The sequence below is a fragment of the Coturnix japonica genome, chromosome 2 (genome assembly GCF_001577835.2).
Source record: "Coturnix japonica isolate 7356 chromosome 2, Coturnix japonica 2.1, whole genome shotgun sequence".
NCBI lineage: Eukaryota > Metazoa > Chordata > Aves > Galliformes > Phasianidae > Coturnix > Coturnix japonica.
The window spans coordinates 62,376,098-62,448,186 of NC_029517.1; the positions used below are offsets into that span (position 1 = coordinate 62,376,098).

Sequence of the window (72,089 nt, forward strand, 5' to 3'; positions counted from 1 at the left end):
GTAGTGATGGTTAGGCTGTCTGTGGTTCTTATATATTGTGAGTGGTTTCTTTAATTTAGGGTTAAGTAATTCTGCCATGTGGGAAGTAAGATAGGTGTCCCTGTAGAAAGCAATATCTATAAGTCTTTGCTTTGTAGTGCTCAGAAATATATTATTAGCACTGTAGAGAGCGTGTGAAAGATATACCCTTCCTTGGGTAACTTACAACTTTACAGGAGAGCAGAAAAAATAAATACTGGTAAAAGAACAGGTAGAACATAAGAGGAAGGATGCAGTCTAGATAGACAGACAGAGAGATAAATATTTCATAACATAAGTGTAGGCTGGAACTGCTCCTGCTATCAGCTGGTGGAGATTTATAGATAAGATTATGAAAATATAGGAAATACCTTACTGGGACAGATCAATGGTCCATTTAGCCTAGGATTCTGCTCCAGCTGAGGGAATGCATGATGCTATTTAGAGAAAAGGACAACAAGCTTGGCCACACTCTCCAGTATACATAAAACCACAGGGGACAACAGTGTGCCTCTAACCTGACCTACATGACATAAAACTGCAGAGCTTCACTGAATTAATTTCTCTTTGAACTAGAAGAAGACATCACATTCTGCTCTGACACTTTGCCACTTAACACCAGCTGTGGATTTACCCAGAGATCTTTGTGGCTTTGTTTTCCTGTTTTTTAATGTGTTTGAAATGTTAATAGGCTCCTTTTCTTTTTTTATTTTAATAAGTCATCAGCAGCAGCCTTTTTTCCCCCTTGCTTTGCTAGCTTTCACATCCCAGCAGTAGAAAGAACAGAAAGATCTACCACAAAACTTTGTGTGTCAAATGATAGAGGCTGAGTAGCGAAAGTTTTGGGAGAGGGAAGTGCATATCTCCCCCTTGTTTGGAACATTTTCTGTTTACAGTCCAATGCGCATCACACTCCTACAAGTTAAAGTCATGCTTATCCATCAGTTTGGAGGATTGGTACTTCACCCAGGATTCTGTAGACCCAGCTTTTCATAGAATGGCTTGAGCTGGAAGGAACCTTGCAGCCTACCCAGTCCCAACTCCCTACTGTGGGCAGATCTGTCACCACCAGCTCAGGCTGCCCAGGGTCCCATCCAGCCTGGCCTTGAGCACCTCCAGGGATGGGGCACCACAGCATCTCTGGGCAGCTGTGCCAGGGCCTCACTGCCCTCTGAGTGAAACATTTCCTCTAATATCTCACCTAAATCTCCCTTCCTTTAGTTTAAAGCCATTCTCCCTTGTACTGTCACTATCAGGATGTGCAAATAGTTGGCCCCCCTGAAACACAACTTACATTTCAGTTTTTGAATCTCTGAGTATGTCTGTGCTTGTGTGCCTAAATACAGTTTTTCTGTCTCTTTTAATGAGGGTCTTATGCCAATAGATACTTAAATACTTACATCATTGTTTCTCCAACAAACACATGTAATGTTACCTCTAAAGGGCAGCTTTCTGCCTTTACCATCCCCACAAGAAAGGGCTGTGAATTTTTTAAACTGCCCTGAGAATGCGTGCCAGCAATGTAACTGGTCTGATGTAACCTGGCTTAGCTCTGCGGAGGTAAATGAAGCCTGCTGAATAACGACAGCTGAGGCACTGCAGACAGAGCAAATGAAGTGTTACACACAAATGCACAGTGCACAGAGGCATTGCAATCTCATACAAAAGGGTAATAAACATCTGCAAGGGTTTTCTGCAGATAATCGTGATTATCTCCTGGAAACTCTATGCCCTGCAGAACTTCTCTAAGTTTCCTCTCTGTCTCTTCTGGTTTTGTGCTTCCACACAGATGCTAGAGAGAAAGAAGGCCAGTCTAAACAAAACCCCTCATCAAACTGTAAAGCCAGTGAAAGGTAATGCAACCTTTGCTCTCTTGGCAACTGGCTTCTACAGCTACACAGCATAAACCTTTCAGGAACTGTTATTTTGCCCCCAATAAAGTAAATCATCTGACATGAGGTACTGCTATAATATTTCAGCTCTGTCGTGATTTACTAGATGAAAACTCAAAATATTTATAGTCTTCTTGATGGGTTTACATTTCTTTTTTTTGATGCTAGGGGAAAAACTTCCAGTAAATAATATAACTTAAACTACTGTTCAGATATATTTGCATATGATTGCCCAGAGTTTCCAATGTTCTTTGCATTTTGCATAGATGCTTTGATTTACACTTTGACATCAAGGGATGTATTCCCAAATTGTGCAGAATGTTAGGTTCACTGTTGTTATATTTTTACTCTGCAGATTTTCAGCATGTTTACTATAAAAACGTCTACAGATTCATTTTAATTATGCAAGTGTGGAAGTGCTCAGAGGCCACGCGATAAGTGTTATGATTTGTACATCAAACTGTCAGTGCTTCCTGCCTATGTAACAACCACTCACATACTTTGTGCAGACACCTGAATAACTTCCTAGTAAACGGTCAGACCTTCACTCCCCACAATGCCATGGCAGATGGAGGGAGAGGAGCTCCTGTGTGGAGCACCCCATTGATTTGCTTCTTCCTCCACCACGCAGAGCATTCCAAAGCCCATAGCACGTGCAGCTGATGAAAGCTGAAGCTCCCGTACCAAATTGCCTTTCTGTGTTTCAGTCAGCCCAGAATGCATTTCTTCTTTCTTTCCTAGTCAGTTTTCTTAGAGGTGTGTGTGTATATGGGGTAGCCACATTTCTTTATTTTTGGTCTTATTTTACAAGGTACCAACACTAGCATGAAGGAAGTCCTGCTATTAATTTAGCACTTTGTGTCATCCCTGTATTTATAGTTGCTGAATCTGGAACATTTCATCGTTCCCATTTTAGCCTTCTGTTCAAAATAAAATAGATGTCGGGGGCTTTTGCTCAGGGTTTATGTAATCTCTGCTAACTGTGGAAAAACTGCTCTCACTTCAGGGCTTGCATCTTCGCAGCTGTCTCCCTCTTGGGAAGGGTGTACCCGATTATTAGCTCTCTCCTGTAGCAAGACTGCAATGTATCACCTCAGTGGCAATGCCACAGTCCTGTGGAACTCAGCATTACACATTGAATCCTTGTGGAAACTCATTTATAACCAGCAGGGTCCTGTGCTTCGCTGCAACCCAGGTTGGCATTTTTAATTCTGTTTTTAACATGCAGTGGCTGTGGAGTAATTCCAGTCACACGGTGAAGCTACAAAGAGCAGGACTGTCCAGGGACCAGGGGATGAGGAGAGTTTGAGAACAAGCCCTTAACTCTTGTGCTCCATGTGGCCCTGACAAAAGGGGGTTCTCAGCAGGAGCTGCTGGCAATGCAGTGGGAAACAGCTGCTGGAGCCAATCCTGGTTTGAACTGATGTTTATTTCATTGAACCATGGAGTGGCTTGGTTTGGAAGGGACCTCAAAGATCACTTGGTTCCAAGCCCCCACTGTGGACAGTGTTGCCAACCACTAAATCAGGCACTAGATCAGGCTGCCCAGGGCCCCATCCAATCTGGACCTGTACACTCTCAGGGATGGGGCATCTACAGCTTCTCTGGACAGCCTGTTCCAGTGACTCACCATTTGTGACCACGCATTTTCCCTGTTGACCAAAGAACTATAAAACTTCTCTAATGAGAATGTATTAATGATAGCCAATCCCCATCCAGTCAGTCATGCTCATAAATTGACTATTAGCTTGTTATTTATACTTCCAGAGGAAAATGCAGTACCCCCGTCTAAAACTCATGGCATGGATAAACAAGACATTTTAATAAGTGTGCTAATGCTATTACTGCACGTCTCCCCATGCACCAAAACTAAAGCCTTTCAACTTGATTATTTCCATTCACTCCATCTGCATGGAAAGGCAAGAGAAATAGATGAGCTTAAGCACATTTTGAAAATCAGTGATTTGGGCTTTGAAAGCTCAGGGTTGGGGGAGTGAATCTCAGAAGACACCTCACTGATAGGGCCCTCCCCTGTATATCCCAGCTTGCATTCAGACTCAGGGCCACCAGTTCAGGCAGCGCTGCTGGTTTTGTTTCCAGGAGTGGTACATAAAAGAGAGTCTCCAAGATGTCCATTGGAGCTGTTTTTGCAATTATTTGCAGCATGGAAGAGTATTCAGCCCAGAAACAAAATGGAAGGAAAAGCAAGATCCCCATCTCATGACAGCTTTATTGCTTTTCTTCCCCGAAGGCATTACAACACTTATTGCAGCATTTTTGGGAGACTTTGAAGTTCCTTTACTTCTAATTGCAGAACTCATGTCATTTGGGGGATTTGAAAATAACCTCTTTTCATCTTTTCCAACAGTCAAATGTTACATGCTAGCGTTTTATTCCACACATTATGAATTCACAGATAGAGAAATGACTGGCATTTCGTTCCACATCTTGTCTCAATTTTCTCAGCTTACAAATGCCTGCTGTAACCCAGCACAATCCCCTTGCCAATGGAGGGCCATTCAAGAAGTGCCCTTTGAGTCAAACCCCTTTCTTTCACACAGCAGTCCCAAATGCATCCCTACCTCAGGACCCACATCTGTGTACAACCTCCATGCCAGGCTCTGGTGGCATCAGACACAGAGAAACACATGGAAAGTGCCTATGGCCACCACTAACGTGCAGGGATTGCAATTGAATGAAGGAGGAACTAGACTGCAGTGCCTGGCGAGGCATCCCTGGAGCTCTGCCTTTGCTGGAGTTTGGGCCATAGCAGAGCAAAACACGAGTATCAGTAGAATGTAAATAATAGAAGGAATAACAAATTGCAAAAGCAAGTCTTCTAATGAAAAAATAAATAATCTAGATGGAATGTCTTAGAGCGTCTAAGCCTGATTTATTAGCAATTCTGGCTGACCGTTATTATTATTAGGTGTGCAAGTTGCAGTGATTTTTCACCTGATGCTCTGCAAATTAACAGTGCCACTGGATGAATGCAGGAGATTTGTGTTTATTGTTTTATGAAATTATGCAGTAGGTAAAAATTCACTTGGAACATCAACATCATCACTTTGCAGTTTTATGACCGATAGCGCATCTGACATACAGTAGTACTGCTGCTCAACACAGATTAACAACAACATCAGTATCACTGGTCATCTGGAGCGGTGAATAATAGCAACAGGAGCGGAGCCAAAGCTTATTTCAGGCTGGCACAGAAATACACTCACCTGCAGGTTATTCTCATGTTTATTCCATGTGAAAGAGCAGAGGGAGACTTAAGCTTTTCTGACATATTGTATGCTAATGTTTTCCAGGCCAAATTTCTGTGCCAGGTGCCCTAATTACGTACAACTTACCTCCCACCCACTGCCTTTGCAGTGACAGGGGAATCACTGGCTGTGTTTATTTTGCCCTCTTCCTGCAGGATGCAACTGTGACCCTGAGGAAAAAATCCATTTGCATATGCAGAAGCCGGTGGCAATTTGTATTCTAGTTTAGCTCTTATTGTAGTAAATGGCATTACTGTAGAGCCCAAATATTTCTTTTGTGTCAGATTCCACTTACTAGTTTCTATTTCCTAGAGTCAATACAGAAATCAATCATGTCAAAAGAAAAATTCAATAAGAAAGTCCTTTACGCTATAAGCTTAATTATAGATATGTTTTCTTTTGTAAAAATAGATGAAATCCAAATACCGGAGCCCTTTACAGACCTTTCTCAGCTATGAGAAGTATTTAAGCATAAAAAATTATGAGCTAACTTTTATTATTCCTTACATAAAATAAACCATAGGGAAATGCCTGGAAACACCTTGTTCCTAACTAAATCACTTCAAGATGTCATCTTAACTGTGCTGACAGGAAGGAAAAGCATTGCAAATTACGTGTGACACAGCAATATCGTAAAATCTTGATGTCCTTCCTGCAACACATTGATTCCATCACTAAACCCACATACTGAAACCAGCTGAGAAAATTATTGGGAACGGAGATGTCCCTGATGTCCTCAGAACTATAGAAACTATGTTTTCAGTCTTGATTATCTAGTTAACGAACCAGGTTTCAGAATGGTGTTTTCAGATGAGTTCTGCGGGAACATCCTGCAAGTGCTTGTGGCTTCTATACCAGGAGGGGTGAGGTGCTCACCTTGAGCTGGATTATAACATGTCGTAATTCTATGAGCTTTTGTGTGTTTCGCAGTGAACAGAGTGTATATGAACGACTACTGGCATGAAGCAGAGCATCAGAATCCAGCATAGCAGGAGACAGGTATTTTATGTGATGTTAAAATAGCTTCCCTAAGAGAATTTAAAGCTCAATAAAGAAAGAAAGAAAGAAAACTGAATCCTGCTACACAGTAAGCTGTGTAAGAGGAGAATGGTGGAGTTTGGGTTCTGAAACCAAAACTGTTTCAAGAGGACTAGATTCATACCTCATGCATACAACTTCTAGAAGATCAGGTTCATCTTTGATTTCAAAAACATTAGAAAGCTGTGTCTTAATTCAATCTCAAAAACAACTTTTAACTGTGAATTTCTCTGTGCACTTTTCCCCCCCTCTTTTTTGAAGGATTTCCCCCACCTCCTAGCTGGATTTTTATGTTCAGAGTTACCCCTGACATTCTCAAAGCAGTAATCACAGAATCATGCAATTGCAGAGTTGCAACATCTGAAGCTCATCTAGTGCAACCCCCTGCTAAAGCAAGTCCCCTGCAGCAGGTTGCCAGCAATAGATAGCTTCCCTATAATATCTTGGTAGCATCACACAAGGATGGAAATGGGCTTATGTTTCCACTCCTTTGTGTTGTCTTCTGTAGTGCTGTGCATAGGTTAGCTAGTTCAGTGCAAAAAAGCACACTTCCCCTATTCACTGATTTAAATATTTTAGTTTCGAAGCTTCACATGCCTTCTAGAAGATGTATGGGGAGAGCTCTGCACCTGTGGTGTGCAGGTCTACACTAGGGGTAGTAAGTAAGATTCGGTAGAGCAGGCTCTGAAAATTACAGGTTGTTTGCAGACCAGTGCTTAATTTTCCCCTCCAGCAAGCTCTGTCAGTGATGCTCAACTGCACTACAGGACTTGCCTCTTCCTGGCTCTGCTGGGCTCTGCAGCTCCCGCCCAACCTCCATGCACAGCACAGCCCTGCCCTGGATGGTAAGTGTACACAGACCAGATTTATTTGGCTAAGCATGCTGATGAGAGCAGGAAGAGAAGGAAGACAAGTGCTGTAGCCCTCTGTTATCTTCTCTACAATGTTGCTGTCAGGAAAGAACAGAACAAAAATCAATGGCTTTTCTTGACAGAAATTGGAGGAACTCAATACCTGATTAATTTCTGCCCTTCATTTCTTGCTAATGATTCAGGATACAACAGTACCAGAGTTTGTTACTGTGTTTGGTCTCTGGTCTCCCACACTACACGACACCACACACACCATTCTTATATTCCCCTTCTATACTCAGTTTTCCCCTCTGTACCTTCCTTATGAACCTCCATAGATATTTCCCATCAAGCTAATAAAATATACATCAGCTAATCTTCACCAAGACTTCATACAAACTAAAGAACTCACAGCCAAATCTATGCCCAGATTAAGGCTGGCCACTGCATTAGAAACACCTCTTGTGAAAAAGGCATTGCAGCAGGCTCAAGAAGACCAAACTTTCTGAGTTTGACTATTCATTGGGCTGCTAACATCATCTTTGCTTCATCTAACTGCACTGCACTTCCACCTCAAAAGTGCTGGCAGCCATAAAGTGTTAGTAATTCACCTAGTGGACTTCACAGGGTAGCTAGACTATCAGGGCTATTGAAAACCCATTAACTTCATCAATAGCCTTACAGGCCCTATAACATGAACCGCTGAGCTACAACTCTGTTGGAAAAAAACCCTTTTATTCTGACTTGGAAACAAAATAGTAAACATTTTATTCCTTAACACAGGTGGGATCAGATTTTTTTCTGTACCAAACTAAGTAACTTAATTTACGAGGCTTTGAGTGTGACTTCATAAGAATCTCAGAATGGCTTAGGCTGAAAAGGACCTTGCAGCCCACCCAGCCCCAACCCCTCTGCTGTGGGCAGGGCTGCCCCCACCAGCTCAGGCTGCCCAGGGCCCCATCCAGACTGGCCTTGAGCGCCTCCAGGGATGGGGCACCACAACTTCTCCAGGCAGACTTGATTTTTAATATGTGAAGTGTGTTGGATAGGTTACTTAATTAATAAGCTATGGTGGCTGTTTTTTTTTTTTCTATATTATTAGAGGGCTGCTTGAAAAATAAGTATTTTATACACTCATACACACATACTGAAAGCAATTTGCACATTTGCATATTACCAAAGAAGATACTGCCTTGACAACCAATTTAAGGGCTCTGAAGAAAGTTTGATCTCATCAAAATACAATAAAGAATGTTAGAGAAATACTTTTCATCCAAAGATGATGATCCACAAATGAAAAGAAAAATAACAAGGTCTAGAAGCAAACATTCTGCTCGACAACCTGTCTGCTAGCATTCACATAGCTCTGACAACACCTACTGAGACAAGTTGGAATGTGACAACAGCCTTGAATAGTGCTACTAACGCATCACATATCTTTACTAGCAATAATGCACATGCAGAATACACCATTAATCTGCTTATAAAGCCTCTTCAAGAGCAAATCTGAGGGTTGTTCCAAAAGTAGTGCCTCCTAGTATTTTTTTTTTTAATGTCAGCCCATGATATCAGAGGCAGATGTTGGTGGTACAGCAGTAGACGTTGAACTTTCCCATCAGTTTTCCATTGCATTTTGTTGCTGTGTGACTGATGGTAGCAGAGGGGCAGTCTGATCAAATGGCATCTGACACGGATGTGCACATGAAGCAAAGGAGTGTCACTGAATTCCTCCATACAGAAAAAATGGCACCCACTGACATTAATTGATACTTGCTGAATGTTTATGGAGACCAAACAGTGGAAGTGAACACAGTGAGGCAGCAGGTCACCTCTGCTGGTACAAAGTTTTACGAGCATGGCATGCAGGTTCTTGTTCATTGCTGGAAAAAATGCATACTTAACGGAAGTGACTATGTTGAAAAACATTGTTTTGTAGCTGAGAATTTGCTCTATCAGTGTTATTATACTCTTTATATCTATTGTTTTCTATTGTCTTCTATAGAAATAAATAGGAGGCATTACTTTCAGAGTGACTTATGTATAACGAAGCAAAATGTTTAACTGGAACTGGTGAATTATCACTTGCAGACATTTAGTTAAGTTAGAAAAGGCTTAGTTATTAAAACCCTGGGCTACTCATTGCTTGGGCTGCAGCTGCTCTGGCACTCTGCGGGATAATGCCAGGCAGCAGGGAGACTGCAGTGTAAGCCTTCCTGCAGGCCATTCCAATGCTTGGACAGCTTCCATCCTGAATTGCAATGAAAAGTCAAAACAGAGACTAAAAATGGAAGTGAGGAACACTGCAAGTCTTCTTTTATTATTATTATTTTTTTTTTTAACTTTTTCATTTAAATACTTTAAAGAATCCTGCTTTTGCAAGGAGTGACAACTTCCCTTCTCTGAAATCTCACAGAGCTTTTTTCAGGGATTAATTTCTAGATCACACAGTCCTGTTCCCTTGTATGTTTTGGTCTCTGGCTTGACTAAATCTCAGGGGTTATATGGATTCATTATAGCAGGCAAATAGAATAGAGGAAAAGGAAATATAGCAATTCAGCGTAGAGATTAATGGAATTTCAGCAGAATGTATTAATTTGGCTTAATTATATGGTAACTACAATATTTACGGCCACTCTTTGATTTACAAAGAGTTCAATGCCCTGTTTACCAGAAGGGTTATGTAGTCTGATCACCACAATCACACAGAATATATATATTTTTTAAATGAACTGAAACAAAGAAAGGGGGGAAAAGGTATAAAGGGAAAACAGGTGGGACAGTCCAGTGAGCTAGAGTAGTTTGGGGGCTGTCTGTATGTGCTCACAGAAAAGTACAATGAAGACTAATAAGCCCTTTGTTGTTATTGCAGCAATTAGCATTGAAGCTGATCTGCACAACCCTGGCACCACCACAGAGAACCCTGATGCTCAGTTGGTTTGAAGGACTGGACGTCAGGAAGGATAGAGCGACCTTCACAGACACTGAAAGAACAACTCAGTGGGAGCATGGACAGAGCTACAGGAAAAGGCAGTGAGAGGGAAGGAGGATGGAGGGGACCGGGAAGTCAGTGAGGTGAAGAGCTGTCCAGAACTCGAAGAGCTTGAAATTGAAATTTTCTGGAAAGAATTCTTTTTTTTTCTTTTTTTCTTTTTTCTTTTTTTTTTTTTTTTTTAAGAGCTGAGCTGACATAAAAATATGTTTTGCAAAGAGCAGCACATTTTTTCTACTTTTCAAATAACAGTTCTTTTTCTATCTTTATGGAAATACTATTAAAGCCTATTATCACAGCTCATATGATTTCTGTTATGTCTCTACATTGTTTTATTTTGTTTAGCATAACTTTATCGATCTATGCTTCATTGCAAGCAACATAGGCCCCACTCACCTTTTCAATAGCAGTAAAAAGGTTATTTATTTCTCAATTACTGCTGTTGTATGAATACAGAACTTGAGTTCCACATAATCGCACAGGGCAGGCATGTATGGCTATGCCTGTGCTAGTAAATTAAACATGTCCAGGACTGCTCCTAGGCACTGAATCCAGATACATGACATGTCACAGATTTATGCTACTGAAATACCTTCATCTCTAAGGGATAGTGATCACAAAATACCTATTGGGAATAGTGCCTTGCAAATTCCAACTCCCAAAACTTGTCTGGGAATTTTCTGGGAGGACTGGATATGGGTCAAAAATTATACATGGTGATGTCCTATCCTATCCTATCCTATCCTATCCTATCCTATCCTATCCTATCCTATCCTATCCTATCCTATCCTGTCCTGTCCTGTCCTGTCCTGTCCTGTCCTGTCCTGTCCTGTCCTTTCAAGAGCTTAGAAATATCTCTGAGCAGGACTTCAGTATATACTAATAGAGTATATACAAATAGTTGTCTTCCAGGTGATTAAGTAGAGTTTACTACCGTAGAATGTTTGGACATTTACACAAATCAAAGTGTACTCAAAACAGGACAAAAGTCTGTTACATTCCTTGCTCTTTTATTGTGCCAATCCCTTCACAGTATGGTTATTATTGCTGCAGTCCTAAAATAAGGACATGATTTAAAGTTCACTTAATGTGCGGATTAAAATTGCAATAGAAAGTAAAACCTCTCCACTTAATTAGTAAATATATATATAAGCGAGCTTAAGGGACCCTACTGTACTGAGTACTGTGCAAATATATACTATGAAACAGTCTCCCAGAGATTACACAGAGCTCTCGCTTCAAATTGACAGAGATGCTGAAACAGCAGGGAAAAAAGGCACGTGCAAATAAAATTAATGACTCGAGAAAGAGCAAACAGCAAGTTAGCAGCAGATAGACAAGACAAAGAGAATGACCTGGGGGCTATGACAGATGTCAAGTTAAGGATGAGCCAATGGAGTACTGTCATTGCAAATCAGACACTGAGCTGCTTTAGAAGGAGGGTGGCTAGCAGGCTGAGTAAACATTCTCAGAAATATGCTTTGAATTTTGGGTGGTCCTATGTGGAGCCAGGAATTGGACTCAGTGATCCTTATGGATCCCTTCCAACTTGGGATATTCTGATTCTATGAAAGCTTCGCCCCTCTGCTCAGGTGAAACTGCCCTGAAATGCTGCCTGGGGACACCAAATGGAAAGGGATGTGGAGAAACTAGAAAACGTCCTTCAGTGAGGCAAGGGTCATGGGTATATGCCCTGCAAGGAAATGTACGGGGAGCTGGAGTCAAGTCTGATAAAGATGACCATAAGAAGCAAAGTGGCAGGAGTCTGCATGTACTCAAAGAGAAGGTTCAAAGATGTCTGTCTGGAACTTCTTTCAGTGTCAACAGACAGACAGTATAACAAGAGGTGGTAGTCACAGATTGTGGCTGGCAGGGTTGGATTAGGACAATTCAGAAAAAAGCTTTCTTCACTGGTAGAGCAGTGCAGCACAAGAACCAGCTTGCCAAAGAGGCTGCCAAATCCCTGCCCCAGGAAGTTTGTAAGGTTTAGAGTTAGACCAAGCAACAAAGATCTGAGTGGAAAAGTGAGCTTGATAGACTTGGTGAACTGCAGATATGCTTTCCAGACAGCACACTGTTTCTGTGAGGGAAAACCCAAATTCTCCAATGATGGACATGAAGGTCATCCAGAGAGTGATCACATCTCCCATGGGTTATGAAGGAAATACCACTTGCTTCCAGTGCAGCTTATGATATTTTTTATAAAGGGTAACTATTATCACAATTTCTTCCTCTTCTTTGTTTTATATTCTGCCTTGGCAAAGAAGAAATGTTAAAATTTTGGAGATGTGTATTCTGGTTATTAGTAGAGATAATTTCTTTTATATGCTGGGAGGTAAGTTTACTTAATCTGCAGTCTAGAAACTGAAGGTCATCATATATTTCAGCTATTTCTCCTTTCTAGTAAGTGGTACGCAATTGCAGATTTCATCTTTATCGCCTTTTTTTTTGCACTTCTTTTATGAAATGTGAATATGACCTTAAGGAGACCCAAATTTTGCCTATGTGCACAGAAATTACTCGAATCTGCTGACAAATATATGTCAGTATTTTATGAGAACTTCATATTCAATGATGGTAGGATATATTTGACAAGATTAATCAGAGACAAGCTCATGGCGATATTAGCCAGACAGCACAAGTTTGAGTGAAAAGCACTCCAACTCAAATTAACTTAATAGAAATGCTGCTGCTAACGCAGCGCAGTATACTAAAGATAAAATGCAATGACTGCTCTGAGTGGAGAGCATAGCTCAGCATTCAGTCCATTAATTGCACAGCTTCCACTCTAGTAGCACAGTACGACAGAAAACGGTGTTTTATATGCATGGTGGTTCACTATCTAAGCCTGGTTTGCCCAAGTCTTGTGTATGTGGTGTTCCGTACACAACAGAATACACAGAATTTGCTTGGTATTGTCAGGCTGGACAGGTACACCATGACTTCCAGCTTTGGCTTCTTTGACTCTCTTGCAGAGGATGTTTGGTGGCTGTTTCTGATACCTGCCAGGAAACCATGTTCAACCTGTCTGAATAACAGGTGAGTTGGTGACCTGCCTCAGCAGTCAAGTGTGATGGCAGGTAAGAAAACTGTTAAAAAATAAACACATTTGTCTCAGTAGACACCTACTTCAGAAGTTGTTTTACATGTAGACATCAGCATAGCAGAAGGGAAGCCTCTGCATAGCCCTGATACACACTCCTGGTCTGTGAGCATCATCTTACTTCATTCTTTATACCACTCTCACCAATACTGTTACTCTAAAAAATCCTAAATTGCATTTGAAAATGTGCTCCGATTTAGTGTCTGACCCCATTTGAATAAATATTAACTTAGAACTGACTTGTAATTATTTTTCATATTTCAGAAAAATGTTATTTTCTCTTCGGTCAGTTTTTAAATTAAAAAATAATAATTAGAATAAAATTCTTCAGACTAAAATATTCTCTAAACTTCAAGTTTTGGACACTGAAAAAAAGGCAATATTTGGAGAATCTCAGGACCCAGTCTGAACATACTGCCATGCTGCTGACGGAGTCTTCACATATTCCTTATAAGTAAAAGGAAGAAAAAGATAGACATTTCATAAAGAAACAAATTAGGAAAACAACAAAAAAATGCTGGTGGAAACTATTTTACCAGCCCTAGAACTTTCAATGACTTGAAGAAGTGCAGTGAATAATTCTGTTAGAAGAAAAGATTGGATTATTTCATTGGTGCAGCACAGCATTTTGTGTGTTTGCTGCATTCTGCCTTATAAGAGCTTATACTTTTTTGTTTAGGAAAATAATCTTATTATTTTAAGAATGTTTCTTTGCTTGATTCCCCACAGAAGCAGAGGTTATGCATTATGTACGTGATCTTTGTCCATCTCCCTAGTATGGTCTGAAACCACTGGTCTGTCAAATCAAGTCAACACCACTCTTAGAAATAGTAAGCTCCTGCAAGTTATATGAAAACAGGTAGCTGGGAGAAGAATGATCTTATTAGCATCCCTGCAGAGAGGAAGGTTGCAAGATAACATCACCTTTTATTCAGCATCAGAATTCAACAAGGAAGAAAAATGTGATTGAAAAACGGCTCCCTCCATGGAAGAGACACGTTCAAGCAGCACTCAAGCTTTATTAGATGCTGAGGAATCTGACCATGAGGTCTGACTCCATGAGAAAGTAGGCCTCGCTTTGTTCAGCATGTTTCTTATTAAGAGATGCTTTGCTTCCCTGGAGTTGCTCTTTGTTTAACCTCTCCTTGGATGTTCAGAAAATCTGACACATACAGCAGGGCAACTGCAGCTGCACGTTAAAGACCACTTGGAAGAGAAATGACAACCAAACACCTAAAGCTCTAAAAATATTTGGCAGCAGGGAGACAGCCCTAAAGGGAAGAAGGCAGTCTTGGCAGAAAACATGCAGTTATGACACAGTAAAGCACCCTTGGTGACAGTTGTTATCACTGTATTGGGAAGTAGGCTTGTCCTCATGATGGCCAAGGGCATTAGTAGACAGGGGCACCCCCTCTCAGAAGCCAGTCCCATGGTATGACCAACAAGTTTCCAAGCCATTGCCTGTCCCCCACCTCACATCTTGAGGACGCAGCAGCTTAACCCTAATTTCCTACCCAGCTCCTAACAGCCCTAGAGGCAGTACAACTGGTCTTCCTCACATCCCTGAAAAACCTTGAGTCAGATAAGATCTCGGTGCAATGGAGACGATGTCATTTCAAAGGAAGAAGTGCAGCATGCTGGGAATACCAGGAATTCTCTACTCTTGATTGTATACAGTAGAATGCTTACATGACACTTTTAACAATCCTGAAGCAGGGGGTTTGATCCTTAGTCACTGATGTCAGTGAAAATTTTGCCAATGCATTGAACAGTGTTGTTTTAAAATCATGTGCATTGAAGACATGCTTTTCATCTTTCCATCATTTATAAGCACTCCTTGTAAACTAGTCCATATGACTAGAGACTTGCCTAATGTGGCATTCATTTACAACAGGGGTCAGAATAAGGATCTGAGAAACTACTGGCCTATCAGCCTGACCTTGGTATCAGAGAAGCTCAAGGAGTACAACATTTTGAATGAGATCACTTAGCATATGCAGAGCACCCAGGAGATCAGGCCTAGCTAGCATGAGCTCATGAAAGGCCAGTCCTTCTTGACCAACGTGATCTCCTTCTATGATCAGGTGACTCACCTGGTGGCTAAGGGAAAGGCTGTAAATGTCATCTACCTAAACTCTAGTAAAGTCTTTGACACTATTTCCTGCTGCTACATTCTGTGGGGGAAGCCCCATCTTCCCCCACACACCCCAAGCACATCTTGGGCAGGTTTACTCTTCCTTCAAAGGGTAAAAAACTGGCTGGACTGCTGGGTCCAGAGGGTGGTGGTGAATGGAGTTAAATCCAGTTAGCCATGGTCCTGAATGGTGCTCTCCAGAGGTCAGTCCTGGGGCCTGTTATTTTTCATATTGTTACTGATGATCTGGATGAATGCATGATTGGTAAGTTTGTAGCTGACACCAAGTTGGAAGGAAGTGTTCATCTGCTTGAGGGTAGGAAGGCTCTACAAAGGGATCTGGATAGGCTGGATTGATGGGCTGAGGCCAATTGTATGAGCTTTAACAAGACCAAGTGCCTGGTACTGCACTTCAGTCAAGACAACTCCTTGCAACACTAACATATGGGAGGGGGGAGAAAGAGTGGCTAAAAAGCTGTGCAATGGAAAAAGATTTGGGTATGTGAGTTGATAGCTGGCAGATGGCTCAGTGTGAGACAGCATCATACCCAGGTAGCAAAGCATCCTAGCTTGTATCAGAAATAGTATAGCCAGAAGAACTGGGGAAATAATCTTCCTCCTGTGCTCAGCACTGCTGAGGCCATACCTTGAATACTTTGTTCAGTTTTGGGCCACTCACTACAAGAAAGACATTGAGGCCATGGAGCATGTCCAGAGAAGGGCAATGAAGCTGTGAGGGGTCTGAAGCACAAGTCTTATGGGAAGTGGCTGAGGGAACTGGGATTGATCAGCCTGGAGGAGGATCAGGAGTAACCTTATTGCTGTCAGCAATGACCAGAAGGGAACTTGTAAGAGATGTGGGTCAGCCTACTTGTCCAGGATAGGATGAGAGGTAATGGCTTCAGGTCACACCAGGACAGGCTCAGGACATTAAGAAAAATAATAAGAATATAGAAAAAAAGTAAGATGCGAGGCATGGGAACAAGCTGACAAAGTCAGCATCTCTAGAGGTGTTCAAGAAATGTGTAGATGTGGCACTGAGGGACACAGTTAATGGGTGTGGTGCTGAGGGACTGACAATTGGACTAGATGACCTTAGGGGTCTTTTTCAACTGTAGTGATTCTATGATTCAGGCTGGAAATATATCAACTCATTGGACATACAGGATTATTTCTTACATCTGTTGTAATATGAAAGCTTCAGTAGATGAAGCTTCGAGGGCTGTCCTAAAAGTAATGCCTCCCATTTCATTACATTGGCCCACGATGTCAGATACAGGCATTGGTGGTACAGCATTAGAGGGTGAACCTTCTGGCAATATTCCATTACATTCTATAACCTTCCAACAAATGGCAACAGAGGGGCAGTCTGACAGAGTGGTGTCTAACATGGAAGTGTGTATAAAGTGAGGAATCAAATTCCTCTGTGTGGAAAAAATGGCATCCACTGACACTCATCAGTGCTTACTGAACATTTATGGAGATCAAACAGTGGATGTGAGCACAATGAGACAGCGGGTGGTGTTTTGCTGCAGTGGTGATAGCGACATGAAAGACAAGGCACATTCCAGATGGTCATACAGATTTTTACAAGCACGTTCATCACAAGCAAAAATGCAGAGCTCGTGGCGGTGACTATGTTAAAAAATAGCACTTTGTAGCTGAGAATTTGCTCAATCAAATAGCATTTATGTGCTCTTTGTATCTATTGTAGTTTCTATGGAAACAATAGGAAGTATTGATTTCATAGAAACCTACATATTACTATTTGTTTCTGGGCTAGATTGTTCCAAGCATCATGGCCTAACAGCTGTGTGAAAATTTAGCAGAGGTATTTGCAGAATGTGGTCTGTAAAGGAATCATTCTGATTACACTTAAAAAGTCCATTCTCACCCTAGAGGTGTTACCTGTCCTCCTGGCACTTCAATTTTATGCACCAGTACCTTCAGCAAAATCAGTCATCTCTCTGAAACTGGAACAAGTTACACAAGTAAACCCCATCATGGCCTTGGGGCAAAGATGTGGAGATTAACCATGATTTTTCCAGTTTAAGTAGTTTGTAAAACAGGAACTAACTATTCAAAACAATAGGAATTAAACATGGTCCCTTGAATCACCTCTCTGAGCCCAGAGTATGCACGGAAGAAGCCTTCCCATGTAGAATCATAGAATTATAGAATCATTCAGGTTGGATGTGACACAAAGGACTTTTTTTTGCAAACACAGTCAAGGGATGAAACTGGGAGGAGAAGCTGGTTTAACTCCAGCTTGTGAGGAGCTGCAATATATTTGGAATGCAGACTTTAGTTTCTAACTCCAGTAACAAAGATATGTTTTAAATCTAGAAGACTGATTGCCTTTCCTTATTACAGTACTCACCAAAATCTACTCTGCTCTCTTGTGAGGTCCCATCTGGAGTACTGTGTCCAGGCCTGGGGCTGAAGCACCTCTCCTTTGAGGAAAGGTTAAGGGAACTGGGATTGTTTAGCTTGGAAAAGAGGAGGATTTGGGGAAACCTCATTGCAGCCTCCCAGTACTTGAACGGAGCGTATTAACAGGAGTGGGAAATGGCTGTTTACAAGAGTGGATAGTGATAGGACAAGGGAGAATGGACTTAAACTGAGACAGGGGAGGCTTAGGTGGGATTTTTTTTACACAGAGGGTGGTGATGCACTGGAACAGGTTGCCCAAGGAGGCTGTGGATGCCCCATCCCTGGAGGCATTCAAGGCCAGGCTGGATTTGGCTCTGGGCAGCCTGGTCTGAGGGTTGCCGACCCTGCACATAGCAGGGGTTGAAACTAGATGATCTTCGGAGTTCTTTTCAACCATTCTATTATTCTATGATTCCATAAAATCATTACAATTTAAAATCTGATTTATGAAATGTAAAAACTGGTAGAATTATTTGATGCGTTTTACACAGACTTACCTTTATGCTTAGCTGCCTATGAGATATATGCAAGGTATGTATTATCAAATGTAAGACTGGTTATTATCGACAGCTAATAACACAGTTATTTAATGAACCCAAGCAAACTAGGTTGGCTAATGTTATACCAAATCAGTCATTAAATGCTGTGGGATTTACTGGTACGGTACTAAAACCTCTATTTAATGGCTTAACAGTTTTATTTTTTACAGGAAAAAAGCTTCTGCTGTCAACTTGCTGAAGAAAAGCAATCAAGATTTAGTTTCTTTTTCTGCATGAAATATAAGTTTTTACTTTTCCTCAAAAAAAGTTATAATCTACAATGTCTGATTTCCTATCAGTTGATTTGCATCAGCATACTGACAGGATGTGGGGAGGTAGTAGCTTGTGATTGACACTCATGCAGCTAAAAATTCTTATTTACTAATAAAAAGAGAGAAAAAGAAAATACATCCCATGCTGTAACTTAAACGAAGACAAATTTTATTATTAATTTAATAACGTAGCTTGTTCACTTGCGCATACACACTGTGAATTACCGAATGCATGATGCTGAAAGCTGTGAAGACGTTTACATTCATCTTCACGAGGGAGCAAAGCGATAACTCATAACTGGTACAGCCAAGAGTGAGTTATTAGATCACTATTCACAGATAAAAGGTTAGAGCAGATTGCAGCCATCAGATCTTTTAATGTTTCTGTGTACATTCAACACTGAATATAAAAAGACAGACCATTTTTTCTTCATGCTTCAGCAAACCACTCTGCAACTTTTCACAAATGCCCTTGGTTTTCCCTACATTTTCCACCCAGGTTGTGATGACTTTGCCACTCCGTTTTGTCTTTTACGTCTCAACATGTATGTACAAATCATTCAGCTGAGTAGATCAGCAGGTTTTCTTTTTCATCTGAGACAGATAAATAGCACAGTTTCTCATGGCACCAAAGAGCACTCATCTATGGAAACTTCCTTTGCCTTTGGCCTGTTCAGAGAAAGGATAATTTCCATATGATGGTAGCCTGACCCTTTCATTTTAGCATGACCTCTTTATTCCAGCTGCAAGGTGGAAAGGTAACCAAGTTTTATCATATAACACAGTAGCTTTGAACACTTACTGGACTTGTGGTACTCAGGACCAAGCAGCCCAGCAGGGTACAGCTTTGCAGCATCGATACTGAAGCAGTAAACTATTTACTATCCTGCCTGAAGTCATGAGTTTGATTACAGAAGTCCAAAGATAACATCACTGATACAGACAGTTGCAGTAGTTGTTATTTTGACTGCCTTGACAAAGGCCAACCAAAAGGCAAACAAAGTTTGCTACAGCTGAAGCTAAAGGAACACACTTTCCTCATGAGCATAGCAAAGAACTCTATTTAGCCATCCTGGAGCTCACACACTGACAAAGATCTGCTACACTTGTATATGTATCATACAATCATGAAACTACCTAGCTTTGTCTGACCTTAGATTAAAATCTATTAAATCAGCTGTTTACAGTTAGGCATTTCTTAATCACAATTTTAAAATAGGAAATTACAACTGAAGCATGTGCACTGCAGCCTGTAAGTGCAGCCCCATTATTTTCAAATGTTGCATTTATGGTTCGTATTAATAAAAGCTAAGTAAAACTGTTATCTCAACTGAAGTGTGTAGACACACAGGTTATTTTTTTTAAATCATTAACTCTGACTAATATAAAGGAGACATTTAAAGAAGGAGACTGAGAACACGGACACCCAATTGACATCTAATGACGATTAACACAGCTAGATTGATTGCAGCTATATTGATTTCTGCTTGTGGACTTTCTAAACCACAGAATGTAATCCTCCAACTTGTCAAGACTCATGCTGGCTGTGTCCTGAGCATCGGTTACATAAAATTGGGTGCATCTGTTCTTATTAAAAGGAACAATCTGCTCATGAAAACATTTGTGTATCTATGAAAAATAAGCTTTGGTTTCCACTTGTGAAAACAGGACAATGTTTTACAGTAAAGCTTTCCTGGAAAAATATAAGTGGTATGTACTGTAAATTAAAAAAATAGTGGTAGAAGCACATTTCATCTTTCTGCAAGTGATGCATGTGTATGCATTTCCCATCAAGGGCTTTCAGTCATAAAGCTAAAAATACAGGCAGAGCGAGAAAGGAGAGAACAGATGAGATTAAAAACTAAACCAAAACACGCTGTAAAATGTGATTGGAAGAACAAGGCAGGGTTGACAAGGCTTATTAATTATCAGCCTTCCTGCAACAATACTTGAGCCCCAAAGGCTTTTGGCAAAAATTCTTATATGAAGATGGGAGAGAAAGTATCATTTTTAGAAACTACCAACATGCCCAACTTCAACAAGAGCTGCAGGCATTTGGAAAATGAAGTCCATGCTCTGGTAGGTCCCAGTTGCCTCTGTTGTTGAGTGCTGATCATGCTGTAGAGTTACAGCGTTCATGCATAGCAGGTATAACACATCAGATAAATTGAAAGATGAGTACAAATGCTGTCTGAGGTTAGAGTCCAAACAGGTTTCTGCAAAGCTCCAGATTATCAGCAGTTCACACTGATAAAAGAATGGAAAGAGGAAATCTCCAGGATTTGGCATCAATCAATAAGAAATCTTAAGTTGGAATAGAGACCCAACAGCAAATAAATTGTTAGAAGCCTTATGTGAATGCACTGTTGAAGGATTTTACACACGGACCCAAAGAAACCTACTTCTTCCATAGTCTATAACACACAGTGTTAGACCTAAACCATGCAAGGAAGTAAAGGGGCTCTCAAATCCATTTCCTTCAAAATCTATGGGATGACTACTGAATCAGTTTTTCTACTGTCACATTCTGCATAGTGGCCAAATGGATATAGCTGTATCCATTTGAGACTGTTGCTTGGTATAACAAAAACTTAAATCACACCAGAAAGAAAGCTTCTGTGCCAGAAAAGAAAAAAAAAATAATAATAAAAATGAGAAAGACTAAAAAACATAAACAACCATATGTACCCTTTGGTTTGGGAGAATCCAACCCCTCCTGGTTTTGTGTGTTTTGAGTAGAGTAGATCCAGCTGTGAAATTTCCCACTTAGAAAACAAAACAACTGTACTATCTCTAATATTCCTAAAAATGTTATTGATTTCTTTAAGTGTTGAGAGGACTGATTTTTCAGATCCAATGGGGAATTTTTTATCACTGAAGGATGTAATCATTTTCTCTCTTCAAAAACTAGTAAATCTGTAGATAACATATACATGTAAGAGCCATAACAAATCATTGCATTCTCTGGTTAAGCCATAGTTTTGATCTGAATTCACTGAGCTACAAGATAAATGCCCAAATCATTCATTTATGATGCTCCACTCCTCTGCTCGTGGTGGGTGCATCTCAACTACTCATGGGTGAACTACCCCATTTTCTCCCACACAGGAGCCTAACATCTTGGCTTTCCTCACTGCACGCACACAATGTAAGCTGTGGGCTGAGAAGAAAGTCTCTGCTTCACTGACTATTTTGGTAATACAAAACAAGGGAGCCTTGACAGTGACAAGCAAGAGCTGTTCACTGCTCAGCAGTCAATAAAGAGCCTGATTGCTCTCAGCTTCAATGCATGATGGATCACCTGAGGAAGACTACCTTTTTCTTTTCCCACCTGAAAAACATTAACAATAGAGCTTCTTTTCCCAGTACTGGGAATATTAGTGTAAGTGCAGTCAAGTTGGATGGGTGCTTAAAAAGGTGGCTAGCCACACAAGTAATTTAAAATGGTTCTCCAAGCAGCAGTATTACCAAGATCTATCTATAAAGTATTGTGCTAACCAAGACCTAGCCAAAATCCATGATAGCAACTGCATTATGCATGAACGAGAAATTGCTGATCAATCAGCAGAGAATCAAGCAAGAAAATTATTGCTGTAATCAAGCTCCAAGGTCACAGAATATGAAATCTAATCTTAAATTATTGTCTTTTGAAGACCTCAGTCTACCAATATTTCTAGATGATACAAAGATACTTTGTAGAAGAGTAGATTCATCCAGGAGAGTCAAGTAACAATAAGGCTTCAATTTCACAGTAGGACAATTACCTGCCAATGCAAATGCTGTTACTTCAGTACTACTTCCAGTTTACCCTGGCACAAAGATGATCAGGGATCCAAAAGTAGAGATTGTCATTTTATAATAGTTATAAAAAAGAAAACAGGAAAGCAGTTGGGAATTTTCCAGGCTTGCGTCAGAAGTTGTCAGTTCTTTGATACAGAAGTATATCTCAGAAATATAATTTAATGAGCTGATAATGAGCCACAAAAATGATTTCTGTCACAGATCTGCCTGACTTTTGACAACTCTAAACAATTGCTGGGAGGTCTGGGTTTCCTGGATATACAAATGCAGGCAGGCCCTTCTGTGGAGCACTACAAATGGTGGCTTTTGGGCTTTCCACATGGAGCTTGAAAGTTCCAAGATGACTACCTCTCACTCCTTCTGTAAATGATGGAAAACTGAAAAGATAGACTACCTTGTTAACATAGCCAATAAAAAGATCCTATTAGCTTTGGCTACCAGTCTGCTAAATTTTGACATTTTCTGAAGTAAGTGTACTTTCTCCTCTCTCCAGCAAAGGCCTTAAGAGATTTTTCTCCTTGTTCCATGAAGAAAACCATTTGCTTCCCCTTTGTTCACTTACAGGAACTCCTGGCTGCTGAGTGGATCAGGCAGTGCTGCAGTGCAGGAGTTAATTTCCCCCTCTGTGGCTGTAGTTCATCATTCAGGAATTTAAATGTGCATTGTTCAATAGCTGTGATGTGCTATTTAATTTCTGAGGTAGGTGCATATCAGTGTTAGGTAAATTGATCCCTTTATCACCTAATTTGCAGTACCTCAATAAGATATTTTGAGACTTAATTGATAAATACTTGAAAATACACTCACATCCCTTGGTAAGGATGGAGTGGGTGATAATGCATGATCAGGATGAGTATTTACTATGGCTCTGAGTGGCAGCCTGGGTTTTGTTTATGCGTGTGACCTCTGCAAGGTCTCTGTTGACAGATCCCAGGCCACCATCTATTACTGAGGTTGTGTTGTCAATACAAGACGGAATATCTGAGATACAGCTACACAGACAAAAGAAAGTACAGCAACTGAAAACAGTTTCCCAAAGCAGCATATTTAAAACTATTAAACAGCGTGGGGCCAATGAATAATGCTCACTCAAAGAGTTTGAATAACTACAGCAGCAACATTTCCCAAAGTGTGAACCTGTAGACAAAAATGCACCTGAGAAGGCTGACATTCAAAACTTGTCAGAAGCAGCAGCACTAGATCTGCCTGCATGAGTCACTGAATGATTGGAGAGAGGTTGCTCAGCCCCAATGTCAAGAGAACTACACAATTGCTGATGAGAGATGATTGGGCTTCCAGCATGGAGTAAAAGCTGGCAAAGCAGTTTTGGGGCTGAAAAAAGGTTCCACAGCACTCTCTGAAATGTACTAACGGCATTCCTCAGATATATGACTGTAGCCAAAGTACAATTATCCAGGGTCTTGGACAGAAATAGTAAGTTAGAATGTAGGTTACATTTTTTAAGACATTTCAGAGGGGTTGGAGTTTGGTGCTCTTCCAACCAGGAGGGACAGGACTGTGTGAGATGTGCGGGTAAATGGTCCTAACATGCAGGAGAAGTATTCTAAAATGCTGTAACATGGAAAACTGAAAACAGTTTCAGTATGCCAGAAATAAGATCACCAGCTGCTGGCCCAAGGGCCATCTTCATTGTCTGATTTGGATGAGCAGGGTTCTGAGGGAAAAACAGCATGTGGTCCTGCGATGAAAGATCATCTCACAGTCCCCAAACACAGCAGAGGGGGTGTGCACAAATTTTGCTTTGTTGTGGAAGTTCCTGATTTGTGTGCATAAACTAGCAGCTTCAATTTGGATGGAGGATGGTGCTTTTTAATGCACTGTCTTTCTTGTGTTCTTCATTATATGAAGATGAAAAGAGTGTAACACAAAGAGGTTTTCATGAAAATCTGTATAAGCATAACGGTTAGAATAGTAAAAATATATCTTTTCTTTCCATAGACTTAGTTATGAAAGCCCCAGGACAGGGACTAGTAAAGCAGAATAGATATTAATACTCTAATATTCATAAAACAGCATAAATTGCTGATACCTACAAACCTACACACGTTCGTAAGACTGCTCCTTTTTTCATCATAAGTACCAGAGACTCTGTGAGATGCTCTACTAATGTGCAGAATTGTTCTTTGTCCCAAAACTAAGCAGAAAGTCTTCCTCCATTCAGCAAGCCATAATCTCCTCTCTCATCATGTCACCTTTGCATATATTCATTTTCACGTGTTTAGAAACAGTAATTGAAAAGTTAATGGGCCAATTCACACTGGGGGAAGATATGTCCTTTTGCCAACATTGAAATTCTTTCCATGACGGTTTTCAATTATATATCTGCCCATGCTATTTCTCCTATAGAATCCATAAGAACAAAAACAATTCATAAATGCTTCTTGCAAATGCCTCTGTGCCTGCAGACTCACCCTTAGCAGAGTAGGGAAAACAAAAGAAAGATAATTTTGTGTTTTACAGGACTTGCAAATTTCCAAGTCTGGGCTGTACAGCTTGCAGCAAACAAAGCCTGAGTCATACCTTATAATCTAATTGGTTTCTGTCCATAGCATTTGAAGGCTCGGGACAGAAAAGGGCATGTAGCAGTTGCTTCATATGGTAAGTCCCATCTGTTGAACTGGCTGAGGTAACAAAATCAAGGAAGAAGCCACAAGTACCCATTGGGTAAGAATGTCAAGAAGCATGTCTCTCTTGACATGCTTCTTCATGGCAGATGACCCTACAGTGCTTTGCTAACATTCTCAAAATCTGCAGGGAAAGATTTGCACAGAAATATGAACTTGGCATCAAAGAAGTCCACGGGAAACTGAAAATGTGTTGGGCCCTATAAGAGATCATTGCTGAGAAGGGCAGGAGAAAGGTAGGCAACTAAGGACAGTCACTAGCAAGGAAAACAATGAGAACCTGCATAGAGCATGGGCAAAGGGGCTTGTGAGTCTAAGGTGTGGGTGACAGTTGTGGAAAAGATACTGCCCAAGTAAAGATAGGGAGGGAAGACAGCCTCAAGGGGATGTTACTACCCAGAGATAGTCACTGGGAGAAATACTGAGAGAGAAGGGAATGGAAAAGGACAGCTGTTACGGTGAAAATGAACTTGGAGGGTTCCTTCAAGGAAAGGAAGGTAAATCAAGGAGAAAAATGAGGTTATAACAAAGAAGATAAGGCAGGGATGAGAATGACTCATCTCTCATCAAAGGATGAGAATGACTAAGCACATAGGAATGGTGAGATGTCTAAAGATAAATGATTACAGTTTTACTGTTCAGATCTTCCCAAAAGGCACGTGCTGCTTTCGACCATTTTGTGTATGAGATTACATACTTCAGGCTTCATGAAGAAAGATGAAAGTTATTCCATGATTTCCTCATCAGGGATGTCACAGCTGGAGGAAGTAACAACTGATTTGTGTAAGAGTCAGGGATGCCTTCCCATGCTTCTCCCTTTCTAGCTTGGTGCATTACTTTGATTTGCTGGGTAGACTTCTCTGCTGTTTTACTCAGGAAAAAAAACAATGCAAAAACAAATGCTGAAAAATTCCTCTTTCAGCAGTGGTTTCATATGCAACTCTCTAGCTAGGTTTTATAAAACCATATTTTTACCTCAGTTGTTAAAACTTATTTCATGCATTTCATTAATACCAGGGTCGCATGCAGAAAAGTAATCTCCATGACCTTAAACATCACTGCCCTTTGCTATGTACAGAAAAATGGTTACACAATCCTTACTCATTCTTGAGCAATGTCTACTTTGCAACTATACATGCGAAAAAAAAGTAGGGTGGAAAGTCTTTATAGAGTCTGAATTGCACTGTATATAGACTTCTTCACACATCTGTGTGAAAGATATGTCTTTAGAGCAGAGTAACTGCAAATTCTGATATTTCAAAAACATTTTTCCATCCTGTATCATAATTAAACGTCTAAATGGGACAATTCTTTGCAAATCAGAAGTTTCAAATATTTTCAGCTGATGAATCATTTGTATTTTTTGCTGCAAAATATTCCAGCGTGATTGACTTTCACCAACTTGCCTTCCTTTTCTGTTTCCTCACTTCTCAGAATAAAAAAACCAACCAACTTATATTAAATGATATTACCCTGCAGTGGTTTGCTATGCCATGGGAGCCAATTTCAAGTTCCATGTTCCCTGAAAAAGTACTACTTTATGTGGTATACTCCATAAATCTCTATTCTATGGGATCTTAGAAGACAATGTCATGCTTAGGCAGAACGAAAACGGAATATTATTACTAGATAGGTGATATGGTATGTGACCTTGGTTCACTTAGCAACACTTGTAATTTATCTGGGCCAAGGTTACTGCTGATCACTGAAACCAGTAGACAGAGTAGCATACAGCCATGCTCAACCTTCTAAATAGGAGCCACATAATAAGTACCTTCTATGGATGATCTCTGGCAGATATAATTCACTGTTCACAAAAAAATGCTAATTAGCTCAAGCCAAAGTCATGTCTATAAATACATACGTATATAAAAACACATTATATATACACATGCACACACAGTTTTAGGATACAGACAGTAGCATCTTAGTGTCTGAGAACATTTTTAGGCACTATTTAATTTATTAGCATAAGACCATATGTGGCCCCAAATTGCAGTTCCTTTAAGACAGGATTCCACACCATGCAGTTTAAATCAGAAGAAAGCTGTTTAGGTTTTCCCTGAGAAACAATTGAAAAATGTTGACATAAAGGATATCCTCTTTTGGAGAACATTATTTCTGCAGATGCTGCAACTTCGGTTTCAAAATCATGAATGAGCAACTCATGCTTAATATAAGACCTATATTTTAATTGAACAACAAATTCTTGATCTTTTTCCTGTCAGCTTTTCTACAGCTTTTTTTTTAAAGTGTTTCAGAAATACTCATCGTCAACACTTCTGTGAGCACAGAGTAGTATTTCATAAGTGGGAAAATGAGGTTCAACAAGATCAATGTGAGAAGGGGGCCACTGTTGCGCTAATTCCTATTTAGCTAGATGGCTGCTATGCCTGATTATCTCTTCTACTGATAAGATTTCAGGACAGAAATTTAAAACATCATCATCCCAAAAATATGAGAAACATATCAAGAGAGACAAATAACCCCAGTGACTTGACAAATGTCATGATGAGAACCTGGGGAAGAATTAGGAAGGACTTTCTAGTAGGATTCAAATCTCACGATGCCCTTCAGCTTCCTTAAATAATAAGACTATCTCCTCTTTCTTTACTCCTCCACTTTGTTCAGCTTGTAACTCTGAATTCCTGCTACAAACGAGCAAGGAGACTGAGAGAAAAAAAGGCAATTTGCTATGAAGTTCCAGCTCATTTCCAGAGTACACTGCAGACTATACACAAGTGAAGCAGAAGTCCTATAGAAACTGCTTGGTGACAATGCTTAGAAAGTATTTCACTACATGTAGCAGTTGGTTTGCAAGACTAAGTAAAGAAATGGGGAATGTTATTTTTGGTACCTCCTCAATTCGGGGTGTGTAGCTTTGCAATAGTAACATTGCTTTGGCATAATCTTATGCCTGTAAAATATTTTGTAGTGGGGTGTGACTACAACGGAACAGGTTTCCCAGGGAGGTGGCGGTCACCATTCCTGGAGGTGTTCAAGAGATGTGTCGATGTGTCACTGAGGGACATGGTCTTTGGCATACTGCTTCTAATTCATTCTGTTAAAAACTGTGAACACTTATGAATAAACTACAAGGCTGAGGGTTTTTAACAGAGAAAAGTATAGAAAATATAAATATCCAAGAGTAAGGCAAGGGAAGGGAAAACAGGTTATCAAGTCGAGACACTGTCTGAACACACAGAGGATTGGACATGCTTAATGATTCAGTGGTTGCTGGAACAGGGACAAATGGACAAGATTTCTGATGTAATGATAATATGCATTTCTTACACAAACACCAAAGAGCAGAGTTACCCTTATAGCCCAAAATATCATTGACTTACTAGGAAAATTCGGAATCTTCCTCATAGCCTTTTTCAGGACATAACAGTTGTTTCTTCTCAATTAAACACTGATTGTAGCAGTCAGAAATTCTCATTTAGTATTTAAAAAGAACTGGCACTAAATGAGTGACTTAAAGGCAGCCTCAAGCCTCCAACAATCTGTAAGCAAACCGGAATTTGTGATTAGGAGAAATCAGCAGCAAAATATTGCTTCCATCAACCAACAGTCGTTTTACCAATGAATTAAATAGAGTTTAGATTCCCCATTAACGGTCACCCACACACTGCATGAAACACAGCCTTGTAAAGGCAGTTTCACACACAGCCGTGGGCTAAAGGTCAACTCACTTGGAATTTATTGCCCTATTTGCAAGTCTTTCGAGTTTCAGAAATGGGTTTGCAGGTTCACCTTGCAGAAAGGAGACTGAAAAAGAAAAGTATGATAAAAGGTTTTCCTTAACATGAAGGAAAAAATGCACAGTCTGAGAGAAGAGCTTGGGCCTGTTCTGCAATTGAAAGTGTTTAGGAGATGGGCTCTGCTGTGCAGAAACCTACTGACTTGTAGCTTCTGCATTTGGATGAAGCCGTCAGTCCTCAGAGATCTCACTTCAGAAGCACACAGGCTCTGCCCTTCTGTCATCAAAAATGAACCTGTGCATCTAAAATGTTTATGTTAAAAGGCACCATGGTTAGCATGTTTTGTACTTAAATTTTAAGCAACCACTACCTAGCAAAATTTTCCTATATCTTTTTGCAAATACAGGAACCATATATAGGGGAAAACCATGCTCACAAGCAAACCGACTTCCCTCTCCAGCTGCCACCATGCATATTGTCCAAGGAAATTCCTCATGTTTAAAACAAGCAAACCCTTCTCAGGTGAGGATAAAATGAGTGAGCATAGTTCCACACTAATTTTACAACTAATAATACAAGGGCTGCTCCAAAAGTATTTCATCTTACTTTATTATGCTGGCCCATGACCTCAGAAGTGGATGTTGGTGGTACCACAGTAGAAGCTGAACCTTCCCACCAATATTCCATTGTTTTTTGTCACTGCAGCATTTGGCAGCGGAGGGGCAGTCTGACCAAATGGTGTCTGATGTAGAAGAATGTATGGAGCAAAAGAGTAGAATTTAATTCTTCCATGTGGAAGAAATTGCACCCATTGATGTTCCTCAGTGCTTACTGAACACTTATGAACACTAAACAGTGGATGTGAACACAGTGAGGTGGGAGGTGATGCATTTCAGCAGCGGCAACAACAGCTACCACCATTAGTGCAGCTTTTTATGAGTTCAGCATGCAGAATCTTGTGCATTACTGGCAAAAATGCATAGCTAACAGTGGTGGCTGTGTTGAAAGAGAATTTTGTGGTTGATAAAATTATCAACCACAGAGCTACTGTGCACCTCACCTTTGTTGCAGTTTCTATGGAAATAAATAGGTGGCATTACATTCAGAGCAATTACTCTTTAGGCTTCTAAATCTCTTTCAAACAAATAACTTTCCATTCTTCTAGTATCTTGAAAGTCTTTATTGGAATGTCTTTGACACCAGGAGATTCTGTTTCATTTTCCCCTTTTATTTTATTTTTATGACTTGAGAGTTATATGCAGGTTGCTAAAATATTGCTGGGGATTTTTTTTTTTTTTCCAGGGTCTTATTTATTTATTATTAATTTTACTTCTGTTTATGCTGCTTTTACATTATACTGCCCAAAGGGGAGAAGAGGAAGTAAAAATCTGATGAGAATGAACTTTGCCTTCTGCTAGCACACAGTAGATCTCTGAATGCTTCATCTACTTTCAGATCCTGATAAATACAGTAAACTAGGACTGGTATTGTCAGTAGAATTTTCTTGTAGGCTTTTTCTTCTTTATTTTTAGTTGTATCAAACAATCAAAATTAAAGATGACCTGAATTTAAATACAGCATGTAACGTGTTCTGGATGGTGCCTTGAAGTTGGTAACAGTTCCAAGCAGGAACTGTTTGTCCATAAGTCTACCATAGTCTACCTCAAGTACACACCTTCTGTAGATAGCTAGCAGTGAATGGTTTTGCATACTGAAGCTACGAGGGAGAAGAAACCCTCCCTGTAGGCTTTCAGAGTCAGACAGCCCTACATAGTGTGGAGTGTTTTTCAGTGGCACATGCATTTGAAATCCAGACACTCAAATGGTCAAGCAACCACCAAAATTATCATATATGAAAGATTTGGAACAGCAGGAGGAGGTAAAGAGATGGACACTTCATGGCTGACTCTATCTGATATAGTTTTCCTTATCACCCTTTACAGCCCTAAAAGGGGGATCAGACTATGGAGGACATCTTTCAAAGACAAGGAATGCCTCATTTTATTTAACACAAGCATGTGTATTATCAAAATGATTTATGTTTGCCATTCAACTGTATCAGAAAAAAACATGTAATCATCTTGTTTTCCCCATTCTAATCCTCTCAGGCTCTTATGCACTCTCCCTGCCATGCATTAGAGACAGCTTTTCAGTCTCATTTCCAATACTCAATCTCTTCTATTTCTTGCTGCCCTGAGTAGATTTAACTACCTTCTCACTTCCCATATTCTCATTATCTTTCTCTCTCCCTTCTTTCCACTACCATTCCAATCCCTTATTCCAGTGTTCCAAGAGGGTCCCAGAACATCACTCTGCTCACAATACTCCAGGCTTTCTTCTCCATCACTTTCTCCCACTCATTACCCTTTATAGTTCTGTCTTTTACCAATTACGACTTCACACAGCCAAACATTTATTTAAGATTGTAAATACCTCCATTCTTTGCTGCTCCCAGTACTTCCATTTAGACTAAAACAAAATAAAACAAAACAACAAAAAACAAAACCCCCTTTCTCTCTTACCATCACAGCCTACAGTAGAAATAAACAGCTTGATAAAGCTAGAGTATTCTAGTTTGTGGGTTGTTTTTTTTTAGATCTGCTCTAATAGTTGGCGTGTGAGCATGAGCGTATGTTTCTGAAGGAAGAATGTTAGCAAGAAAGCGTTTTGTAGAAATGTTCTGCATTCACCCTGAAAGGAGACAGCTCCACTTGGCAATCTGCTTCCTGGAAGCAGGAGTACATACATTCACTGTGGTGTAAACTCTGCCACTACACAAGTCTTTTCTTAGTTGCTTCATGCTTTTCCAGAGAAAAGTGGAAGCCAGGGATAGGAGAGATGCCAGTGACTGTAGTGGCATTCTCACAGATTCTCTTGACTGCTAGGCAGTGAGCGCAGAGCAAGTGGAGAAATGAAATCCTAGACAGAACACAGAGCGGGTGGGACTTCCATGCAAGAGTGACCAACCATGGGGGAGACCAACCACTGGGGTTGGTGCATCCAGCACATCCTAGTGTTTGCTCAGCCTGGCACACTGCAGTGTAAGAAATGTGGTTGCTATTCATATCAATTTGGCTTGCACTGGCAAAAATATTTACTGTGAAATTAATGAACTTGTTCTACTAAAACTCCCCACTAAATAAAATACAGCAAGATATTTGGGGACTAACATATGTAGCTTAAATAATATTCTGCTCCAATTTATCTATATTTTCAGTACTTCAGTAAAATGGATTTTCTTTGTCAAATTAGAGAACAGAATATAAAGAAAGGATTGATCAATTTTTACAGGGACCTTAAGTACTTCAGCCAAGCCTTTTTCCTTCTCTGGTTAAATAATCTGAGGCTACTCCTCATCACATGCGAATCCCACCATTTCTCTGGAGATTCCTCGTAGAAAGCACAACAGCATCACTTTTGTGCTAATCCAAACCATTTCCCAGAAGGGCTAAACATATTTTTGGCAGATCAGCATTTGTTATTGTGCAGTTTCGCATTATGTTGTCCTGTCCCTCTTCTTTGCCTTTTGGCAGGTTGTCAGATAACATTAAGATGATCTTAGTGATGCAGCATTGTACATTTAGTTTTGCTTTTCCTTTGCTTAAGAATAAAGACACAGGAGGATATAAATTACGTGTGGAAAGGACTGAAGAGCATTACCTGTTTCTCTTCTATTCAGTTAAATAATTTTTCTTGTGTGTACCTCCAGAATCTTGAGTTGTTCAGGTTAAGAAAATCCCGAGAAATATGTTATCAAGCTAGAGAGGTCACATTCCAAACAAGTTGATCCATTTTCTATGACACTGCCTTCATCAGAAGGTAACTTCTGGAGGGTCTACATTCTTCAGAAGCAGAATCTCATGCAACATTCCATAATATTGGGCATGTAGTCTGAGAGGTCAGTTAAGAGGACTAGGAGTGCTTCAAACAAGAGCTACAGCTACTATTGTTAATTGGAGTAAATAGTGTGCAGACTTTTTTTTTTTTTTTTTAACTGTCATTTAGTTAGATACACATTTACAAGCTTTTTGTTTGTCTCTGAATTTCATCATCCATATACCACTACAAGATCTGATCTGTAATATAGACTCAATTCAAGAAGCTATACTCATTGTCAACTCACATACAGCGCAGCACTATTGGTTCCTCATTTGCCTTCGCATTTATTGGCAAACAATGTGACCCTTGCAATTAAACCATGACGTTACAAATAATTTTTGTCAAAGGAGATCTCTGCCACACCACTATGCTCCCATGAAGATCACAGACTTTGTAGAGTGGCCAGCATCAAACATGACCTGATTACAGCTAAAGGGCAATCCTCTTTACTGTGCAGAAAGCTTCAACCATATTCCCAAACCACACTACAACCTTGCATAAAGAGACTTCAGCATGTCTGAAAACAGAATTTAGGTCCCTTGTACACCACAAAACTAGTCATGCTTTAATTGTTTTGCAGGGATAAAGATATTGTAGTTCAGTCTCCTAGAACACAGTTTTTCTTAAATTTAGTAAAAGGTAAGACCTTACATTTCTCAAAGACATGAGATGTTATTCTATCTTTTCCAGGATGAGTCCAAGACTAAAAGATTGTGAAAAATGTAGGGGAAAGGACAAGAATGACTTTAACAGAAATATTGTGATTTACGCAAGCTGAGAGCTGGACCTTGCAAGAGGTAGTAAAGTCATTTGATCCAATCAAACAGAAAAACATACTTTTTGTTAATGCCATTTTTTCCTTAATCTTTAAGGTGAATGTTTGTCCTTTACCTTCGGACAACTACAGAAAAAAAAAAAAAAAAGAAAAAAAAAAAGCCAACACCAAACCCATATTTACTTATGTATATATTTACAAAACCAGAGAGTCAAAAGTATGCTATTATCCTAGCTCTATGAGTTTCCTCATACAAGTCCCTTGTCTTGTCGCTGTTAGACTCTTGAGAAATCTGCTCTAATAATTCTTTTTTTGATTTCAATAGCAGCTCCAAATAGACTTCCCTATCATTGACTTCTGATTAATATTACAATGGAATCTGTTTTACTTGACATTTATTTCCAGTGTCTCTAGACCTCAACATGAAGGCTCCATGGGATCTCACCATCTCATCAACTACATTAGCATCAAGCCTCCTGTTATTAACAGAAGTTAGATACAAGCACTCTCTGGATGAAAGTCATCCCACTAAGACACTTGTCTGAAGGTGATTGTGGAGTATGGCCCAAGCTGAGGAAGGAGGTCATGCAAGACCGGAAGAACGGGCTAGGATGTAGGTTCCATTGCCATCCTCTGATCAGTGATGAGAACTACCCCTAGCAGTGCAGGCTGGATTAGGCCATAGCTCTCCCTCTATTACTGCCCTCACCTTATCTATGCCTAACCACATGCAGCCTAGTACTCATGCCCAGGGCCTGAGCTGTGACCGGATACCATCAAGGAAGAGAGAAAGCACTGCCTCTGACAAAAACAGAGAGGCCATACAACTGCGTGATGATTAACATCATATATATATATAAAATCCTCATGTTTTTGAAAATTGAAAACAAGGTCTTAAGGAACCAATGGAAGTTTCTCTGCTTTTCTGCAAAGTCATCTGTTTTTCACACCCCTGCTGAGATCTCAGTCTGCATGTCTCTAGCTGTTTGGCTCCCCCTTGCTTATCATGGCAAACCACATGTAAAAAGGGTATAAAGTCAGGATGCTGGAGGACAGCTTTTGGAGCTCCTCTCAGCCAGCCTGAGATGCCCCCAGTATGCAACACTCCCCTCTCCACCTCCCCGAGGCTCTATCCCATAATGCATGTTGTCTACAGGACAGGATGTATAAACTCTTCTACCCTAATTTACCTTCCCTGAAATTTATATAACCTCACTCAACCTAATTTACCCACCCCCTGGAATACTGATTATTCATAGGCTAACACATTATTTGCTTAGAATACATGTGATTATAGGTCACATGTACATTTAATACATTTCTTTGTTGAACCTGATCTGTGTCAGTGAAGTGTGCTGTAGTCACTGTCTTCTTGCTGGGCAAAACAAACCAGGGAATAGGATGAGACAGTGGTAAAAATATCTTTTGGAGATGACTTTCTCTGATGCCACTACAGAAGGAGCTTGGATAACTAGCATATACTAAGCGCCTTTTTAAATTCACCTCAGCTGTTTGGGAAGGAATTCTGTCCCTATGTCTAACTGGGCACTTATTCTGAAACAAGCTTTTCTCAAGCATATCATCATTAAAAACTGAGTAAAAATGAGAGCTCTCTGAGAGAATTCAAAGCCTTGATACCATTCCTTCTCTATCTGGAATACTTCCACAAAGCTAAAAATAGAAGTAAACTTCCCAATCTCTTCCTCTCTGCCAATACAGCAATGTCCATAAAGATACTCCAGTAAAATGAACAGATAAAGCTTGAAGAAACGAGAATTTTCAAGATGCAATGTTTTTAAACAGTCATGATTAAAAGTCATGATGATTTTTTAAAGTCATGATTTAATCCTTCTCTTTAAAATAACTTCTAATCTGATTCTTTGCATTACATGATACAGTGGATTGCCCACTTTATTATTTTCCATTCCATCTCTGATTTTTATGTTGTAGATGCATGAAAACTCTGTAAATATCAGGGATCCTGAGATGGCTTTTTACTCATTCCTACAGACAGCAAAAATCCTGGTGACTGTCTGCATTAAGCCACAGTTGTGAGGGATGCACAAGTCTCCAGTTTTGTTGGAGAACGGACATGAAACAAAACATACTGAAGCAGATACTGCAAAATAAAACCAATAGGGTCACAGCCATCACTACAGCACATTTCCACAGCAGGACTAGGAAAAAAATAAATAAATAGGAAAAGTGTGATGAGAACAAAACATTTCTGTCATTCACATGTACTGCTGGCTGTTGCATTAAAAGAAAAAGTGTGTGACTTTTCTCCCCTCCCCTCTAAACTAATTTGAGTTAAGCTCTGAAGTGGCTGGCAGAAGTTTCCTATCCACCCTTCAAACTAAAAAGTTATCACATACATTTCCTCAGAACATTATAGGAAGAGTTCTGGCAAGCAATCTAAAGACTCCCGCACATGCCAGCAATCCAAATACCAGCAGCACTACAACTCAAGTGCCAAAGAGAATCCATTCATCCAGCAGTAACTGTATCTATTTGCAAATTAATTTCCTTGAATATATTCTCATTACCCAAAGAAAACAAATTCACAGAGAAACATGTGCCCTGCAGATAATTCAAACAAAGCACGTTTTACAGATGGGAGATTAGCTAACAAAATCTGAGATAATGCTGTCTCAGCTCAGCGCTAGATTACTTGTGTGCATCCCTTTCTTACAAATTAACACAGGAAACAATTACAAGATTTAAAAGTATGCCTCCTTTTTTCCACACTATCCTTGACAGATTTTATAAATTGGTTCTCTGGTACAAATCTGTGCATTTCCACTGATGACAGTTATGCTTGCTTGCACTCCAAGGAGCCGAGTAGAAGTTTTTTAGTCAAGTCTTTACTGTAGATCTACTCAGAGAATTGCAAAACTCTTCACAAGGGGGGTGGGGGTCGAGGGTACCTGGTCTATCCATCAAAGCACTAAGTTAGCCATCAGGATGGCTAGTCTCCATCCCAAATTAGATACATCAATTGATCTTCTAGTGCCTTCATTTCCATCGTGAGAACTTTAACTAATTGTATAGGGTTTACACAGCAAGCATTTGGAACTAGGAGACTATTGGGTAGACCTCTGTGAACAGAGGAAAAGACCAACAACTACCCTACGTGAGATAAGAATGAGTTCCAGAATGCCTCCAAAATCAACCTGCTGCTGGCCAGACCTGAGCCATGAGAGATGTGGGTTGAGCCTGTGTCATAGCAGATTAAAGGAAGGGAAAAACTGCTGTGCAGCAAGAACTGGGGGAGAAGAATGAGATGATAAGAGAGAAGCAGCCCTACAGGCAACAAGTCCAGTGCAGGAGGGCAGTAGGTGACCCAGGCGCAGAGTAGAATTTCCCTGCAGTTTAGGATAGGCCCATGGAGAAGCAGTCTGTCCCCTCTGCGAGAGGACTGGGGGATATACTGCCCACAGGGACCTGTGCTGGACCAGTGCATGGGTGGGCCCCGTGGTCCAGAGTGATGTTAGAGTGGTGCTTGGGAAGTCAGTGCAGGATCAGTTTGGGAAGGATGGCATCCTATGGGAGGGCGCCCATGTTAGAGAAGGAGAAAATAGTGAGGAAGAAGGAACGGCAGAGAGGAAACTTTATGGACCTACAGCAGCTCTCATTCCACTCAGCTGCTTGGGGAGAGGAAGTAGCATAGGGTGGGTAGAAGGGAAATATCTTTAGTTTGCTTTTAGTTCCTCATTGCTCTAGTCTGTTAGTAATAGGCAATAAATTTCATAAGTCTCCCTACACTGAGTTTGTTTTGCCTGCAATGGTAATTGGTGAGCAACACTTGATATTATTTCAACATTTCAGCCTATTTTTCTGTTGTATTTTCTCCCCTTCTTCCTTTGAGGATGGGGGAAACTGACAGAGCAGTTGTGATTGAGTTTAGCTGTCCATTACTGCAAAACTACCATGATCTCATTTCATAGATTTTTAAAGGGAAAAACAAAACATCTTACAAATGTCAGAGTCTCTTGCAATCACACAAGAAGTCTGCATTTAAAAAGCTACATCAAACATCTAACTTTCAGTTGAGCGGCAGCACTTCTTTTTCAAAGATGTCTTTATATTAAAATTTATTTAGTTGAGGATCCAATGCCTCTAGGCACTGGATCTAGGTTCATCATTTCTTTGTTTAGTCACCCCTCCTAAAAAATCCGTATTTCTTTTTTGTTATGAATTTTACTTGTATCGCCTTCCTATCACCAGACCTTATGAAGTCATTCAAAATATATGTTTCTCTTATTTATTATATTGCACAAACACATATATAAGGCATGAATAAATACCTCTTTTTACAAGCAAACAGCTTAAGTGATTTAGAGTACAATTGAAAAGAAAATTCAATCGAATTTGCCTGCATTCCATCTACTTTACCAGAGAAAAAGGAGATGATAGCTTTGACTCTGTGTCTTCATAATAAGGCTACCAGAACATTTGCAGTAAACACAACAGGCTTCATCCCTTGTCACAGATCAAATCTTAGTCTCCTAAAATCAAGTTAGGTTTCTGCTTTAAGTTGTTCTTTATCTCTCTCTCTTTCTTCCTTGAACAACGGCATTTTTTTTTTCCCCGACATCCTTCCAATTTATTACCAGGAAATAACATATAACAAATATGTCTTGTTGGAGTTAAAAAGGAGAGAGACTGGCTCTACCCTGCCTGAGGTTGGCATTCAAATCAGATAATACTTCTTTCTCTCTCCTTTGACTGTCAAGAACAAAAGAAAAGCCATACTACGTTGGACCAACAGTTCACACAGCCTTTGCCACAGTAACCAAAAACAAATGCTTTGAGTATAAAACAGAAGGAACTTACAAATGCTTCCCTATCTATAATACCGTTTTTCAGTGTTCAGCAATAACTATATTTTCCTGAGGACATCTGTGGTTATATACATGTATGTAAAATTTATCCTCCTTTAAATCTACCCTCTCGTACCCATGCCAAATTTGAGCTACAGTGACTGCTGTGACAAGGAATTGCACAGCTAACATCACATGTTGATAAGACCTGCCTACTTGTGTTTGTTCTGAGCCAATTACACAATATTTTCATTTGCTACTCCCTAGATCACATGTTAGAAGACACCAAGTGATCACATGCTCACGCAATCTGCAATTTTTATATGTTCACTCTCATATCAATCATCTATCGAGATGAATTAGCAGTCCTATCTTCCAGTCTGAAGAATTCTAAGTTACTAAGGAGTTCCTTGTATGGAAACCTTTCCTCTTTCATCACACAGGAAGTCTTAGTTAGTTATCAAAATTTTAAATGATAAAGGTCAGGAAACTTGAACACCACCTGAAGTGCTCATAGTTCTAGCCCAGGTGAGTACTTCATTACAGTACAGGAAGAGTACTGTTTGTTTCCGAACAAAAAGGCTTAACTTTTAAATGAAAAAAGTACATACAGAGAGACCACATGAGGCTTATTTAATCAAGAAAGTTCTAAGATACACAATAGAAAGTGCTTTGGGAAAAAGATATGGAAAATCATTCTGTCCTTATTCATGTCAACGTGCATTTCATTTTTCCCTAAGATGTCAGTGACACAGAGCCATAAATCGCAGCAGAATCAGACTCATCAAGTTTATATCTTATGGCCTTGAATGAGCATGCAGCTTTAGTCCCAGTGACATTAAGATTTCTAGCAAGCATAATTTGAAATGTATTTGATCTCCCTAACTGCTTCCCTCCAGTAGACAATACTGCCTGATGCATACCTACAAAGTCTCAGCAGCTAAGCCATTCTTTCTCTATGGTAAGCACCTAACCACCAATTTCCAGATAAGGATCCAGAAACTATTTTCTTTAATCACAAATACCATGTCACAGGTACAAAAAATACAGCAACTAGTGTTTTCTTGATTTTCTTTTGAAACTTATGGTAGGAAAGAAGATAATTATTCAAAATGCTTAACTTATTTGAAGAGAAAATTTGCATTGCTATAGTAATGACATGCGAGGAAAAAAAAAAAAAAAAAAGAATGAGGCAAAATGCTCAGCAAAAGAAAACCAACAACTATGCTTGCACTATGGTAAAGCTAGAAAGTTATTAAATATGCAGACATTATATATCCTAAATGATGATCATTGCTTGATATGCCAGATGTGTTAATCTGTTCCTCTTGCTTACAACCACCACAGTTTTATCTGGAGATGATGAAGGAAAAGTGCTACAAGCACAAAAAAAAGAAGAGCTTAAGGTGGCAAAAATATTTCATAAAATTATAGAATCCTTCAGGTTGGAAAAGACATCTAAAATCACCTAGTCCAACCATTAGCTCATCACCACTATGCCCACTCACCACGTCCCTCTGTGCCACATTTACATATTTCATGGAGACCTCCAGGAACAGTGACTCCACCACCTCTCTGTGTAGTCTGTTTCAGTGCCTCACTATTCCTTCTGAGAGGAAATTTTTCATAATATCCAACCTGAGATGTCACCTTCCCAAGTGAAATTACGACAGCAATGGCCAAAGACACAGCTACATCAAATCCATCGGTTTGATTCAGCTAACTCCTGAAAAATGATCTGATTGGTTCAGATTTAACTACATGCTCTGGAAGCAAACAAGCATATGCAGTCATATTAACATTCATTCCACTCTGAAATCCTCACTCACCCTTACTCATGGCCAAACAAAGAACCCAAATCCCCTAACCAAAGTGCAGATTTTCCATCTGCATTTTCTACCTGTTTTCTTGCACATTAATCAAATCTTAGCATTGACAGTGTGACAACTGGTATAAAGAATGACAAGGTCTTTGAGGAGGAAAATATCCAGTGCACAATACCCTACACAAGCTTTTTTGACAGCCCTGTTTCTATTTTAAATTGTTTTTTTAAAGGACGCATACTATTTGATTACTATAATTCAGTAAATGTGCGTCTTGGTCATGTTAAAGGATACAATTAATATCTCTTTTCTTTTCTGTTCAGTGGCCTAGAGCACACAGCTGCAGCAATATTTACTGAAGCTTATGGGATAAATCACACTGCTATTTTACCCAGGCAAGCTCTGTTATCAGATACTACAGGTAAATAAACATTTTTTAAAAACTGCATATGCTTGTTTGGGGCTGGATGGTTTGCACCCTGGGGCTGGATGGCTTGCACCCTAGAGTGCTGAGGGAGCTGGCGGATGTGGTTGCCAAACCACTCTCCATAATTTTTCGGCAGTCTTGGCTGACTGGGGATGTCCCAGTGGATTGGAGGCTGGCAAATGTGACGCCCATCTTCAAAAAGGGCCGGAAAGATGATCCTGGCAGCAACAGACCCATCAGTCTCACCTTGGTGCCCAGGAAGGTTATGGAAAGGATAATCTCAGGTATCATCATGGAACAACTAAAGGTCAGCCAAGGGATCAGGCCTAGTCAGCATGGGTTTATGGACGGTAGATCCTGCCTGGCTAACCTGATTTCATTCTATGACAAAGTGTCCCGCTTGGTAGATGAAGGTAAGGCTGTCGATGTGGTCTACCTGGACTTCAGTAAGGCCTTTGACACTGTCCCCCATAACATTCTGGTAGAGAAGCTGGCTGCCCATGGTTTGGATGGGCACATGCTCCACTAGGTAAAGAGCTGGCTGGATGGCCGGGCCCAGAGAGTTGTGGTCAGTGGAGTGGAATCCAGTTGCCGGCCGGTCACAAGCGGCATCCCCCAAGGCTCAGTGCTTGGGTCGCTTCTGTTTAACATCTTCATTAATGATCTGGATGAGGGGATTGAGTGCACCCTCTGTAAGTTCGCAGATGACACTAAGTTGGGAGGGAGTGTTGATCTGCCTGAGGGGAAAAGGGCGCTACAGAGGGACCTGGATAGACTTGATCGATGGGCCAAGGTTAACGGCATGAGTTTATATAGGTCCAAGTGTTGGGTCCTGCACTTTGGTCACAACAACCCCAGGCAACCCTACAGGCTTGGGGAGGTGTGGCTGGAAAGCTCCCAGACAGAAAGGGACCTTGGTGTGCTGATGGACAGTCGGCTGAATATGAGCCAGCAGTGTGCCCAGGTGGCCAAGAGGGCCAAAGGCATTCTGGCTTGCATCAAGAATGGTGTGGTGAGCAGGAATAGGGAAGTCATCCTGCCCCTGTACTTGGCATGGGTGAGGCCTCACTTCGAGTACTGTGTTCAGTTTTGGGCACCTCAGCACAGGAAACACATGGAGGTACTGGAGCAGGTCCAGAGAAGGGCAATGAGGCTTGTGAAGGGCTTGGAGAATCAGCCCTATGAAAAGAGGCTAAGGAAGCTGGGACTGTTCAGTCTGGGGAAACGGAGGCTGAGGGGAGACCTTATTGCCCTCTTCCAGTACCTGAAAGGTTCTTACAGTGAGAGTGGGGCAAGTCTCTTCTCACTAGTGACATGACAGGATGAGGGGAAATGGCCTCAAGTTGTGCCAGGGCAAGTTTAGGTTGGATATTAGGAAGAACTTTAGAGAAAGGGTAGTTAACTACTGGAATAGGCTCCTTGAATCGCCATCCCTGGATGTCTTTAAGAGCTGTTTGGATGTGGTGCTCGGGGATATGATTTAGAGGAGGGTTTTTAGAGTTAGGGTACTGGTTAGGCTGCAGTTGGATTTGACGATCATCAAGGACTTTACCAACCTGGGTAATTCTATGATTATATAATTTATTGGAATGAGAGGTAATCAGTGGCCAACAGCCCACAGGAAAAGACTGGAGAACATCATGGCAACACTTAAACACTTGACAGGGATACACAGGGACCAAGTCACGGTTTTCCTGCTGCACAATGGCTTCCAGCTCCCCCTGTTTCTAGCAGATGCTGTGCGCATTGCTGCAGATGCACTTCAGTTGACATCACTGACACCCGCAACTCCAGCGTTCTTCCTCTTCATAAGGAATTTAAAGCCCTCAAGACAGCATAAAATACTATCAGCAGCGGTGATGACATGAAAAGTGTACTGTGTGCAGCTCTGGGCTGCTCACTGCAAGAAAGACATGGGGGCAACGGGGCAGGAAAGGGTCTGGAAGAAGAGTCCCATGAGGAGCGGCGCAGTGAACTGGGATTGCTCAGTTCAGAGAAGGCTCAGGGGAGGCCTCACTTCATGTAATTCCCTGAAAGGAGGTTGTAGCGAGGTCGGCCTGTTCACCCAGGTAACAGCGACGGGACCAGAGGAAACGGCCACAAGTTGCAGCAGGGGAGGTCCCCCCCGTTGGATATTAGGTTAAACATCTGTGCGGGAAAGCGGTTGGGAACTGCACAGCTGCCCAAGGAGCAGAGGGAGTCAGTGTCCATGGAGATGCTCCAGAAGGGTGGGGATGAGGTCCTGCCTGAGGGACATGGGCAGTGGGCAGCTGGGGGGTGGTCAGTGGGACTTGGTGATCTTAGAGGTCTTTGCCAACCACAGAGATTCTGTGATTCTGTGAGTCGAGTCATTTATTGGAACGAGAGGTAATCAGCGGCCAACAGCCCACAAGCAGAGCCTGGAGAACATCATGGCAACACTTAAACACTCAACTGGGATTCTGCTGGAGCCACAGGCCCCGTAGCGTCCAGATGCGGACAGCAGGGTGGATGTGCCGCCCAGTGCCTCTGGCAGCACCAACATTCCGGATTCCAGCAGGGCTGTGTCCGGCACTGGGCCCCTCACTGTGCGCTGGCTGCAAGAGCCGCCGCCCTCCTGCTTGGGTGACCTCAGCCCTGTGAGGTGTGATGGCGTCACAGAGGGTGGCACGGAACGGCCATTGTGACACGGGGGCTGTGGAGCAGAGCTGAGGCTGCGGGGCTCAGGCCCAGCTCAGTGCGACTTGGTGAGTAGAGCAGGGAGGAAGGGGCTGCCTGAGGCTGCCCAGGGAGGAGGGTTCCCCAGCGCTCGGGGGCCTGAGCTGCCAACTCAGACTCGTCCCGATTCTCCCATAGGTTTGCACGCAGAGGACGAAGCCCAGCAGTGATGGGACAGACACTCTGCACGTGGTTGCGGTCGACGCGCACAGTGCGCGCGGAGACACAGGAGGATGATGGCTCACTAGAGCCAGGTGAGAGCAAAGTATCCCTGCATCCACAGCCTCAGGCCCTGTCCCTCAGCTGGCACAGCCGGCACAGAGCAGCCCCTGGGACAGCCCCGGGGGCACCTGGCCCTGCAAGGCGCTCACTGCTGTTACTCTCTCCTCTCCAGCATGCGTGCTCTGTGGCCTAGTGGATGAGAACTTGGGCATCCTCGGCCGCAGACAGAGGATTCGTAGATTGCATTTCCATGAGTTTTGTGCGGTGAGTTCCCTCGTGGCTCCTGCCACCTTCCTCCAACCAGTGATTCCCTCCTTTCTGCCCTAACTGGACTATGCTCTTTCCTCCTGTACAGAGATTTGCCAACGGTCTTTGTGAACACTCACAAGGTTACAGTGAGCCACGCTATCGTGTAGAAGACCTGACACGCGCAGTGAGGGAGGCAGAGCAGACGGTGAGCACAGCACCGGAACAGGGAGCTTGGTGCCAGGAGAGCTTAGCCTGGTCCCAAGAAAGCAATCCCAGCCCCTCTTCCCAGCTCCCGGAGAAATTCCTGCTCTTGCAGACCAGCCCTGTTCACCAGGCAGCTCTGCAGAGTGCCACCCAGCCCTGCCCGCATCCTGCGCCCTGCCCAGAGGTGCGGGGCCCTCTGCGTAGGCCCTGAGCCTGCAGCTGATGGGGGCTGCTCTGCTCTTTCCAGCTCTGCTTCGTCTGTGGCGGTTCGGGGGCCAGCATCACCTGCGCAGAGCCGGGATGTGAGCGGAGCTTCCATCTCCCCTGCGCCTATGAGGGTCAATGTGTTACACAGTACTCTGGAGCGCTCAGGTAAGGGCTGCCAGGTGTCGCGTGTGGGCCTCCAACCCTGCTGTCAGCACCAGCCAAAGCAGCGAGGAACGCGCTGTGGCACTTCCCAGCAGACAGAAAGAGCCAGAGCCAAGGCCTGGGGCTCCTTCCCGTTCCTCTGCCCTCCTCGCAGCCCTTCACACCTCACCCATCCCTTCCATCTTCCCCCAGGTCCTTCTGCTGTGAGCACCGCCCGCAGCAGGCAGCGCAGGCAGCACCGGAGGCGGACACGACCTGCATCATCTGCATGGAGCCTGTAGGTGACAGCACGTCGTACAGCACCATGGTGTGCCCAGCCTGCCAACACGCCTGGTTCCACCGGGCCTGCATCCAGGTAGGAGCCCTCCCCTTGCCCCACAGGCACCGCAGGCGCTCAGCAGCACCAGGCCCGGCTCACACTCACACTGCTTGTGTTTCTGCTGCAGGAACAGGCCCTAAGCGCGGGGATTTACTGCTTCCAGTGCCCCCAGTGCCGAGACATGAACTCGTTTCTACGAGACATGCTCACTATGGGGATCCGAATCCCAATCAGGTTGGTGTCTTTCAGCCAGCTCTTGAGGTGTGAGGGCACAAGAGCTGTGCCCGCCCAAGGACTGCTCCGGCAGGCCTGGCCCCTGGCAGCCATTAACATGGGCCACAGTGCCATTGGGAAACTGAAACCAGGGATAAGATGGATGGGGATGGATTTCATGGGTTAGTTTTAGTCCTGGGCCAGTGAGTGCTCATCACATTCCCTCCCTTCTCTGGCAGAAATCCAACATGGGAGGACAACAACGCCTATGCAGCACTGGCAGTTCGGCACCAACGCTGCGATGCCAGCAGCTGCCTTTACCCCCAAGGCAGGGAGCAGTCAGGAGAGGGGTGAGTGACCTCAGCTGCCCTCTGGGGCTCTGCGTGGCATCGCAGCCTCACCACGGGCTGGGGGAGCACAGACTGAGCACCAGAGCTGTGCTGGTCACTCCCTGGCTCAGGGCAATTTGTCCTTACGGACACAACCCGTTGCTTTCCACAGGCCCTGGGAGCTGCTCTTCTGCAGCTCCTGTGCTGTACGAGGGACACACCGGCGTTGTTCCCTCTTGAGTAACAGCACAACCAGATGGGAGTGCAACGCCTGTGCTGGAGAGGGCACCGGTAAGAGGCAAACAGCCACGTGCTGCTGGGCTGGGGTCATTGAGCAGGGCGGCCCTGCTCAAATCCTTCCAGCCCGGGACAAGTGGCAGCCAGTTCCACCCCATGGCTGGAATTCCATCCTGCTCACCTTCCTGTCTCCCCTTACAGCCTCCAGCACCAGCTCACGTCTTGCTGGCCTCAGAACCACCAGCCAGCATGGACAGCAGCCATCCCGAGGCTCCACCGAGAGAGAGAGCAGCAGCTCTACAACAACCACCAGCCAGGCACCACCGGGGACAGCTCACAGTTCCCGTTTGCCTGAGACCCCTGGCCTGTCCAGCCGGCGCAGGCCACAATGGAGGAGACTCGGCCGGCGTTTACATCGCACTGGCAACTCATGTCATGAGTTGCAAGGGTGCTGTGGGAGCAGCCATCATGCTGCCCTGATTGCTGAGAGCAGCACCCCAGACTCTGACAGCCAGGGGACATCTCGGTCCTCGAGGCACTGCCCTGCACCTGGATACAACCTCAGGTGCAGGCAGGGACAGCGGGCCCGGACAAGAAGCCGCTCTCCGTTGCAGCGCCGGGCCCCAGAAGCTCAGAGCCGGCCCCAAACACGCCGTGGGAGCCGGCAGACACCAACCCCAAGTGCTCAGAGCGGCACCCGCAGCTACACCACACGGGGAGCACAGGGGTCCTCCAGGGCTTCCGCAGCAGCCGACAGAAGCCCATCCACACGGCCAAGGCGGGCCCGGACTCGAAGCCGCTCGCCTCTCCATCGTCGGGCTGCGCAGACCAACAGCCAGCCCCGGAGACGCCGCGGAAGCCGCTCCAGGAGGAGAGGACCAGCCCAGGGGCGGAGCCGCTCCCGGGTACCACGCCGGGCCCAGCGTGTCACCAGCCGGCTCTACTGATGCCATAGGAGCGGCCGTGAACAAGCTCCACAGCCTAACCAATGTCATCCGAGGCCTATATAACATCATCTGAATCCTAAACAATGTCATCTGAGGCCTATACAACATCATCTGAATCATAAACAATGTCATCTGAGGCCTATCCAACATCATCTGAATCATACCCCATGTCATCTGAATCCTAAATAATATCATCTGAATCCATCACAATAAAAATTAATCCCTAAATATCACTGTCAGTTTTGTTCTTCTCTGCCTTTCCCAAAGTGGGCAGCCTTAGGGCCTGGATCCACGGGCTTCCCTCCCATAGCACCCAACCCATTCCTTCCTCCCCGCAGCCCGCTTCAGGCTGAGTTGGTTCTGACCACGACTCTAGCAGGGCTCAACGTTTCCAACGCACAACGTGGAGGAAGCCAGGCTGGCAGCTGCAGCCCGGAGATTTTGGAAAGGGTCCAGAGAAGGGCCATGAAGATGATAGGGGGCTGGAGCACCTCCCCTATGAGGACAGGCTGGGGGAGTTGGGTTTGTTCAGCCTGGAGAAGAGAAGTTTGCGGGGTGACCTCATTGCAGCCTTTCAATACCTGAAGGGAACTTACTCTCAGGAGGGGAGTAAACTCTTCGAAAGGGCTGACAATAGCAGGATTAGGGGAAATGGTTTTAAGTTAAAAGAGGCAAGATTTAGGTTGGATGTTAGGAGGAAGTTCTTTACTAGGAGAATGGTTAGGCCCTGGAACAGGCTGCCCAGGGAGGTTGTGGATGCCCTGTCCTTGGAGGTGTTCAAGACCAGGTTGGACGGGGCCCTGGGCAACCTGATCTAGTAAAGGTGTATGTTTGGTGGCCCTGCCAGGCAGAGGGGTTGGAACTTCATGATCCTTGAGGTCCCTTCAAGCCCGGGTCATTCTGTGATTCTGTGTTTCTGACATCTTGGGGCCGTCGCTGTGTTTGGGACACGTGGGCAGCCCCAGGGCTGCTGACAGTGGGGATAAGAAAAATCCTAAAAGCATGACAACAGAAAAGCACAGTCTGACTCTCACAGGGACACCACTTGGGATGGGTCACCAGATGGATATAACTCCACTCTTCACCTCTCTAAGCCCAGCCCTTCAGCCAGTCCTTATCCCATCCAAGCCTCGAGATGCCAGTTTCTCCAGGAAAAAACAGTGGGAGACAGCGTCAAAGGCTCTGCTGAAGTGTAGGTAGACCACGTCAACAGCCCTTGCCTCATCCACCAGGCGGATCACTTGATCATACTGATCCGGTTGATCCAGCAGGATCTGCCTTTCATGCACCCACACAGGCTAGGCCTGATGCCCCAGCTGTCCCGAGAAATCAGCTTTATAAACGGGTAAATAGTGATAGACAAGGGAGAATGGTTTTAAACTAAAGGAAGGGAGATGTAGGTATGGTGTCAGAGCAGAAATGCTGATAGATGGTGGAAAACAGCTTGGCAGTCTTGTTGATCTTTGAGGTCTTTTCCATCCATAGATAATCTGTGATTTTGTGAGTCAAGTCGTTTATTGGAACAATAGGTAATCAGTGCTGAGTGCAGGCACTCTATTATCCTTAAAAATATGGATTCATTGGATTTTTTTCTCTGTCAGATATGACTTTAATACCTGTTTAAAAATAAAGCATTTAAAACAAAGATACAAACAAAAAAGAAAGCTTTAGTTTACTCCAAAAAGTCACAGGAAATAGTGACTTACCATAACATCTTTTATAATATTTTCTGAGGTCACTGCTAAGCAATTCCCTTTTAATTATGACAGAATCTATAAATTTCATCTTTATATCTTCTTCCACTTTTGCTAGCAAAGCTGAAAAGCTCTCCTACACCAAAACAAGCTATTTCCCATCAACAATTACTTACACACAGCAAGAAAAACACCTTGTAATTTCTTTTTTATGAACAGAGAATCTACTACTGCTATCTATTACTGTTACACCTTACTGCAAAAAGAACCGATTTCTGAGCGCACCAACTAAAACAAGGAAATCAACAAGAAACTGACTAAAATCCAGTCAAAACAGATACTTTCCAATTGTGAGCATCAATACATTTTACTTGAGATTAACTCAAACCATTTTGTTCAGTCTAACAACTGCCTGTTACTGTGATGTGTGTGTTACATAATAATTTCTGTCTTTTTCTGGAGTTTCTTGTTTGCTTTTAAGATGGTTACTAAAGACGTACTGCTCTCTAACAATGAAGTTTCGAAGATTTCTTTTGAAATGTTAAACAAATCTGTTTAATTATTTCTAGAATGCTGAAATGATGTATTTAAAAACTAATCATAAAACTTATAATGGTTTTGAAGAGTTGCCATGTTGAACCTTCCCAATATCTTGTTTCTCCTTTAAAAAATCACCTTTCTGAGAATGTTCTGGTGATAAGTATACTTGCTGCCCTTGTAGATAACAGGGAATTTAACACACCCACACTGTCTCACTGGAACATCACAAATAATCCTGGCACCAACCATGAAGAAAGTATGATTGCAAAATATCAATTTTGCTGGTTCATAAAGACAGCACTGGCCACCCTGGCACTGAATGTGGGAAAAAACAGTATGTGATCATGTAATCAAAGGCTGGATCACAAAGCCAAAGCACAAGGGGATTGAGTTAAGCCTCTGCAGGCAAATACCTGAATACTGTCACTTATAAACTCAACTGGCATTTCCTGAACACTTGACTTTGCAATCTGAAAAGTGTTAATTAATTTAAGGGTTGTGTGTTAATAGTGACGTCTAACATAAGGCAATCATTGTCATCAAAGTTTCGTGGTGGGTAAAGACAGGTGCTTAGGTAGACAAGTTTTTCACGTAATTTCATCTGAATAACAAATAGAACAGGCCCTGAGACTGTTATGAAGCTCACAGGGCTAGGAGTTAATAAGATATTGGATAGCAGTCTACTCTTGAATTTACACAATAACACATACTTTGCTAAATCACTGCTAAACACAAAAAGAAATACAGATTTCATCCTTCAATTATACCCAAAATTCCCCATGAATTCTTTTCACAGACACAATGACTACTCCCTAAGAAAGAGCACAGCACATTATTCACTGTTATACCTTTCTATTTAGCACACGGTGATTCTCTGTCATTAGCTACCAGTATGGATCTAGGAGACATGAAGATATCACCGGTCTGGGGAGTGCTTTCTTTTTTGTGCTGATACATTTATTTTCCAAAATTCTTTTTCCCTTTCAAATTCCTGTTTTGGAGGATCTGAATGTTGGTATTGCACTGATTTGGTCATTACTATACCAAGACATCTCTGAAGCTAGTAGCAGTTCCATCTGTTGGCAACAGCCGGAGAGAACTTTAAGCGAAAAACAATGGCATGCCACTCACCACTACACATAAAAGAATTCAGGCTCCAGCTAAAGCCTAGAGTAGTAATGAGAAAATGGCCTTAATAGACTTCTGCTTGGACTGTAAAGTAAAAACTAGTGTTGTTCAAGGGATTTTCTTTAAGAAGATTATCTTCCAACTCCTCATGTTAACATCCTGAGACAGTCAAAAGCAGGGTAAATGAGATGACAGTAATCTTTGGAATGTCCTAAGAGGTATGTTAACAAGTCCTAAAAACATGAATAAAATGTAACTCAGTATATTTCAAACATTAACGGTCTGGAATTACCATAAAGAACCATGGCAACAACAGGCAATTAATTCACACTCATTCAGATTACCATAGAAACTGGACTGACATACCAGAAATTATCTATAATTTCTCACTCCAAACATTCTAGCGCAGTCTATAATTTCCATAGTAATTGCCTGCTCATAATAACCACAGAAATATTTTAAAAATCTGTACAAAACACTATGAAATCTTGACATAACGAAGGCCGAACATTATTTTTAAAACCCGCACAGCTTTTGCCTGTATTATAATAAACCATGGAGGAGCCGAAAACTTTTCATCTTCCAACATGCTACAGCAGAAATTAACAGCATTCTGTCAAATGAAAAAAGAACAATATGCTTCCATCAAGACGAATCACATCACTAAGACCTGCTAATGCAGAGCATAGCTGCAGCACGCAGCACACGGCCATTGTGATGCATCGCCTTGGCGTTGAGCAGCCATTTTGTTACAGAATCTTGCTATAGATTGCTAAGGAAAGCAAAAGAGAGGGGTCTCAATTCCTTATGCAAATCCATAGTTATTTCAAATCCCCAAATACTGGAAATTCTGCTGAAAACGTTGTCGATATTACTGTAAGAAATTGGTACCTGATTATCCCCAGTATGACTAATCCTATATAAAGCATACCTGGGTACTATTTAAATTGCATTCCCAATAGTTTCACATAAACTCTTTCCAGTAAAAGCAATTTAAATGTAATTTAAACTGATTAGCATTACTAATAAGGATGGGGAAACTACTGATACAGTAACAACATCAGGGAGGCAGGACTGGAGTAGAAGTGAATGCAAACTACTGACTCAAAGATCTGTGACAAACAAGAAGGACCCTGAGGAGAAGCTGCTTTTTTCCCTTCTGTCTCTACATGAAGACTAAAGATAACAACTGCTTTCCTTGTAAAAAATTAACCTTTGAGATTTTCCACTCCTTATTCTCTTACTCCTCACCATTACAACCAGCCCACAAGTCTATTACTTACTATGCATTACACATGACATACCTCACAGCACACACAAGTCACTGGGAACATTCCTATTAACTCTTATTACTCTGGCATCAGCTTTTCAGAGCAGTTTCACACCAGACAAGCCTCACAGCTTTTGACTGAGCTACTCCTAATTTACACTGGCAGAAGAGATATCTGTTGGTGAATGTGAGAAGCCTTGTATATTTCATCTCACACAATGGAAAATGAAGTTTTCTGTAGGAAAATCAGAAAGACTATCATTCTGTGCTAACCATTTTCTTGTAAGATGCCCATCTCTTTGAAAAATGAGACTAACCTGAAAGGAAAAGCTCAATCATTCCTTGACACTGGTGTACACTGGACAAAGATATTGTAACAATTAGTTAAAGTAAGTTAAATATTCAGAACTTGGTCTCTTCATCTGAATTAATCTCTTTACTTTCAACCATCTGTGTAATTCCTCAGAATTCTCAAGAATTACCAGTAAGGAAGTAAAACCTACAAAAAAAAAAAAAATCTCTTATACAATATTTTCCTATGCCAGTGGCATAATAACGTTTAGAAGATCCACTGTTTTTGATACATGGCATGCCTAAATTTTAGGAAGCTCACAGAAAGAAAGGGTGAAAAATATCAAATTCAGACTCAACTAAATATCAATATAATTTATTTCTGACTTATTTAGCAATTCTGGCAGACAATTGCATTTAAGAAAAAAAATGGACCATGTTGTCTTAGGCAATTAGACATCGGGTAGCCTGAATTACCAATGAGATACTGAACGACAGCATAAGTCTCTTAGCATGGCAGTGTCATTAGAATACACATTAGATCTTGCAAGGACATTGTACAGCATTTGTCATTAATTCTTGAAAAGCACTATTTCATGGCTGAAATTGCTACAGAGTGATAGAGCACCATACTTCACATTGTAGATGTGGTTTGGTTTGGGGTTTCCTTTTCAACTCCACACATCACATTTTTCAGTACACCCAGCACTATGGGGAAGGTACAAATTTCTCTGGGCTGTAAATGTACAACATAAAATATTCAAAGAGAAATCTGGTCTTGTTGACAATCATAATGTTAATCTAACTCTGCTTCTCAGCCTCTATAGCCACTTGAGCACATCACAACTCATAAGATAAACTGTGCTCAAAAAGTCTATGCAAGTTGATTGGTAACTTAAAATTCAAAGCATTCACAACCACCACCTACACCAAGTATTGGCTGTGACTTCAGCTGTGCAACTCAAAGCACTTTCCACCAGCTGTCAGTTCTATGTACACATCCCAGGCACACCCAGACCCTCATGGGCACTGCCAGGAGGCCAGCACTGCACAGCACCTCACAGCGTGCATTCAGATTGCACATAACAGGCACTGACATTGTGTCCACCTGGGCCTCTTCCTGACAAGGAAACTGAGATTTACAGCCACCTCCTCCAGCAACTACAAGTGTCTATTCTCTTTTGTGAATTGGACCCTGCCAGAAAGAAGTAAGGTTTATGAAACATTTATGGATGCTAGATTAGAGGTTGTGTGCTTATAAGGCGGCTGAAGAGCAGATGCTGAGTGTGGACAAACTGTCATAGACTAATGAAATATTTGACTTTCTGGCAAGTATCAAATAAAAACTGCTCCCAGGATTTTACATCCAAAGATGTGGTTCAGTGTGTTTCTACTGAAGCTATTAATGTCACGGTATTTTGGCTTCAGTTTGATACCTTGACATCTTTAAGCATCTAAGCAGAACTACTCGCATGCTTTACATTGCATACGCAAGATGAATAAGTATTTTGCCGAGTCAGCAGTGAGTTCCCACTGAAGCTGGTGTTGAGCAAGACTATCACTTCTGCTGAAAAGACCTGCTGTCACCTCCAGAAGAGGGCAGTGCTGGCTTAAACTAGCAGGACATTAGTCCAATGAAAGCTTTGGCTAGCAAAAGGCAATACATTTCTCTGAGAAAAACAAAAATAAAAACAAAAACAAAAACAGAATATTGCAAAGTTGTAAACAAATATCACACCACACAGGGACAGCCAGTAGAGAAGTCCTGAATGAGATACCAAGTTTTGAAATATCAACAGCATTCATTCTTTGCCTTGAGATTTGGACAGAAGATAGGTCTCTTTCTCACAGCCTCTCTGTCTTTAGAAGGCCCTAGACAGGTCAGATGAATTACTTTTTCTAGGAAAAGAGGAATGATTGATGGGGGTTGTTATCCCTCGTTTGATCCTGTAGAGCTCAGTCTGCCTCCTGCTTTTATCAGAGTGAGAAAGAGGGCTTTGCACTCAGTGTGACCCAGATATTACTCCCCTAGATGTGCAGAGTAACATGGGGATATGAGCTCTTGGTTCAGATCTACAACATCTTGAAGGGAGGTTGTGATGAGGAGGGGCTTGGTCTCTTCTCCCAGGCAACAAACAGGACATGAGGAAATGGCCACAAGTTGTATCAGATGAGGTTTAGGTTGGATATAAGAAGGAACTTTTTCTCTCAGAGAGTGGTCAGGCGCTGGAATGGCTGCCCAGGGAGGTGGTGGAGTTGCCATCCCTGGCAGTGTTCAAGAGGCGTCTGGATAGGGAGCTAGGAGATAGGATTTAGTGTTTTTCTGTAGGTATGGTAAAGGGAGGACGGTTGGTCTAGATGATCTTATAGGTCCTTCCAACTTTGTGATACTATGATTCTATGATCTTCATTTATGTAGGTAGCTTGCATATAAAACCAGAAAAGAAACTGATGTTACTTAGAAAATTGAAGCCCAATGACTAAAAGTGATATGTTGAATTTTCACTACCATACAACAGAAAATGTGTTCCAGAAATGGTGCAGAAATAACCTTATAGCAAGGGTAAATAACAAGACTTCAAGGCCAGCCCTCTTCTAGCTGGTCTTCCAAGTGAATGTCATGATAACCATTTGTACACCCAAGCAAAAGCAATCAGACAGTGAGAAATCATGTATTTGAAGGGCTCTGGGAAAGGGACATGTTAGGCCTCTGTAAAGCCTGTGATTGGGAGCTCCACCCTGGATGGAGCAGACTGTCGTTGGCCTCCTTGGTTCCAAGTGTTTGCTGAATAGCACACGGTCCTTCGGGCAAATCAAACTCAGAAAATACCTTAAGAAAATGAAACAAGTCAAATCTCAATCAGAGCAGAAACTCATGGGAAATAGAGAGACGGATAGGAGGTTACTGCCAAGGATTTAAACAGAGCTTCATTCTGTATCAGCAAGAAATGGGTGCCAGCAAAGTGGAGGCAATCAGAAGATAGCTTTGTCTCTGACAAGCTCCATTCCTGACAGGCTTTGACTCCGATCATTTGACATTTTAAAGAGCTTTTAGTTATTTCGGGTACAGGAGGTTATGAAATGCAATTATAGGAGCTGGAGGAGGCCTGCATACCAGATAAACACCTGGCAGAGATGCTTCCCAGCAATAGGCAGGGAACCCAAAAGGTCTGTGCACACTGTATTGCAAAGAACTGGGGCAGTTCTCAGAAACTGAAATCCCAGCAGGACTCAGGTCATGCTCATGTCTTTGGGCCTGAGCAAAAAAAAAAAAAAACAAAAAAAAACAAAATCTGCTGGAGGAGTTGCACAAACACAGGAACTCAACACAAAGCGAGTTAAAGATCAGGGAACACAGACAATGGTCTCACACTGTGAGGACGATAGAAATAACAAGATATGAGTCGAAAATGAAACTGGAAAAACAAAGACCACACAGCTTCATGCCAGGGCACCACAGACCTGCAGCCCAGTGGGGCCAAGCATAGGATATCCCCTGGTGGGCCAGCCAGGGTCTGTGCCAGAGCCAAATTGGGATGAGGGTCCATGGTGGAACCCACATAAGGGCTATGGTAGTCATACAGAGCAAGGCTTGCTGGTGCTCTCAGGACCCTGACAACAAGTGAAAACATTCAAAATTAAAAGAGTCCTGCAATCCATGGAGGTACTGCCCTCAGGGTATGAAAAGCACAGCCTGCAACAAGGAACTCAGGGGAAAATATCATAAACTGCAAGAGTTCTTAATCATATCTGAAGGGGTCATCAGTGTGCATACTGCAGAGACAAGAGTGGTACTGGTGGTACTGCTGCTGCTGAGAGAAGTGCTCTCTACAAAGCAGCTGCAGAGTAATGGGAAATTAATGAAGGTGACAGAAGCTGCCTGCTTAGAGACAGAAGGCATACCTACTAGCTTCTAGTTTTGGCGTGTGTACAAGGAAATGGAGCATCAGAAATACAGCTTGATCTGCAGTGTTGAAAATTTGAAGGGAATTAAGTGGTTAAGAGAAAATGCCATAAAGGCTGTGGTGGTAGGAGGAATATGTATTCTCACCTAGCTCAATGGGAAAGTAGTTAGAAACAGTCTCATAGCAGTATTACTACACTTCCCACTTCCAGTTTCGGGAAATATACAAGACTAGCAGCTGTGCCCTCATCCAGTATCACTATTCACTTCTTAAATGTGTGTTTTCATAGTGAAGATCAATGCTGCCAGGTGCTTTGGACTTCGCAGGGTGCTCCTCTCTAGCTGAATTCAACAGGAGCAAAATCTCATACCAGTTTGTACCACCAAATGATAAAGCCCTAAGCAGACAAAACTTGGATGTGTTTTTCTACCAGCTGCACTGCTGGCTGACTCATAAGAGGTTTGAATTTTGCCCCTCACAGATATAAACCAGTAGATATCTAAAAGGCTTTTCTGTGTCCAGTAGCTTACTAAAATCATTACAGTGCCCAGTGTTTCAGTGCAGCTTCCCAAGGGCGGAGGTATTCCTCCATTCTCTCAAGTTAACTGTGTTCAGAAGCAGGGCTGTGACTAGCACTTCGCAGGGCACTTCCTTTGAAGATAGCAGGGTAACTCTGAAAGTACAGATCAATCTCATGCACAGGTAAAATGAAACATCAAGGACAGGGAATGGGAAAGGGATATGTAAAGCTTACATAGTTACATAGCTTACATGAGTTGCATCAGGGTATCTGAGAACTCAAATGATCTCTTTAACCCACATACAAGAAAGTGTTTCCATTAGAATAATCCAATTCCTAACTTTTTTCCTCTATACGTTATCATATTCATTTATTTACTTAAAGCTTTGGCACTGCACTTATTAGCTCAATTAGTTTGTCTTCATAAAGAAGAAATGAGAACCCTGGATATGCAGTTCAGCTGGTGAGTTATTGCTCTGATTTAATTCAATCTATTTAAGACATTTTTTTTAAACAAATAAAAATAAATTTAGGATTATTCAATGCTAACATTATAGTAATAGCATTGTACTGTAATGGTGAACTTAATCTGGATCCTGAGTGATTCTGAAGGCAGGACACTGCTGCATAGCTACAGCCAAGAGCAGGCTTTTCTAATTAGCTCTGGACAGCCTCACCTGTGCTTCATCTGGACTTCTACCTTTCAAGAATTAGAGAAAGGAGGAAATACGTGCTGCGGAGTTACAAATGAAGCAGTCTAAATCCATTTATTCTGCTACTAAAGCCAGTGAGAATGCAATCAGTGATAATGCAAACAGGCTTTGTCATTTCAAATGGGAACCTGACTGGCAGAGGAAATATGTTGCTGGATAATTCACAAGGGCATGATTAATGTAAGACTTTCAGTAGATTTATCATGTGACGAACCCTGATGGGAAAAAGCAGTGGGTGGGAAAGGGGTATCTTGAATACATCAAAGAAAAGAGGAAATGCAGCGCAGCACTAGCCAGAATCAGTCTTTGATTTCATTTTTGCAACAGTCAGACATAAAAAAAAACCCAGCCAGAAAAAAAAGCTTTGTGAAGGAGGAAGCCAGATATTAGGTGCTAATCTGGGTTGATTTGACTCCTTCATGTAACAACAATTAAGTACTGTGTTAAGTGACTGCTTCTGATTAAATGCTATTCTGATCTACACCCATGGTGTGGAGAGTGTCTTCTAATGAATATGTCCATGACATCTTTGAACTAGCAACTGAACCTTAGGAGACAAGAGCTGGACTGCTTTAGTCATCAAGGATAACGCTTTAAAAGTATCTCCTTAGGAGGGAAATCCCCATACCAATGAAGATTAACTACTCACACATGGCCAGACAATTTGTGGTTCTTCCATGTACTGGTGCCATCAGCACCCACTGCCTCAAGGATCACCAGTGCAAAGAAGCAGAGAAGCAGCCCTGTACCCCTACAATCGGTTTCTTCCACCATAGCCTTACAGTTAATAAGAATTTAAATGCTAAGACATTAGGAGACTTGATCCGACACTGAAGATGAGAGAGGACCATGAATTTAATACAGAGCATAGTAAGCAACATGCTGAGGTAACAGTTATGCCCAATACATCAATGTCATACATGGTAAATGCCCCAAGGGCAGAAGGCACTAGTGCAGAAAAGAGATTACCAGGGCCTGAAATTCTGTTTCTTCAGGATATCTTTAATACCATAGTCAGTATTCCAGGGCTGACAAGAACAATAAAGGGTGGTAGGTTACCTCGCTCTTGTCAATGGGAAAAAAAAAAGATCTAAGAACAGCACAAGCTCCACACATTTATGGCCCTCGCCAAGAGGCCGTTGTGGGAAGACTGCTTGGACAGCTGGACTAGCAATAAGAAAACAATTGACCTTCAAAGATAACACTCTAATTATCTTTTCCTCCACCCTGAACAAGAGTGCTCTGTATTTTCTCAAGCAGCAGTGTTCGTTCTGTGGTTATTTTTAGTTATATTTTTTTCTTGTGAATTCCAACCTTCCAGCTCCTTTTAAACAATTTCTAGAGGTTGGGAACAGCAAATACAAGCAAGTAAGCATTTTCAGAGTCTAGAAGAGCTGCTTCACCTGGAGCTTCCAGTTAGAGGTTGTGCAGAATAAAATACTTGCATCAGACAAATCTTCCATATCCAACCTTCACCTTCACATATTGAGTTAATCTGTGTCTATGCCAGTGGCTGAGACTGCTCGTATATAAACACAGAAGCAAAGGAGCAGAGCCCTATTATATTATTTACAGGGTGCTAAAACATCACACAGAGCTTTACACACAAACAAAGGAGAAAGTCCCTGCCCTTGAGATCCTAATCTAGTTTCAGAGAGATGATACATTCCACATGCATACAAACTGGTGGTACATGTGTGGAGAGCCCACAGGTTATTTCACTGAGTATCATATAAGGCTTAACTTGACACACTGAAATTCACACACTTTTGAATTCACAGGGATTAACCTGTGGTACTTAGAGGGAAAACTCTTCTTAAGCAGTCTCTGGATTAACATGGTCAGGAACAGGGTCTGAGGCTGGGGGATTTTGAGGTAAATATAGCACAGGTTAAGAAATGAAATATCAGTGATGTATGGGAATGTTGCTTAGATGGGAACTACCAAAAATGATCATCTACAGGTGAGACATACAACAACATGAGGTCTCTGGACTTCAGCAGGGTTGGGAACAGTAAGCTTAGACAAAGTTGCCATCATCTTCACACAAAGAAGAAAGTCAAAAGCCTACATGTGTGGTATTGTTTTTTGAATGCCCACAAGTGAAGCAGCTTTACAACTTGCCACTGTGTACAGAGGGGAGCCAGAAAGATTCCTCAACAGACAAAAAGGTATATCAGTGATTCCAAAGTTCCTGGGCTGGATTGTAGAGAAGGTCTGGGAATCAATCTTTGTTGGATCAGCAAGACTAATGCTAATGAAATTAAGGACTGCTTATACTAACTGTTTTCATTAAGCATTGCAGAGGTGGCGATGGGCCGGCCCTTCATCTCACCCACATGTGGAGGAGAAAGGCAACACGTAGACAATAACATCCTTCAGTGGGGCAGTGGTGCTTAGCAGCTTTATAGCTGCCAGCCTGAGTTTGTAGTGCATTAAGTGGGAAAGAAGCAAGGTATACACTATACCTCTCTCTTAATCAGTTACTTGGTCTTTGGGCCTGTCCCTCCACAGGCACTGCTCTGGCTTATGAGGAAAGCTGAGAAGTAACTTGCCCAAGTAGCCAAGAAAGGTACTTCATAGAATGTATGAGAATTGGAGTAGACTACTCTCCACCTCTTTATTTCTTGGTTTCATTTCAGCATAAAGGAATCAGACAAGCCACTCCTACCTTAGCAATATGACCATTAATGAACTGCTGTAAACTGAAGGCAGTGTGTGCTTAGCAATGATCTATCACTTCTGACAGGCTGCCAGGTAGCTTCTGTCAAGACAGTTTAAAGATAATTACAAAATTATATACCCAACTGCAGGTGGAGTGACTGCAGTAGGAGATTAGTTCCCTCTTGAGGGGCAAGTTGGATGGAAATGGATGCCCGGTGAAAAGAAAGGCACTTGTCTAGATTTAAAGAGCACAAGCAGACTTTAGTTGCCTAAACAGAGCTGCATACATATGCAAAAGGAGGTCATAAGCAAAAAAATGTTGTATCCCTAAAGTACTCTGACACGACCTCGGGAAGAGTTATTCAGATGTAGGCTAGATGCCAAAGAAAGTGGTCTCCTGACATGAGACAAGTTCTGATGAGTCAGAGAAGCTATAAGGTCACACGAAAGCAGCGATGAAAGCATCCAGAGACAGCTCTGGTGGAGGCAGAGATCAGCAGAAGCCCTGTAGGGAACACAACATGCTACTAACTGTTTAACTGTGAGAAGCAGCAGAACGTGGCTTTGAATATATTTCCAAGCAAGCCCAAAACACCTTCAGCACACCAACAGCTTCCTTTCTTTCTTTCAACTGGTATTTCTGAGTGGCTTCTGATTTTCTGTGGAGGCAGAGCAACCTTTATTTTCTAAGCAAATTACAGCAAACTTCACTTGTGTGAAAACAGAACTATCAACAGGACTCTGGCTGTGGATTTGGCCTTCCTATATGGCAGTATGAATATATGCAAGAAAACAATGACTATGTTTCCTTAAAAGCTTGTAGGCAGACTGTTGTCCTTGGGAGAGGTGGAAGAAGACCATGATTCAGTACTGGTAGTGTCATGGCATACAAACACAGCTCTCACCAAGAGCATAACAATGGCTCTGTTTTGCTGCACGCAGCTGAGCAAGAAGTCATCACCAAAATAAACCTGACTCAAACAAGCCAGAAATGTTTTTGTTTCTTGTCATTCTCTAGCCTTGTTCAGAGTATAATTGCACAGAATTCCAACACATGCAATCTGCATAGGCTGGAAATTAACGTGATTATAAAGTAAGAGCTATTTTGAACACAGATAATTATCTCTTTAGCCCTTTTTTCATACAGTCATGTGATGAAAAGCCTGAAAAGAAGATAATGACAATTCTACATCTTTGTGGAAGTTAATGCAAGTTTTTAGTTGCACATTTGAACAAAAGCCCTGCTTGAAAAGAAAGTGACTGAAACCCAAGATATTTTGGAGGAGTGAAGTCAGGTGCACATAATAGGAAGGGAGCAACAGGATTCCCAGTCTCCATGGAACCCCACATCCTTGCAAATCCTCACTTCCCATCCCTTCTCACTCCATCTGCTACATCCTCACTGAAGAAATTACAGCATGACAGCTCACAGACACACCTCAGATTTGTTTATTCTGCAAACTTCCACACATGGGAGGGAAGTTGTTTGAAATAAGGCAGTGTTTCCTCGTTACTCTTTTTCTAGGCTCATTAAGAAAACATTGCAAGTCACATCTTCCACTATGAAATTGAATTCTCTCCCATTGCTTACTCCCCCTTTCATATTTTCACATATGAGCAGTGATAAAATATCTTCAAAAGTTTCCTGTCCGGACATGAACACTCCTGCTTTCCTTAAAGGGGTGCACATTTCTTCCCCTCCTGAGCTTACCTTAGCATAAGCACTGGTGGTATTGGGATAGGAGTGATAACTTGTACAGAAATGCTCAGGGAAGGAGATGCTCACTAGAAAACTGGTACTCAAGGACCAGTGTTTCTTCTTCAGCAATGAAGAAAAAGCTGATATGTGCAATCCCGTTTAAATCCTACTGAAGACAAAGTTCCTGGAGTTTTCACTTCTGGGCTAATTAGAAGTGTAACCCACAAGAATGGTGTAGAATGCTGAGTTCATCTTGCCACTGCAACATAAGAAATGCAGATGTCTTCATTGAAAGAGTTTTACAGCGTGATAATTATTTCATGTTAGCTATACATTAGGAAAAGTTTGCTGACAAGATGAAGCTGAGAGGAGCAGCTGACCCACCACAAGGCTTTGTTGCCATTCAGTGAGACCTGGACAGGCTAGTGAGTTATAGAGAGCAACCTGATAAGCTTCAACAAAAACAAATTTGGAGTTAGAAGAAGAAGAAAATAGCGTGAGAAAAAGAATTTTAGACGTTTTATCAACTTGCACTTGCAAACAGATATGTTATACATATCATCAAACAAAACAGGGAGAGGGGGTGCTGTAATTTATGGACAGCCATACTGAACAAAGGCTGTAATGTCTTTCCACCAGGTTACATAAAAGGCTAATTTGTAATGATTGGACCCACGCCCACACACAAGCCCAGCCATGATTAACGACCGTAAGGTTTTCCACTTTCTGAAGCACAAAGGCAAGCCACAGCAGGGGCGTAGGGACAGCATAAGTATCAAGCAACAAAAGTAGTGATTTATGCTGGTTCTGCTGTGCCTCCACCTGGATCAGCACCAGCCCCTGGATTATCCACCTTGCAAGTACCCCACCAGCACCTTCACCCTCTCCTATACTTCATCCTACTGACAACTGGCTCAAGCAGCATTGCCAAATTCTTCTCCAGACTGCTGAAATTACCTTCTTTATTTTTATTTTTGAATGGAAGTTTAATTTTTATGTGATCAAGCTCCAAGACCAAACTTTAAGAAAAGCACTGCTAATCTAAATGCATGATCTAAGCCACCGGAGACAGCAAATCCATCACTATGAAAACCAAGAATTAGCTAACAACTAACTAATCTTCTGACAAGTGATTTCCTTATTGTTCTCATAAAAGTGACTTCTAAATTGATGAGAAATGCTCTGGGTGTTTATCCTATTGAGATCATTTTTCTGCCATCAAAATATATATCATTGTTTAATTAATTATTTAATTGTGGCCTTTTGGCAAAGAAAATCCTTCCTGCTTTCAACTACTGCAGACTTAAGCAAAACCAGCTCTCCCATCTCATTTGGTTTAGTAGGAGATTAAAAGCCAAATTCCGCTTTAATATTACATGTTAAACAAATATACACAGAAAAACTCATCCAGAGGGAAATGGCAGGTTGGGCAGATTTGGCCTGATTTGCCTCCTAATGTTTGTTATTAAATGGAACACTTGTGGGTCAGAACAGCTGGTCCATGAGCTCCGTGGGATCTCTCTTATTGAAAGGAAATACTATCTTTAGGATGTCTTAGCCCTTATGTCTTAGCAGAATTCTAGGCAAGTCTTCAACAACACATAGTCAATTCACACAAATAGAAATGGCCAAAGACAGAATAACCAATGAAATAATATGATTAGAAGAAAAGTGAGGCTTCTCTGCTTTGCTTTGATTCTTTCCATAGATAAGTGTTGACTAATATAAATTGCAGCCTCACTGCCGCTACAGGTGAGCAGCTGAAATTCACATAGCAACTCTTTTCATTGCTATATTTCTTGACTTAGGTGCACCTTGAGAAGACACTTTCCTGAGAGTACCTAGAAACTGAAATTGATGAGTAGCAGCAATGCCAAATCTTGACTACAAACGAAGAGGATATGACAGACGTTTTTGCTATTGCAGAGGTGCTTAGGTGACAAGCCTTATGGAACAAGTACATCTGAGGGACACTTAGGGCAGGCAAAATAATTCTACTAGCCAATAAACTTGGATGACAATAACTCACTCTAAAGCCTGTCAGCATCCAAAAATACAACACCATCTGAAAAATGAGTCTATCAGCCTCGTTCTTGTCTTCCTCCTCTTTAAATGTATGAGCGCTGCCTCTGTTCTGAAAGGCAGAAAAACGGTTCTTAGAAGAGCAGATCATTCAGTAGGACACAAACTGCCTCCTCACCTATTGCAATCCTCAGTTGCTTTTGGAGTAGTTTTATTTCCCTGATAATAAACAGAGTAGATCCTTTCTCTGCACCACCACCCTACTGTTTGCACCCCAAATAAAGCAGTGAGTCCCTGCAGAAGCAGTGACAACCCAATATAGAAAGCAAAATGGAAACAGCTCTATTCATGGGCAGTCACATACCTTAAGATCTACCCATTTTTTCCTACTTCTTCACATCTCTTCCTCATTCATGACTCCAGCATCCCCCTGTGGGATACAACCATACCTGCAGCACAGCGGCTTTCTGACTAAGCTCCACCTCAGCATTAGGAGTTCATAATACTGCTCAGAATTGTCCTGGCTCATTCCACACTACTACTCTCCTTTCATAGAGCACCACAGAAGCACCAGGACATGCTTCTCCCTACTTCTTTCTACCAGCAATGCTGCAACACCAGGGTAGCTCCCAATTATGCAGTCCTGAAGATCAAATCAAATCTGAAGATCAAAACCCTCCCTCTCCATATTGCAACAGCCTTCTCATGCTACCTTATGGCCTGACCCCCACAGACAGAAAACTATGAGGCAGTTATACTCTCTTCTAAGATCTCAAGATCTGGGGAGTCAGGGCCATATTTCCATTCAAGCTCAAAGGGAGTACTGCCCATGCTGGTGAGCAGAGATGAAAGATTTAACACACCTGCAATTAAGAAAAGCAAGGTGATACCATTTGTAAGAAGGTATAAGGGTCTGGGACGAAGATGTATGTATTTTGATCAGGCACCTCTAAACACTGCCTCTGGCTCTTCCCAAATTCAGTTAACTCACCATTATTATGCACTTTTTTTTTCCACCTGGAAACCCATATTCACCACATCCCACAGGGACCAGAGTAGTAATCTCTACCAGTCATCTTCATAACATCAAGATAGACACACACTCTGCTCCTCTCCTCCTAAGGCTTTCCCTACTAGTGCCCTTTGTTTTCTCATCCTGAGCACCAGCTTCTAGGTGCAGCCCATGATATCTTTCACCTGAAGCAGATCTCCAGAGGAGGGGTTAAGAGGAATCGTGTTACTCAGGAAACTCTCTCCTTTGTTTTCTGAAATCTAGTATGAGATTGAATATTGAGATGCAATTGAAAATGGAAAGGTTTTTATTTGAAACAACTTCTCCTAGATTGGCTATGGAAAGAATTTTTTCTACAACTAATAAAGTATACATACTTTATATACGCTTTACATTGCATATATAAACAAGAAGTAATTCAGATAAAATTAAATACAAGATATTTTATCGTCTGCAAACTATCATTTCTAAGGCAGCTGTTAATTGTTGATCTTCAGTATATCTAAGACCATTTCTGTTCCTTAACATAATATTTCATTGGCGTGTTAAGATAATATCTATGGAGAAGTTGTATTTGTTTTTTGATAGATGTGTCCCCAGGAATGTGTATTTCTTTCATTGTTCCAGTACGCCTATGTACCACTTCTCCTTAGCTTATGTATAGTCTTGTTTACAAAGTAATAATATATTAATTCTAATGTCAACGTTTTATTTTTTGGCTGATTTTAGAGCTACATTAGCAGAAATATAAAATGCACAAACATATGTTAGTATGCAGATCAGCTTCATCTGCAGCCCTATGTACTTCATTTGGTGCTTCAACTGTTATTTGTTATTTCATAAATAGATAAAGGTTTAGAATCCATTTGATGACTATCTCCTGGATAATGTTATTCCTCATCCTTAGAAAAAATAAGAAGTAACATCCCTGGGGAGAGAGGGAAGGAGACATCATGGGAGGGATAAAAGGTAGCAAGTGCTTTTGTGGGAAAATGGAGGGGCAGAGCCATCTCAGGAGGTAAGAAGGAAGGGGAAGAAAAAATAGAGAAATGGGGCTGTGTGGCAAGCCAGACTGCTGCTGATATTTTAAGAGGTCAAAAGAAGAGAGGGAAAAACAAACAGTTGTTCCCTCATGATGCTAAGGCTGCCCCTTGCTCAGAACCAATGGCAGCAGCACACCCAGTGATGCAAGCGGTCTTGCTAAGCCAACCTGCCCCACACATGCAATCAGCTTGAGCACCACAAACTGTTCTAAGGTTGAGAAGCTCCAGTGGGCTGATGCTATGATTCACTCTGATCTAGTATAGACTAAGATGTTTTAACAGGAAAGTAAGGCCTAGTGGGACCAGCTCTGGACTCCCTAGTACAATAGAGACATGGACATACTGGAGAGAGTCTGGCAAAGGAACACAAAGATGATGAAGTGACTGGAGCATGAGGAAGGGCTGAGCAAACTGGAAAAATTCATCCTGGACGAGATGAGAGGAGGCTCAGGAAATGTCATCAATAAATACCTGAAGGGAAGCTGCAAAAAAGATGGAGCCAGGCTCTTCTCACTTGCATCCATGGACAAGACAAGAAGCAATGGGCACAAGCTGAAAGGCAGAAAGTGCTGTCTGAGCATGATGAAATGCTTTTTCTCTCAGAGGGTAACCAACCACTTGGCACAGGCTGCTCAGAGAGGATGTAGGGTCTCCTTTGGAGATATTCAAAAGACATGACCCCAGTCAAACACCTCTAAGTTTCCTGCTTAAGTCGGAATAGATGACCTCCAGAGGTTTCTTCCAATCTCAGCCATCCTGTGCTGTTGTCCTTGCCACTCTATGATACGGAGACAATAGGTACATCTGCACTGTCGTATCTCAGTTGGGTTGTGCAGGAGCTTGCTCCAGTGGCATATTTTCATAGAATCATAGCTTGGGTTGGAAAGGACCAGAGTGGAGCTGCCAAACCTCGTGTACCTTGCTACACGGCCATTTACATCCTGGTTTTAAGATAAGGTGTCAGGCACTGATGTGGGAAGACCAAAGAGCCAGAATGTGGGACTGAACCACAGGTACCAAACAGGAAAAGGTGGCCGGACAGTAACCTTCTTCTCAGCCATCTCTAGGGATTTATTTTGCATGCTGTATGTAACAAGTACTTCCTTTTTTATGTGCACACTTCCCATCTTCATTTCTTCGTATCTGCAGAAAAGCTGGGGGCACAGAGAGTCCTCTCAGTGCCTGCATTTCTCCTGGAAGGAAGGAAGGCCCAGAAGGCTCATAATATGCTTGGATGGCCTCCAGCTAGGGTCAGTGGGAGAAAAGGTAACATTCACAGGACAGAGTCCTCATAGCCAGTAGCTCCAGTTCACTTACGCCTTCTGAATGCTATGCTGATATTGAAACATGAGTACTTCATGTCAGCCACAATTAAGAAACACAAAACATCATCTCTCTCCACTCGAGGATCAAACTCCTACAGATGGAACATCCAGTCTTCCAGCCAGTATTTCAGCATTACTTTTAAACTATACCTTCCAGTTCATAATAATAAATGGAGTATGTTCTCAAAATAGAGGCACCCGAGTATAAGAAATGTTCACATCTCAAATACACTCAAGTGGCTGGGCCCCTCTAAGATGGAAGTAATACTGCAGGCATCATGGAAAAAGCTCTGAATGTTTCTGTGTGTTATTATACTGTGAACCTTAATCAACAAAATGTAGTGCTTCTTCCAGAAAATTTTATCATTAAGACCTGAAAAGATCCATCTGTCCTTATACAGGGTTTTATTAATATAATTTTTACTAAGCTCAATTATACACACATTTAACACAGTTCATAGTGTACCGAGTATATTCACAAGAAGATGGAAGGAAGAGTTTTTCAGAGGAAAAAAACAGGAATTTGGAACCCACCCACTGAAAGGTTAAAGGTTTGATGTGAGGAATTCGTGTTGTTTATACATACATGTATTCTTTTGGCTAGGGTGGTGCACCTAAATGGTGTTCTTGCTTCCTCTTGCTGCTCAAGGCCTAACAACAGAACACAATTAGAGGTAAAAATCATTTTCTGGCTTGTTTCTTATCTCTGACAAGTCTCTGAAGTTCTGGGGCTAAAATACTTTTCACACGCTTTGCCATCAATCTAGACTGGCTGCAGAATTAGGTCCATTCAAATGTCATTTCATTACAGGAAACAAACAGTTCTGGTCCAGATACCATACTTCAGAAATAGCCATACAGCCTGGGACTCTTTACAGGGAAAAACCCAGAGTTCAGGCATCAGCTCTTCTCAGAACAGACTCTTCCTATGGTAGAGAGCTTGGGTGCATTTTCTGCCCATGCAGAGCTGTTCTTCGTGGCTCCTGTGAGTTGAGGAAGAGAGGGGTCACACACAACACCTGCAAAGGACAGCTCATGTTGTATCTCCCTGTTTGCATTTACATACCACTTGCCACATGTCCAGATGGGAAGAGATTGGTTGCTAGTGCATAGTCATCTTTATAAAGGGAACAACACCTGCTGCAGTCTCCCAAGTCGCCGGCTCACACGGCTGACACCAGCATTTCATTAGCACCATCAGAATTACAATGAGTGACAGCCAGAAAATCCTTGAGTACTTCAGCGGGGTTGCAGTAAAGCTCTGATTAATATTTAAGCAACCATGTTTGCAGAAGCAGCATTTTATTTGCTTTGAAAATACTTCTCATTGCAGTGTGGTCTGGCATTGGTAAGGGAAAATAGAGCTGTGTGACATTCATGAAGAGTCCTGTGCTATCTTTTATTGTTTGAGAGATTTTTCACAACCATGTGAATGTATCTCAGCAGCTTGCAGTGTAATTGAACTAGGACTGCTGGATTAAGACAATTTTCCATTTTCAATGCCTGTCTGCTGAACCAATTTACTCCAGGACTTATCTCTTAATGGAATACTATGGAAATAAATAGAAAAATTTCAGCCTGGAGCTATTGGCTGTCAGTGCTGAAACAGCAGGAGATTGTGCTCTGTGAGTTCCTTCTGTTTCCATCTCATTGTCACAAACAACACCAACTTAGGGGGAAAAAAATTGCTCCTACAGTTTTGAATTACACCTCAGTCTGCAGCAAAGCAACAAAAAATGTGAGATGCAGGTAAGGAAAGGCACTGAAAGCAGTGTCACTTCCTTGGTTTGGGTAGGAGTTCTTGGGATTTGAACAAGCTGAAGTGAACCTTCCCCAGAATGGTAAATGGTCTGAGTTCAAGTGTGGAAAATTGTAGACATGAAGTATTTGCTCTGAAAGAAAAAATTAATGAGCTGCTGAGGGCAAGCTGGAGCACAGCTCAGAACTAGCAGGACTCTTCCTCAGTGGCACCTGTACCATAAATTGCTCGCGCTATTGACCTCCTTGCAAACCTTGGGAATCTTTCTTAGTGAGCTGAAGGAGTTACAGAAAAGGACTTTAAAGAAGAATCACAATGACAGATTTTCACCATCAGTGCCAAGATTGCTACGCTTGTAGACACTGTCAAGGCAGCAAAAATGCAGTGAAATCTAACGGAGAAATCCTGTTTCCAAGTCAGGTCTATGTCAGGCGATGTATGTGTAATCTAAGAATCATCTTAGTAGTGCTGCAAGCTTGTGTGTTTCTTTTGTAATTGGGAAGGACTCCGATCAATGACTCTGGCTGAACTGTAAAGATCTAACACATTAAACTGTAATTACTTCTGATACGTGATTTCTATTTTTATTCTTTTTAAACAAAAACCTGGAGATGTTATTCCTGATGCAGAGCCATATGGATCCTCCTTCAAAGTTAGTAGAATTACACGAGCATAACTGGAAGAAAGACTGGGAACAGACTTAGTATAGAACCATACATGGAATCACAGAATGCTCTGAGTTAAAAATCATCCAGCTCCAGCCCTGTGCTGTGCTCTCAGGGCTGCCACCACCAGCTCAGTCTGCACAGGACCCCATCCAACCTGGCCTTGAGTGCCTCCATGGACGGGGCACCACAGCTTCTCCAGGCAGGTGTACCACTGCCTCACTGTCCTCTCTGAGTTAAGAACACCTATTCTATTCTACATCTCACCTATTCTACATCTCACCTCTTTTAGTTTAAAGCCATTCTCCCTTGTCCTATCACTATCACACTGGATAAAAAGTCTGTCTTACTCCTGAGTATAAGCTCCTTTTAAGTTTTGGAAAGCTGCTTACATCATATGAATCCAGGGCTGGAAGTCTACAAAGCAGCTCTGCAAAAGTGTTTGAAAAATGAGCCTCTTTAATCACGGGGTCGATTTTCTTATGATGGTTTTTATCCATTTTAATTCCTTGCCAACAGTATATCTGCCTGCCACATGAGTTTTCGAAGTACTCTTGCAATACATACCTTCCCAAACGTGAAGATGATTTCATGTATCTTAAAGTACCACACATAACTGCTAAAGTGGTAGCTGAAGCTATATAATTCAAACCATTCTGAAAATACCATTATTTATCTTGAAGCTATCACTGGAGCACAGGAGAGGATGCTTCTACTGAACTACAAATGGCGAAACACAAAGTTTTTATCATAAAAAGATTTAAATGGCTACCAGCGAGTATAAATCAGTATGTTATGGATCAGCTCCTGATGGAAATATAAAGCAGTGAGTTTTGTGCTGGGAAACTTTCCATGAATGTGGCCAGCTTAGTCATTTCATTTGATAAAGGAGATGTCAGCCTGTAATTCATAAGGCACTTTGGTTCTGTGAGCATTAAAACATGAGCCAGATTAAAAGATTGTATATATTAAGGTCCTGGTCCCTTAGTCATGCAAAATAAAATATTTTGCCTCTGTCAAGGAAAAGCTTTGCCTTGAAGCCTTCAAGACCGGATTGTAAGAGGGAAATATTACTTTTTCCCCAGGCAGTAAAAACCTGGAACTCAGCGAACCAATAACTTTCTGAAGTACAAATATCACAGGATTTCTGAGCAAGGAGTAAGTCAGTCAGTTTGGGGTATGCATCTGTACACTGAATGGAGCCTGTATCAGCTGCTCTCCACAGATAATTCCAGTCTAATTGGAAGACTATACTTTGCCTAAGTGCCATTTCCAACCTTTTTATTGGAAGGTAACTCATACGGTGTGCCCACATGAAAAACAGTGTGGGGCTGCTGCTTCCATAGGTGCTTGATCACTTGTAACTACAAGTTCCTGCTATGCAGAATGGATTTGCCATTCTGCCATTCTGAGGGTAGGTGGCTTACACACCAAAGTCACCACTCAATTGCCCAGGCTGGCATGGGCTTAAACCTCTCCAGAAGTAGCTGTGGTGTGGCCTGCAAGCAGTCTATTGAAGGACCAAAAGAGGTAAATACCAGATCTGGTCATGAGCACATGAGCACAAATGCGTTTGCCTTTATCCCTACAGCAGTTTGGAAGAAGCCACTTAAAGAAAAGTATTTCTGATTCCTATGAAATATCCCAATCTCTGTAAGGGAGAATGTGGGACTTCCAGGTGAATTTGAAATAACACTGAAATATAAACCCATCAGGCAGCCATTTTTACCCAAGTCCTGCAAGGCTGAAGACCAATTTCTATGAAGACCTATTTCAATGAGTACCACCATTTCAGGTAGTAGCATGTGCTAACATTAGAACATAGGAGAAAGACATGAGGAAATCTGCTATATGATTTGCTCATGTGTCTCTTCATTCAAATGTTGGAAGCAGTTCAGAGCAGTCAAGGTGACAGTGAGGAGTGGTTGTAGCAAGACATGCAGTAAGCAGAAGACAATGATGCCTCAAGGTCAGTGCCCAAGGCCAAGAAGTTTAGAGTTCAGGTGACAGCAAACACACAAGCCATGAAAAAGACCACACTAAGTTAGGCAATTTTTAACATGCTGCCCATGTCTGCATGACAGGAATTATGGCATTATGTCCAAATCCTGTGATAGCATCCCCATCTGAAACCAAAATCCTACATTTAAATGATAAGACAGCAACAGAAGTTATAGACTGCATGACAAAACAGAGTCCACAATCTCAGGACTAAACTATGAGCTTATGCAAGAGTCCCAAAAGCTAAAGCATCTATCACTTTTATATCCCATAGTCGTGACACAGAGAGAAGATACCACAAAAAGATACTGATTTCTGAATTCTTTGTGATTGAAAGGAGAGAGCCCAATAAATTCATGGAGCTTAAGGTCACAACATAAAGTAGTAATTAATCGATTAAAAGCAATTAACACTTACACAGTCTTCTACTGGAACCAGTATCCTGCACTTGTTCAAGCACACTTTCCAAAGAGGTAACACAATATGGGGAGGATCAGGAAAAATCGGTGTTTGTTTTTCTTTTGTTTGTTTGTTGTTGTCATGCTGTTACATGGAGCTCCTAGTTCCAAATCTGTGCTTTATTTGATGTTTCTTTTGGTGTAATTTTAGCTTCCAGCTACATCTTGTCACGCACTTGTCCAGACCTTTCTCTCTTTATATGCTTTTCATATCTGAGACCTTTCTCTCTTGACATGCTTTTCATATCAAACTATTGACAGCTGAACATTGCCACCCCTAACATGGCTTGTATCTCACGATGCTGCTGCCACTGCTGAAATACACCACCTGCCACCTCACTGTGCTCACACCCACTCTTTGCTGTCCATAAACATTCAGTAAGTGTCAATGGGTGACAGTGGGTGCATTTTTTTCTGCATGGATTAATTTAGTGACATAAATCTGCTTCATACACACTTCCACATCAGACACTGCTTGGTCAGACTGCCCTTCTGATGCCGAATGTCACACAGCAACAAAATGTAATGGTGCATTGGTGAAAAGGTTCAGTCCCTACTGCCATACTACAACGCCCACCTCTAACTTCCTGGGCCAACATAGTCAAGTAGGAGGCATCACTTACAGAGCAGCCCTCATACTTCCTTTCAGATGAAGGATTAACACTTGCCTGTACAATTGTTGCTCTCTGTCCTAGAGTGAGTGTAGTGAAAATAACAGCCCTGTGAATTCAGGACAGTGGATTTATATGTGGAAGAAGCAATGAATGCTTAATCTCATATGCTCAATTATTTTTAAATCTTTCTTTATGCAAGCACTTTTTACTCAGACTTACTCAGAGATTCCTCGTAGCAAAGCACCCTCGTGTATTTTGAGTTGTGTTTTAGTATGAATTTTGCATTGAAAATCTGAGCCACACAAACTTTCCCTCCACTGCTCCTGATAATGGGATTATTGGAGTAACGTGTGCTCCATCTCTGACCATTACTGGGGCCGTCACGTGTTTTGTTAATGCTGTTATGAGTGCTGATTTATGGTGATGGAAATAAAGCTGTGACTCTACTCCCTCCTCCAGGACCAGGGGACAGAGGAAGCAGCATGGGTAGGGACAGTAACATCAAAATCCTTGTCAATAACGTGGAAACATTTTCTTCTTTTTTACAAAAAGTATTGTTTATTAG

General features: G+C 41.9%; 1 protein-coding gene across 1 annotated transcript; it reads left to right on the forward strand.

Annotated features, from left to right (window-relative positions):
* Window positions 1-42,963: 42,963 nt before the first annotated feature.
* LOC107309588 (PHD finger protein 7-like) lies at window positions 42,964-46,201 on the forward strand. The gene is made up of 9 exons (XM_015854506.2): window positions 42,964-43,366; window positions 43,507-43,598; window positions 43,690-43,788; window positions 44,035-44,159; window positions 44,349-44,511; window positions 44,603-44,709; window positions 44,928-45,038; window positions 45,190-45,308; window positions 45,456-46,201. Exons 1-9 carry the CDS (start codon window positions 43,282-43,284, stop codon window positions 46,199-46,201), a joined length of 1,647 nt encoding a protein of 548 aa, XP_015709992.2. The 5' UTR covers window positions 42,964-43,281.
* The last annotated feature ends 25,888 nt before the right edge of the window (window positions 46,202-72,089 follow it).

Excerpts from the sequence above, each read along its gene's own strand:
- LOC107309588 (XM_015854506.2), top strand. The coding sequence starts at position 43,282 with ATGGGACAGACACTCTGCACGTGGTTGCGGTCGACGCGCACAGTGCGC. Across the intron at positions 43,789-44,034 it reads TGAGGGAGGCAGAGCAGACG|CTCTGCTTCGTCTGTGGCGG; the intron begins GTGAGCACAGCA and ends TGCTCTTTCCAG. Across the intron at positions 44,160-44,348 it reads CAGTACTCTGGAGCGCTCAG|GTCCTTCTGCTGTGAGCACC; the intron begins GTAAGGGCTGCC and ends ATCTTCCCCCAG.